The sequence below is a fragment of the Coffea arabica genome, chromosome 2e, assembly GCF_036785885.1.
Source record: "Coffea arabica cultivar ET-39 chromosome 2e, Coffea Arabica ET-39 HiFi, whole genome shotgun sequence".
NCBI lineage: Eukaryota > Viridiplantae > Streptophyta > Magnoliopsida > Gentianales > Rubiaceae > Coffea > Coffea arabica.
In genome coordinates, this window is record NC_092313.1 from 22,199,518 (window position 1) to 22,256,001 (window position 56,484).

Here is a 56,484-nt window from a genome sequence, read left to right on the forward strand (position 1 = left end):
CGTATTGCCTAAATGATTGCTGAAGTGGCTCCGAATACTGATGTCATCTGTTGAAGGTTATAATTGCAACTTGGGTGTTCGATACTATGTTTAAGTTGGTGGAGAAAGGAATCGATCTCAGAATATCGAGAGAAAATTTGTCATTGGCATATTAAAAAAAAACCCCAAAAATTGTTAGGAGATGTGTTTTTCTTCAACAGGATGTTAATTAATTGAACTCCCAAGATTAATAACTTATTGAAGTGGTAGTTGAGGATCCTTATTCATTTCCAACAAGCAACAATAATGCGACAACACTACAACAGAGGTCAGGTCAACTTCTCATCGCCACACTTGTCTAATACTACAAGTTAATCAACCCAAGTGATGGTACTTTTGAACTGTAGCTTCTAATTTAAAAGTAATAATAATAAACATAAGCAGCTTAATTAGAAACATTGCTAATGGTTTAATTAGCTTTTGCACCCTAGAAATGCTTTGTTTCGGCACTGGTTTATATCTTAGACTTTTAATTTCATGGAAAAAGAGCAAGAAAAGGGACCTTTAGTTTATTAGCATGGGAAAGCTAGCACATTATTGTGACACTTGTACAAATATATCAATGTATCAAATACTTTCAATTCGGTTTTCCAGTTCATACAAAATACCAAATTGAAAATTAATCTTATCCCATGGAGTCTTTCTCCAACTAAAAATTAACTGCATATCTTATCCTACTTAATTTCCTACGGGAGAAAAAAAAAAAAATTTGGCATGCATTACTTGCTTGCATGAGTAACAAAAAGCAGGAAAGGAAAATAAAAGCAGAATATTCATTTAGAATCCCACGCCTCAACATCGCAATATCGCATATGTGGTCAAATAATTTATCAAATGTTCTTCATGCAACCAATATTTGAAATTTTGGAATCAAAATTTGTACGAAATTCAAATGCCTAGGGCTAAGTGCACGATGTAGAATGTACCCAATTGACGTTTCCTTGTACAAAAATTCACCTTTTTTTTGTTGCTGTTGTAAAAGCATGGATTCACATTTCACGAGTACATATGGGGGACTTTTAATAAAACCCTTTACATAAAAGCCTGATTGGCTTAAAGGTGGACAACGAACGAGACAATCTAGCTATCTCGATGATTAATCAATACCAAAAGAATAACCTGGTTCCCATGCATATACATGGTACGAAGGCGTGCTTAATTGTTACCAAGAAACGCCTTCCTACGTCCATTGATTAAGACTGTTTTACCTTTTCTTTTTTAATGGCCTAATAAGATTCTTGCATAAGTGAAATATGTATTAGTTTGAAATGCACTTTAAACAATTTTTCCAATTTTGCACTGAGATTTGCTCTTACACTTTTCCAATAGAACTTTCAGTAATTTTCTTGTTTCTTGCTATCTAGTGTGACAGTATTATTTTTTCCAATTTCAGATAGTGGGGGTTCTTTTTTGTTTTTTTCACGCATTATATATCTCTCATGGCAACATTAGAAACTCGTATTCAGCTATGTATGGATGATATTCCAGTTTCCATACTAAGGAAAAGCTCTGAAGTACTGAGTTCACATAAGTTGAGGAATGATTACCCAAAATTAACGTGATTTTAGCGTATCAAGCAACCGATTTCCTGTTTGGAATTTTCCCAAATTCATCTCATCTTTTTTAGTTCCCTCGTTTCCAGCTTCTGAAATTATAGCAGTTGGGTCCCCAAGATAGTATGTCGCCCCATGCACTATCAAGCTTTCCTTGTTGAAATGGAGAAGAATGATGATTCAAGCAAGCAATCTTCTTTTGGCTTTTTCCCTTACTGATTCAAGTTAGCAGGAAGTTCCAGTTCCATCATGCACTCTAGACTGGACCAAATGAATAATGTCAGCATCTCTCGAGGACTTACTGAAGTTTGAATCTCATATCTGCTAGATGCATATTTCCCCTATTTCCCTCGCGCATACGTTATTGGTATAGTGCTACTCCAAAAATAGATGGCATTAGCATGTGGCCTATGACTCTTACCTATTAAGTTCAAGTACCTTTGTCGGATGGAAATGTACATAATTTGTTTGATCAAAGATAGATACCTCTTTACAGTACTGCATAGGTGTTAATTGGGATAGGTACATGAAAAGTAATAACAGTTCCTAAATTGTAGATGAAGTCTCTAAATATTTAAGCGACTAAGAGATAAGGAGTAACAATGATTTACTAAAGAATGCGTTGAGGAAATACTTTCAAAAATGCCAACTAAATTTTTCCACAAAACAAGGAAACTAGATAAGGATTATGACTTCAGGGCTTCAATTATTTGCGAAGTTTCACTGCCACATATTTATCAATGCCAAAACAAACACATCAAGTAATACTTCAACTCAGCCTTAGTTCTTTCGAGACGTCAAGCAAAGCAAGATCAGCTGTTGCAACTTGCAACTTGTAAAGGCCTCTCGCTCTTGAAGCAACTTTTTAGTCAACCACTAGCTGCTGGTCCAATTAACGCTTTCGAGGGGCAGAGGCCATTGGTACCATCACGAAGCATGGACCATATGTCAACTGTGGTGCAATATATTATAAAACCCGTCAACTTCTTCTCCCATCTTTTTTAGTGCATACCAAGAGGATAAGTTTTACCATAGTCCCTGCTTGAAGCTCTATAATTGGTAGAGCAAAATATAAGGTCTTGGAAGTCGAAAACAAAGGGAATTTCTTTATCACTAAAATGTGCTTTTGAAAAGGGATATTCCCAAAATCTTAAAGGACGTCTTCTTCAAGGCAAGTACATTGATTGAAATGCAAACCCCCTCCAGGACTCGACAAGTCCAAAGTCCACAAGTTTATTGCATGTTGCAGCCCCACATTACTTTGGTCGAGCTACTTTCACCGCAGTGCCTTGGCCAATCATGAGGGAGACTTCGAGAGGATAGCAGCCTCCCGGTCCTTCCATTCATAATCAGCTCATCAAAACCCTATACATTTCTCGTTCGCTTGTTCTTTTTTTCTAACAAATTTTGGATAGCTTCGATTCCGATTACTACGATGAGTTAGATATGCCTTCAAAATCATAAGTTGCTTACGAAATTTATTACAGATTTCCTACTAATACAACCATCACATCCGCAACGAAATTCGAACATATGACCTTTTGTAGGAAAGTGATCCGTCATTACCAAATGAATCAACTTGTGTTGTTACATTTCTCGTCCTATATTCTAAGACAGAACTGGCTAGATCAAAGAGCTTTAGAAGGTTGATAATTCCTCCGATTAGTAAAATCCTAGGTATTTAAATTTAGTGATCTATACTTTAATTAACATGTACAACATGCATGCGAATTAAAAATAGAAGTAAAACCGAGTTTTTTGACAGTAGCTAGGAGTAGTAGGACGAAGAATACTCCTCATTTTGTGCCTCACTAGAAACAATTCGCGGCTAAAGTTAGACCATGTAATCACAATAATTATTAATTCCTCCAGATCAAGTCCCTTATGGACTTTAAACAAATGTACCAAGAATGTATAACCATGCCCAAAAAAAATTAAATAAATATAAGAAGGGTGTAAAAATGTGTTTAGATTTTCCATTCTCTACGTGCGTGCAACTACTGAGGACTATTAAGAGCCAAAAGCCAATCGCATCTTATAGTGTAACAGAATCACGGTTCTATTAGTGTCAAATGTTGGTATTATACTACGTGGCCAAAACCAACAAAATTAAACATTTTCAAGTTGAAGGGGCAACAGTAGGGGATGAATGTAAAAGGGATGTAAAAAGAGGCTTTGCCTTAGTGCTCGAGAACCATAAACGTATAATTCTTATAAGCTCTTTGATTTATATACGGACCTTCCGTGCATATTTGATGCTTCTTTAGTCACCTCAGAAAATGAAAGCAGATTCTAGCGAGAGAGGAAAGGGGAAGGGGGAAAGAGCACCGAGCAACATCGAAGCATCTTCTAGATATAGAAACACGTAAAAAGCAGACAACTTTTGCATGGTCTTAAAGGAAAAAAAAAAAATCACACACACACACACCGTTAGCATGGAAAGTATAATGATAATCAACTTTTCATTAAGGAATTGAAATTTGTAAGTTAAAGGTCTTTTGTCATGCAGAAGCCTCCTTGGAGTGAGGGATTTGGGTGCCATTTGAGAACATTTTCGATAGATATGCTATTATATGCCCCATGGCCCCGGACATTTTGACAGCTTTTGCCTTCTTTGAAGATACAATATGTTTGCTAAGGCAAAGATGAGTGGGGGTCACTCTCTAAAAAGCCTAATAATTCAGAAGAATGGCCATATCCTCAGTCCTGTAGTCTTGTTTGCATGTCAACTAAAGCCTCCAAGCCTCCATCTATTGAAAAAAAGAAAAAGACATTTGTGGGACCAAAAGAAAAATCATAAGCTTGTTAGAATTAATAGCATTTTTTTTAAAAGAGAGAGAGAGAGATAAGAACAAAATCCTGACACCCACAAATTACCTTAATTACTTTACTATCAGTTTTTATGTCGTGTCGTAACCGAAAGCAAGCAAGATGAATGGCTCTCGCTCAATAAAATTCCAATATTCGGTATGCCTTAGCCTTACCTAAAATGTATAATTGGTCTGCATTCCTAGACATACACATGTTTATTAGGTTGACGAGAAAAAAGAATTCATATTACATTGATTTTCACTAATAAATTTAGTATATTATTGGTTACTCAGCAAACGAAGAAGCTCATGTGCCCCTCAATTATTCTCGAAGGAATAAAGATGATTATAAATTCTTGATACTGGTAATTAATCAACCGAAGCACCTAACTTCTATAAACAAATCAATATTTTTAAAAGTTACAGGGGCGATGATAAGTTTAAGTACTAGAATGCGTTAAGGTACAAAAATGAAAAATAAAAAAATAGGCCAAGAAATCCAATATGTTGAGCATCCAAGGCATATATGGCCCAAGAAAAGTAACAAAAAAGTAAAGGAAAAGTTAGGATAGTGAAGAGAAACTACTACTACATGGATGTGCGTGTGCAAGAAAAGTTAGGGTTGTCATCAGGCAAAGCTTCTTTTTTTTTTCTTCTTCTTCTTCTTCTCTCCCAATCTTCGTACTTTTTAAGATGCCTGCCCACCACCATATCTTCTTCTCCTCTCCCCAATCTCATCTTTTAGTTTCCTTCATTGCCTCAATTTTTCATATGGGGTTGCTTCCATTTTCTTAGTCAGCTTTAAAATAACGCAATCTTTCCTTCCCACATATTTGTTTGCTTATACCAAAAACCCTTAAAAAGTAACAACCACTCATGCTTGTCAAAAGTCACTAGATTAGAGGTAGGCCCTCCCGAAAACTATACAACTTCCTCATTGGTCTCCCGATCACTCATCCTCCCACACATTCCCATGCTATCTATGCATGTAATGTTGAAGCTTTACGAAGGGAAAGAAAGTCCATGCAGCTGCATTGCATGGCATGGCCGCGCATCCTTTTTTATCTCTACTCTTTATGTGCTTTCGTTTTGCGTCCTTTCATGAAAGGTCAACCCAATATGGTGCACCTGTCTAGTCTATTTCGTCGTGATTTAATTTCCAATTTGTACCGTGAACATTTGTTTTGCTTTGTTTTTTCCTTTTCTTCTTCCCCTTACTTTTTCTTTTGGGACATGAATAGAGTTAGGCCAGAGGTCCCAATAAGTTAATCAAGGTAAAAACAAATTTTAAAAGGTGAAAAGAGGCCTCAAGACTTTGCCCCATTTCCTCTAAAAGCGCTAACTAAAGGGAAAAGAAAATTAAAGCCCGTAAATCATTAAATCCCCCTTTTCCTCCAAGGAGCCCAGCGCGTAAGCTTGAGTGCCTAACAACTTCCAAAACCATCGTCACCCCTTTCTATTTTGGCTGCTAAGTGCAAATGATCTGTAACAACAATAGCATCAACAACATGTTAATTTAGTACTCTTCTTATTGTAACGAAAAAGATTGTCTATTCGAATTTTGTTAGTGATGCGAAAGTTATGTTTGCGGATGATTTTTAAGAACTCTGTGAATGACTTTTGATTATGAAAGCACATCCTAATTAGTAGTAGTGATCGGAACTGAATCTATTCATCCAAATTTTTTCATACAAAAAATAGATGTCACAAGCATAGTGACAACTTGGCACAAACTAACATGTATTAAATGATTTTTTTTTTTTGTCAGCAACGATACATTTGTATAACCTACTCTATCCTAATCTAGGGGGGAGGGAGAGCCTAAGGAGGCTGTGATAGGGGGCTAGTAGGTATACATACCCAACTAGACAAAGGGAGTGCTCTAGCACAATCCTTAGATTTCTTTCGCTGCAGGTGAGATTTGAACCCTCACCTACTACCCAAAGAGGAACTTAAACCCCTCCCTGGTGGCCACTGAGCCATTGGCCCAGTGGTTAACATGTATTAAATGATTTACTCCAATAAAAATTGCGTCAGTAAAAACTATTGGAAACACAACTTAATCATGCATCAAACAATAAATACAAGGCATTGTTGCGAAACGCTTCGAGAAAAGCATTCGCAACCTATGTATGTATGCCACACGAAACATGTCAGCGTATCCACAAAAGTAAATTGAATGAAAAGAAAGGTAAAAAAAAAAGTTGTGCAATTGATGATGTCATCGTCACGCAAACACACAGAGAGGGAGGTGCAGAGCCGCAGAGAGAGAGAGGGTAAATCATAAATGTGAGAGAAGCACAAAGAGAGCTTAAAGAGACAAATCCACGTGAAAGCCGAGGCTTCGCACCTCGTGTGTTGTGCTGTTTGGAGCTGTCCTGTCTGTCTCCTCTGTTTTCAGCTTTTGGAAATAAATGCCCCAGGCCCCCTGCCCAAAACACCCCTCACTCACGCAAACAAAAAAAAAAAAAACATTTTGTTTAATTAATTATATATAAAATTCATAATTTCTTTTGGTTTTTGGTGAATGAAACTACAGTCACAATGTGCCGGTATTAGATTATGGAATTAAGGGCTCGATTAGTTGGAGGAGATACTGGTTAACCCTTTTAATCAATTTCCAGCATTTCATCATGTCATGCACTCGAGTAAATGTTTTGACCTGATTTACTACCAAATAACATCAAATAATCTAATAAGAGTAAAAATTATATACATCGCTCACCGGTATAGAAAAGATTAATCCTCGAAATCAATATGCATGCGAGTAAAATGGTGCAGAGTACCATTAGGAGCTATGACTCCTAAGAAGCGGTAACAACGAATGGCAGAAATCTGAAGTCACCTAGATTCATTGAACTGGTTTAATATCAGCTACATAAGTACTTATTGTCATTGGCCCCAAGGAAGCAAAAGTTTCCGTCAGCGCACACACAACTGAAACACAGGAGCCATTTTGATTTAGTTCCAAGGGCAGCAATTTTCTTCCATGCTGCTGGATTACAATTTGCAGCAGCTTATTTCATGCGATCCCTAGCAGTTTACATACAAGTAATTCATACAACTGTGCGCAAGAGCGTTCTGCAGAGGTTAAAAGTATGCGCCTAAAATACTTTTGACAAGAGCTTCCCAGTAGAGGTCACCCCTGAGATTTCAAGTAGGGACTGAAGACTGAATCTTACATTCAACAACAAAGAATTGCAAGCAGAATAGAATCTTATTAGAAAATTGTCATGCTTTAAAAACAAATTTACAATTATATATCACAAATCGTTGGCCTCAGCATGCAAAATCGCCATTCAAACATGAGTTCCATCTGGATTTACCAGATGTCTAGCCAAAAACATGTTAGCCATGAAGAACATGTCAAAAGTATACAAAGACGCTAAAACTGCAATGCATCTCAAGCATTGGAGCACGAAATCTCTTTCCCAACCAGACGCCAGCTTGTTATAACAAATTGGCTGAATTGAGGATGTGTTCTCCACTTTTTTTGCAATTCTGTTGGCGAGCTCAAGGATCCAAAATTTGCTTCTGGGTATGCCAATAGAGGTGTCATAACATTTCTGCTTGCTCTCTGTTGAGCAGCCAAAATGTTTTATCAAACTCCATAAAGTGGGAGGAAGGTTTTGACAAAGGAATAGGCCAGTGCACCGGTAAATACATAGCTGTCCACCCTATCTAGTATTCCACCTGCAAATTGAAGAATACCGGCTCATGATAAACAGGCCCAACCGATTGCTATATAGCCCCTAAAAAACAGGAGAGACGAACTTCTCTCTTAAATTGTCACAATTTTGGGAAGCAACAAACATCAACCAAATTTGGCTTTAGCAACTGAAACCCATTTCAAGCCTGTGGGCCCGGGTAGATTAGTGGTTTTGGGTTCAAAATGAACACTCCAGATTTCGGGAGAGCTTTGGTCAAACGAAGAATGGCTAAGGGAAGTGTTGAAGACAATCTCATTCAACTCAGTTCCAGAAAAATGGGTCAGTCCGCATCCATACAAATGCTTAGATTGCAAAATGCAGAGCATGTCTTGCACAAGTTCCATGTTACTCGCCAATCAAATCACACAAAACTGAAACATTGCAAGTCAAGCACGCTCGTCTCAGATAAAAGAAACCAACATCAGTCATTCATGATCAGGTACAGATAACCAAGAAACTTGAAACAATATTTAACCCGGAAACCAATTAACCAGTGACAGAAACTTAAGCAGCATAACATGTTCTTATACAGTAAAGGCAACTGGAGAAAAGAGTATCTTCTTCCCAGGTAGCATCAATCCAAGATGTTAAGCATAATGACAAAATAATTACAGAAAGGCCAGGAGAGAGTTACCATGCCCAGGTATAAGAGATCCTGAATCCTTGACACCTGCATCACGCTTGATTACTGACTCAACAAGGTCACCCAAAAGGGATCCGATGAAGTTCAAAAACCCAAATGCCACAGCACTAAAAATTCATTGGCCAAAACGAAAAATTAAAGAAACATTAGACTGCATCAAGATAAGCTTTTGAACTATGATTTAATTATGCGTCTGCAGTAGTTTCTTAAAAACTGTCCCACTATTCAGTTGTTTATATCACGACAATTTTACAGCCACAGTCTATCAAACTCACATTGATACCGTCAACTCAAACTGCTGGGATGCAGTACCATCAACTCAAACCAAATATGTGACTGTCAAGGTGTGCAGTCTTTAGTACCAGAGAATAGACTTTTCATTCCACCCAAGTAATGTCTGATGGTTATAGCCCTATATCTTACAAAAAAGCTTTTACTTCAAGTGCAAACCATATCTATTCCATTTTCTAGACTAATATTGTCATGAAACTGGTAACATGTACAACAAAAATGCCTCTATACACGAGCACACCTTGACACTCAAAAGATATGCTGGAAGACCAACATAATGCCACATCGAGAAAAGGAAAACCACTATAGATGATACTAACAAGTTGAAGTTGTTTTTTCAAAAAGCAACTAATTACAGAGAACTCCTAAAGATGCTTCTGATGAAAAAGATCAAGCTGACAATGTCAAATATGACAAACATTTTAATGGATAATTCCAATAGATACTCTCGCAAATACAAGAGAAACATCGGTGCCATCCTCCATCATCTTTCTCCAGTTAAATGTACCTTCTATCTAAGAAATTCTTTGCACTTTGAAAAATAAGACAAAAGAAAGCTTGAACAGCAATTTAATAGGAAACATCTCAGAGGAGATAATATGAAATAAAGCTTTTCACCTTAGCACAGATCCAGGCCAACTTAGAATCTTCGACAGCAGTACAGCAGTAACTATACAACCGCCTAAGCCAGTAAGAGCTCCCTCCCACGTCTTTTTTGGGCTAATATTGGTTAGTGGTGTCCGACCAAAGGCCTGCATTGAGTACAAAACAGTCGTGTCTTCCACTCATGAGACATGAGACCGACCAATATATCCACACCATGTTGAGAATTATTTAAAGATGCATACAAGGGCATGTACTTACAACAACCATTTCTACCCCGCTTCCTCCACCCCCCCCCCCCCCCACCCAAAAGGAAGAAGAGCTTCCTTTCCTCTAAAGCTATGTTACTCGAACTCAGGCATGGGAGTCAGAAACGGGTATGTGTCAAAATTGTCTACTTCGTCAATCATCTAAAACAAGGATATGAGGACACTTTTAAAGAGTCAAATACTGGTAATTAAGTACAACGGAGATTCTAGCAAATATACAAATTATGTACATCGTTGTTTACTCATTAACAAACAGGGACTTTCTTACTAGGGAGTTTTTTGATATTTCACATATTTAAGGGAAATTTGCAATTATAGCTAGGCCGCCTTTCCTTCTAATCTGAAAGTCCTAAAGTTTTCAACTTCGCTTTCCATCTCTCCTCCTTCACTATCAACATCCATAGACAATGAAGTCAAAAAGCCAAAACATTTTCAAACTATCCCAAATGGATCCCACAGCAGTACCAGTGTCATGTCGGGTTGAGACAGCTTTGTTGGGGTAAAACAAAGAATCCGAGTAACATAGCTCCAAAGTTGAATGATTGTTTTTCCTTTTACTCATTGGAGGCAAACTTCTACTTATTGTCAGCTTTGCATTCCCATCATCAAGTAGACAAATACACAACTATAAATCTTCAAAATTAACCTAAGAAAAAATCTCTACAATTACCTAGAATGAAAAATTTAGGCAAATGTTGATTGTTAGTGATAATAGCAAGAATCCTGTTTTCCAAATCTTCTCCATCCATTTATACACTAGTTCATCATCTCCAGAATGAACCTAGAAACTTTTACTCTGGTTCACAATTATAAGCAAAACAATTAAGGTTCTGGTCCAACTCATTTCCAAGTCACACATCTTGGTTCATCATCTCCAAGTCACACATCTTGGTGACCGCAACCTTTAGTCCTCATACCTAGTTGGGAGAGATTTACATTCTAAAGTTCTGGTCCATGAATGGTCATCAAAAGGAAAGAGAGGGTAGAGCAATAGTAGGTAGGATGATGTGCAAGGCAAAAGAGTACCTTTCCACCAACAAAAGCATATGTATCTGCAGCAATAATACTGCTGATTGAAATCAAGGTTGCCACGAGACCAACCGTCCACTGTGTTTGCCCACCAAGCAATGCCGGCCAGGCAGCTGCCACTTCTGCAAAGAGAAACCCAGTTGACCATTTACCCCAAGGAAAGGATAGCTGAAACCGCTAGATCAAGCAGGCAGAACCTTTTACAAAGTGTATACTACCAAATATCCAGATATGACAGAAAACATGCAGGGAGAAAAAGGGGAAAAAAGACAACTTGAATACTATGCCGATTCATAAGATTAGAACTGATAATTTAACAAAAAAATTCCAACATTTCTTTGACCACATGATAGCCACTCAATCCCATCAAAGTATTTTTTTCCCCTCCTGCATCTTCTTTCCTTTTGGGTTTTAATTACTGTAAGGAATAAGATATGATCATGCTGGCAACCCATAATGTCAGTGCAAGCTTTCAGCCAAGGACCACAATTCTCCACATTTTCCATCTATGAAGAAATAGAAATGAGTTGGACACTAAATTTGATGCAATAGATCATTCTACTATTATGTCTACAAAGTTATTTTATTTAAAATAAAATGGGAACCCATCTTTCATTGTTCTGAACCAAAAGAATGGAGGCACCACTTCTTACTTGTATTCAGGGCTGGCACTGCCAAACCACATCTCAGCTTAACCCAGAAACAAGGAAGATAACCACAATAAAACAGGCCAAACATTGCGCTGCTGAGTTGAGCAAAACGAGGACTTCCCCTTTGCAGAAGCAATGCAATTGCAACAACAAAAGCTGCAGAAGCCACAGAAACATCAATGTGCCCAAAGTATCTGAGAAAAAAGTGACAGAGTATTGATCAGAAAAGTTTCAAAGAAAAGAAACCCAAACCAAATTCCCCTATTATCAAGTGTGATCGTGCATGCTAGTCCATCAGCTAATGATAACAAAAGGCACAAAATTAATTAGCATAAAGCAATCTGAATAGTAAAATCACAAAAGGACTATGTATGCCATTGAATCTTTAGCCATCTGGTAATTTGTGATAGGGGATGCCATCACAAGTCTAACTGGCAAAGCTTGAATTGACTCAAAAACATTTCAAAATGACTTGAAATCCCGAGTAATTTGGACTGCAGAGAAACAGCTAAGTCAATCCATACGAGTCCTGTGATAGGTGGTGTTCCCGTAGGAGAAATATCAAATCCAGTTAAAGTTAGTAAATTAACCTTTTACAATCTTATAACATGCTTGCACAATTTTTTGAATTCATTTTAGGAAAAACTAAAGTATAACAATAAATCTTACAGTGTGAATAAAGGCATGAGAGCATAAATAATAGAGCAAGCTCGTGATACATATCGAGGAGGTGGGGTCATCCCAGCAGCAATTCCAAGGCTTCGTACAAGCTCAAAGAACTCCCTGGAACCAACAAAAACAGCAGCTGCAAGAGCCCCAGTAAAGATCCATCCTCCGGCCAAAACTATACCTCCAGCGGATAAGCCAATGCCAAGTCCAAAGAAAATCCTTTTCTTCAGTTGGCTTGCTTTCCTTTGACTCTCTGTGACTGAATCTTCATTCACTGGTAGATCATTGCCTTTGTTAGCTTCCTACAACATTCCAAACTCCATTTTAATCACCTTAAGAGGCCTAAAGAGATCCAGATACGATCAGTCTGATGTACAACATATGCTTCTCTGAACTTCAAATTTTACTTCTTCAGATTCTTAGTAAATCATAAATTAGCCTAAGATCTATTGTGCATGCATTTGCATAATCAAAGAATGCACATTGAAGCATTATCTGTAATTTTCAATCTCTACATTGGAAAACAATGTAGAATCATAGAAATGAAGAGTAATAGCAGCAGTTATACTATAAAAATCTAATCTTCACAATTATTATGGTCATCATAAAAAATCTGTCTATGAAGAATATGCAAAGAAGTGATGTGCCAGTTGCATATCCTTTAATTCGAGGAATGCGAACTGAAATGAATTCTTTAAGGGACTCTCGCACTTCTTGTCAACTAAGGTCAGCACCAGTACTGTTTCGATCTCACAAGCAAAACACTTTAGCTTTTTGTGTTGCCTTCTACTTTTCCAGATAACCCAAATGACCAAACAAAAAGGATTACTATCTTGCTATCCAATCCAAAATCCCAATCCCTTGTCTAACAAGACCATCCAAAAAACAGTAGACCATGGTTGAAAAACTCAGACTTGCACAGCTTTTCGCATGAAGCAGTTACCATTATTTAGGCAAAACTTAACATGTCCCAAAAATATAAAACACAGGAACACTTCAATCTTGTCAACCAAACCTTTCCTAATTTTTTTTTATCAATAAGAGTATAATACTAGAAAAAAGCCAAAATTGCATCATATTAACATTGCTGAAGTCCAAATGAAATAAAAATATGATTCTCTCACTGAAAACTAAAATTGAATGACTCAATTTTCACAATCAATTCATCATACAGTAAAAAATGAACAAAAAAAAAACGATGTATATCACGCGCAACTGAATTAGAAAAAGAAAGAAAAGGAAGAAAAGCTACTTTTGATTTAATTGAAAATTTACATCTTTAATTTGGGCAGAGTCATCAATTCGGTCAGGCTCAGCTCTCGCAACGGCAGTGATAATCCGTCGAAAGCACTTTCCAGAAATGCACCCAGGAATCCGGGACTTGGGTCGAGCAATTGTATGCCTCGCGGGTTGTCCATCAAAAACCAGACTTATTCTCAAATCTGACAACCGGGTCGTCGGTCGGGTTAATCTTAGACTACTTCTCACCGAAGAAGAAGAAGAAGCAGAATAAAAAAAAGAGGAATTAATGGCACTACGATGATGATGAACGGAGTGGGACCCGCGAACTGAAGTGAGAAAGAGCGGAATCAAGCTGCATCTATCAAAAACGTCGACGCAGGAAGGATATGAAGATGAAGTAGAGCAAGAAATAGAAGCAGAAGCAGAAGCAGAAAAGGCAGCCATTTTTTTTCCTGGCTAGTAAATTTAGGGGAAGAGCAACGACTCAAGTGTAATTATACTCTGTCGCCATTGTTTTGTGAAGGGAGAGAAAAGACGAAGAATATGGAACAATTTTGTAATTTTAGGATTATGATAGCGGCCGCATGTGTTTTTTGTTTTTCACGACCTTCCTTTTTTGTTCAAGTTCTGGACGAAACGAAACCTATGTATTCAGGCTGTTAGGTCTGATATGGAAAATGGGCAATTGCTTTCAGACATCGATAATTTCGAGATCAATAAGACAAATTGAAGTACTCCAAGGACATCAAAGGATATATCACAACTTCACAAGGCTGATAACAAGACTTTGTTTCTCTTTTCTTTTCTTTTCTTTTCCTTTTCCCTCGTTAAAAGAATCATTGTGCAAGTTCTCAAATCATACCAACCAGAAATCACATATTTCCTTTTTTTTTTTAAGAAAATAAATCATGAATCCCTATTTTTTTTTCCAAAGTTGAAGTCTTTGAATTTAAGATCTCCCATTCACAATCTCCCCTACCTTACCATTTAATCCCTCACGAATTTTTATCAATGCGTGTAAACCAATCAAACTATGTTAGGTTGATATTCTAATTTTGCAAATTTTTTGTTCAATTAAGTGTTATCCGGTTCAAGTAAAAGTTTTTTTGTTATAATCATCTAAACTGAATTCACGTAATATATTGTTCTAATCCAAAAATGTAAAACCTTTCAAATAGAATTCACATATTGTATTATCCTAATTCAATAGGATGTAACCTCTATGTTTATCGTCATAAGGAGTATTTGTATTAGATTTTATATGAAATGTACAAATTTTGCATATTAGGCATCTACAAATTAGTGAATTCTAAGTTCGTGTCCTCTTTATAAACTATACAGTTTGTGGGATAAAACACAAGACCAACACATTATAATAGAGCCTTTCGATTAATTTTTCTAAAATAAGTTTATAGACCAAGTGTGTGTTGATAAAAATTAAAGGGAGAACTGTATAAGTAGTCCCTCACATATTGCAAATGTGAAAATTTAGTCCCTCAGATCGAAAATGATCAATTTTAGTCCTTAGCAAATAAAAAGGATCAATTTAAGTCCCTTTTCACTTTTCCAACTGATTTTTGCCAGGAATATCTCACGCGCACACCACGTGGCCAACTTTTCAAGGGTAAAAATGCCAAATCACTTATCTGTTGACCAAAACCAAAATGTAAAGGACGAATGTGGCGGCCCCACCTCCCCCTAAGGCGAACCAGAGGGTTCGGCGAGTCGCCTGCCCAGCTCTCGCCGGGACTCACTCATTCAATCATCTAACATCATCAAATATAATTCGTAAATAAACTTTACTTCTCGCATAAGCCAAGTACTTAAAAAAAAACCGTACCATTCAACTTACTCATCCAAAAGTACAATTTCAAGCATCAAAGAAAATGTCTAACTTAAAATACTTAAATTCAACTTAATTTACAATTTAAAATTCCTAATCCAGGGCACAGAAGCACCACAGGATTCACATTTTCCCAAATACACAAAAGTCATCCAAAAGATACTAAAGTATCTCCCAAAGTACGATTACAAAAGTGGGCATTCAAAATATAACATTTCTTTTCTAGTTCTCCAAGACTTCATGCATTTCAGAACCTGTCAAGGAAAACAAATTGGAAGGGATGAGCCAATAGCTCAGTGGTGTCTCGAAACATGCAATTCACATAGGGCAATTTAACAAGTACAAATGGACAAGTAAGCAATTAACAATTTAGAAAAACGAAGTAACATGACAAGAAAAGGATACAGGGCTCTCAGGAGCCAAAGTCCTCGCGCTTGATCAGGTAATTTATAGTAGTTGACACTCCGTCAACTTTCACTACCTAATCTCCATGTAGACATTTTTCCTAATCTACACGTCTCCTAGCAACGACTTTCCCCTTATTTTCGGGCCCGACTCCAACACGAATTTTGCAAGCACTTTTACCAAGACGGCAGAGAGGTACCTCCCACTCTAATAGAGCGTGGTACGTGCATCCGTTTGGTTTATTTAGTCGACGAGACCCCGCTCCAATCGATATTGCAACACTTGTACTTGTGATATTTCACGAAATCACATAGCATATAACATTTCATGATATCTCTAGCAAGTACTTTTAACAAGTAGTTCAACTAGCAGTTAAACACGATTCATGCAAGAGACACTCACCTCAAGTGAAGAGTCTAGAATTGCAAACTTTGATCGAGATTGTGCTCTTCACCAACTCCTAAAATCATACAAATATTTCACATAAATTTCCACTTTTGAGTTGGCGAATTTAACTCGAGTCAACTAGCATTTAATTACACTCAAAAATTCCAAACTAGTATTAATCGTTTTCTCAAAGTGAAATCCACAAATTTCGAGTGAAATTAAATTTTGAGGTTTCTTTAAAACCAAAAACTTGCTAAATTCGTCAAATATTTCAATAACCAAGTTCTAGAGTCGTATAAGCAATTAACACCCCTTTGGTGTCACAAGTTGAGAAAAATCACATTTAACCATTTAGAAGAATTTTTCCCCTCTAATTTTCCCCAAAAATATCTTGGAAAATTCTTTTAAGAGGAAATCATATAAACCAAGTAAAACTAGCCGTTGGAATTTCTATAAAATAGAAACTCCTTAAATTTGCCAAATTCCATTGACCAACTTGGTTCAAGGATTTTCTTGAAGGCAAAAACTTGAGTTTTCAAGAAAATTTCCAAATTTGGCATATTTCTCGAAATAGGACATTTGGTCTAATAAAATTCAAGGTTATTGACTCGAAGTGGACCTAGTAACGAAGGTTAATGCTAGAAAACATTTTCGGGACAATTTAATCCACATTTAACCAAAACGAAATCCAAACGTCAAAATCATTTCTAATTTCAAACAAAATTTCTGTTTTGGGTAGCGTCGTGAAGAATAAAATTTTGGTCCACTTTTTGAACGTAAACTCTACTAGATTTTTGTCCCAAATTGAGCGATACACACCCCTTAACTAAACACAAGTCAAATTGGGTTTATGTTAACGTGAAAATCATTTAACATGTCTTATGCAAAGCTGGAAAAATTTCCAAGTGCATTTGGTACAAGAAGTCCATTTTCTCTTCAATTTGTCCAAAACTTTTCAACTACCCAAAAGCTACATTTTCCCCCAAACAATACTACACATATTGGTAAACATGTATACAGCCCAAATAGTTCACAAATTTGTCGAAATCAACCCCCAAAAATTCGACCAAAATCTGGAAAATTTCCAGAATTTTCGGGTAGCTCAAAGGGCATTTTTCTCTTTGATTTTTCAATGAAATTTCCCATTGTACCAAAGCTGCATTTTCACCAAAACTACTCTACACATATAGGTGAACATATACATGATTTAAATAGCTCAATAACTTCACAAAATCCAGTTCAAAAAGCTGGGCAAAGTTGGAAGAAAAACAGGCCTGCTGGTTCGGTTGCAGAGCAGAAATTTTCTCTTCTTTTTGATCAACCATTTCCAACTTATAATTCGTACTTTAAGTCCCTAACAATCACCACTAACTAGTCTAGCCCCCAAATAAACAATCCAGTTCATTAACTAAGCGAAATTTGCAAAACATCAACAGGTACAAATTTGGAAAATTTTTCCTTCTCTCGGCAGCACCCCAGCTTCATTCTAAAAAAATTTTCCCAACATATAACCACCTCAAAACATACATATAGCACATAAAACACCTCTAGCTTCATCAATCATTAGCTTAGAGGATCAGCAACCCAACATGTTTCACCAAGACAAGCTAAAACTTCAAGAACCAAAAGCTGCAATAAATCTGAAATTTTGGCTAAGGGGTGAAGCGGAAGTTTTTGGGTTACCTTTGGTGGTTTTTTACTAGCTAAATGAAGTGCCTAATCCCCCAAGTTTGTTCCTAGAATCACTGAGGTCAGTCGGCACCCCTTGCACTCTGTTTCCCTCTCGGTCTGACCACCCACAGCAGCAACCCAGCAGCAAACGTTAAGGTGAAGAGAAGCTTGAGTCTGGGGTTTTTGAGTCAGCTTGGAAGGTTCTGTGGTTGGAGGAAAGAAAAATGGCAGCTGGTTTCTCCTTCTCTCCTGGTCCGACGCAACGCCGGCAGCAGCCACAGCGATCTTCCTCCTCCTTGCTTGGTCGAGACAGCAGCCAAGAATGGAGGTGGAAGCTGGAAATGGAAGCTTGAAGGTTGGGGTGTGAATGGCTGAGGATGGAAGGCTGTTAGAAGCTTGGAATGGCAGCGGTCTCTGCTTCTTCTTGCACCAGAGGAACGAGCTTGAAGAGAAGAGAAACGGCTGGTAGTTGGTGATAAGATGGGTTGAAAATGAAGGTAAGCTAGAGGTATAGGCTTGAAGACTTTTTGGGCATGCCATTAATGGTGACAATTTCGAATTTGAATCGCGTTTAAGCGCGAAAATTTTATCTACTGGTAGGAATTCCCCATTTAACATTTCCTCAGCTTAGTTGTACATTTTATAACCTCTACATACCTTAAATTTCAACTTAGGGCTACATTGCGCGTCAGTGCGCAAAAATTTACCCTAATGCTTAGTCGAACGCGAACCGTCAAATAAATTTTTAAAATTTCATGTAAATTAAAATATAACATTTATATAAGTGAAAACATCATTAATAATATAAATACACATTTTTAAATATAAATTCATATTATTTAATAATTCTCAAAGCTTAAATAATATTTATTTTAATTTTCAGAAATTAATGAAATTTTGAGACCCTCACAACGAATACTTCCCAAAAAAAATCTCCATTTTGGTACTAACTCACCGTTCCATCTCCGTTCCTCTCAACTCAAAAAGAAATTTAATTATCATTACCCAGCAGTGGACTGATTTTGATGAAAATGAGCGTTGGTGATTGAAGCGAAGAAGAAACAAGCATACCAGAGTGATGGACGAAGAAAACTTTCAATGGATCCCAAATTACAGTATGTATTTCTAAACCCTAAACTGTAAAATTTATGGAATGATGTCAGATACTATGTGAATAGTTTAAATACAGTTGCAATAAGCATGATTTGTGCAGTTAAGAAGTATTATTAGATTGATTAGGGTTGCTGGTGGTCAATTTTATGTATTAAATTGTTGTAAGTACATGTGGTCCCTTGTATTGTGTTGTGTTGTCGCTTTACATAGATGGGCGGTCGGTCCCAAAATAATTTTTGTTTCTTAACTGTCTCCTAAATGGTTGGCAGATGGTATGAATCGATTTTTCATTAGGGTCCACTATGGAGCTGAATTCACTAAGTTGCCGAACAAAGAATACCGTGAGGGTAGTGTAAAAATTGTTGACTATTGTAATCCTGACAGATGATTTATATGTACACTTGATAGGGTTGCAGAAAAACTATGTTATCCTGAGTTTAGTGTAATATACTATTATTTAAAATCCGGGAAGAACATGGAGGATGGGTTAGTGTATGTATTATGTGAAGATGTTGCTCAGGATTTGGATAGAGACGGAGTAAAATATGGTTTGGTTGATGTATACTTTGTGCACTTAAGAACCTACTCCATAAGTGAATGTGAAGCTGGACCATGTAAACTAAAAGAGGGGGCTGATCCTAAGGAAAATCAACAGGGTGGTAAGGTGCATGAAGAATCTTCTGATGTAGAAGAAATAGTGATGACTAATAATCCTGTAACTCAATCTGAAAATGAGGGTGAAAAGGATAGCATAGGTGCTGATGAGTCAGGAGCTAATAAACACATAGAGGAAGCAGCTATAAGAGAGGAGAATTTTGGTGAAATGCTTTCAGAAGTTGACATTAGAGTTGCTGATAAAGGAGATAATGCAGCAGATATAGGAGAGCCTTATCAGAATTTTAGAAAAGAACAAGATAGGACAAACTCAGAAGTATAAAATACAGGAAAAAATGCACCCTCTACTAGCAAATCACCAAAAGAGAAATCATTAAAGAAAAAATCCTCAACAAACAAAGAGCAGGCTAAAAAAGTTGAGAGAAAGAAGAAGAGTAAGAAGGAGACACATGTTGAAGAAAATGAGGAACCTGGTGATGGTGACAAATTCATTGATAGTGACTATGAGTTTAGTGATGAAGAAGACATAGTAAAATCTGTTAAAGACAGAAAAGCTGAATGGGAGAAAATTGTCAAAAATTACAAATCAAATAAGAGTACAAATGAGAGAACATGTCAAGTGGAGGGTGCTGAGATGGAAAAAGATGCTACTGATTCAGATGAATTTGATAGTTGGTGTGACTCAGAAGAAGAAGATCAGCCAAGAAAAAGAGCTAAGTTTCCAAAATTTAACCCTGAAACTGATATGATCGATCCCAAATTTGAGGTTGGGCAGGTTTTTACTTGTAAGCAGTTGTTCATAAAGGCATGCAAGAGCCATGGAGTGGTTCACGGAAGGAAGATAAAGTTCAGTAAAAATGATGGTAGAAGAGCTACGGCTTATTGCAAGGACTGTAGTTGAAAAGTTTCTACAGCTGTTATGCTAGACAAAAAGACTTTTCAAATCAAGAGCATGCAAGGTGAACACAGTTGTGAGAGGACATTTGATCACGGACTAGCAAACTCAATTTTTTGGTTGAAAGGAGCTGGCTGCTATGGCTGGCATAAAGGTGAGTACACTCATAGATAAAGTAAAGACTGATATTAATGTCAACATCTCTACGTGGCAAGCTTATAGAACCAAAAAAAAGACAGAGAGTTTAGTTAATGGTGAACATGAAACCTAATACAACAAACTAAGAAACTATTGTAGGGAAGTAAAGAGGGCTAATCCTGGCTCAAATGTTTTCATGACCACTGTTGAAAATGATGAGAGAGAAGATAGGTTTGAGAGGTTGTATATTTGTATCAATGCATGCAAGACAGGTTTTTTTAAGTGGTTGTAGGCCTATTGTCGGGTTAAATGGCTGCCATCTTAGAGGGCCCCACAAAAGTGTGTTGCTTACAACTGTAGGAATTGACCCCAATGATCAGTTGTACCCCATTGCCTATACTGTGGTGGAAATAGAAAATAAGCTGACTTGGAAATGGTTCGTGGATTAATTGCTGAATAACCTCCAAATCAGAGATGAAAATCATTGGACAATTATTACTGATAAACAAAAGGTATGTTAGTGTATTTTTCTGGGGTTTTTTTAAGCTGAGTTTGCTAGTTTTAATTTGATGATCTGTTTTCACCTTTTTATTTGTTGAAGGGACTGATTCAAGCTATTCAAGAGTTGCTTCCAGATGTGGAGCATAGGATGTGTGTGAGACACATGTACAATAACTTTAAAAAGCTGCATAATGGTTTGGCATTAAAGGAGAGAATTTGGGCACTTGCAAGAGCTCTTTACAAAAATCTGTTCAATGCTTTGATGGAAGCTTTGAAAGCAGTTGATGAGGGTGCATTTCAATGGTTGCTTGACAACACAACACCACAGCAATGGTCCAGAGCTTACTTCAGAACCTCCCCTAAATGTGACATTTTATTGAACAATCTTTGTGAGAGTTTCAACTCCAGCATTTTAGAAGCAATGGAGAGGCCTATACTAGGTATGTTGGAAACAATACGACTTTATTTAATGGTTAGAATGGAGAATAAGAGGGAGTGGATGAAGAAGTATACAGGAAAGGTATGTCCCAAAATTTTAAAAAAGTTGGAAAAGGTAAAAACTGCTTCTAGTGCATGCATAGCTACACTTTCAGGGGACTGGAATTATGAGGTGAGATGTATGTATGGGGATAGATACACTTTGAATTTGGCTAGCAGAACTTGTAGTTGTAGAAGATGGGAACTAAATGGCATTCCTTATGCTCATGCAATGAGTGCCATTGCTTTGACAAAGGAGCCTCCCGAGAACTTTGTTCGTGAATGCTACTCAAAAGAGGCCTATATGAGGGCATATGGGCCTATAATATATCCTCTCAATGGTGAGGATTTGTGGAAGGATTTGAAACAGGGGCCTGTCTTGACACCTGAAACCATCAAGCTTCCTGGTCGGCCAAAGAAGGTAAGAAGGAGAGAACCAGATGAGCCACCAGCTGCAACAACTTCTCGAGGACAAACAAAGAGACTGTCTAGAGTTGGTCTAATGGATTATAAGTGCAGAAAGTGTAAACAAAAGGGCCACAATAGTAGGAAGTGTTCAAACAGTCATGATCAAGGGAATGTCCAGCAACAAGCTACTGCGGTTCCAAGTAGCTCTCAGCCACAACAGCAGACTCCTAACACTGTGAATCCTGGTGTAAACAAGCAGTCCCAATCTCAGTAGTCCCAAATTCAGCAGTCCCAAACTCAGCAGTCCCAAGCTTAGCATTCCCAAACAGATTACCGGCCTCAAAATGCTACTCCTATTGCAAACAAGCAGTCCAATTTCACACTTGAAGCAGTTTTTGGTGCAAGTGGCTTGGGATCTGATACAAGTGACCAAGTCTTGTTTGATCTCATTAGTCAAATCCCATATCAACCTACAACAAGCCAACCATCTACTCCAACATCGACAACAAAGAATGCAACATCTCCAGTTCATGTTTCTCTATTTGTTCATACTAATAATAGCATGTTGACTTATTTCTATACTATTATTTACTTGAATTTTTGGTTGCCAATTGTCAGGGTAAGAAAATCAAGTACAGATGTGGTGTATGTCGAAGATTTGGACACACTCGAAGTAGTTGTGATTCAACATTGGCCTCTCTCTATAGGAGATACCCATGGGAACCACCTGGATTGGCTGTAAGTATTGTCTACTACATGTCTACTTCTAAGACTGCAAAAATTGCTATTGACTGTAAGTAATGACCTCCTCATTGTTTTGTTTGTATCAAAGGCCTAAGAAGACTGCAAAGATATCTACTTCTAAAAGTGCTGCAAAGAGGGCTAAAAAGGCCTAGATGACTACGGCATGTTATTGCAAAGAGGGATGACTGCAAAGACATCTACTTCTGAAAGTGCTGCAATGGAATTTGACTTGAATTGTATTTGCAATGGATATCTACTTTTGTCTTGTATTTGACTTCAGCAGACCTTTTTTTTGGAGCAATGGAATTGACTTCTTAGTTCATTGCATTTTTTTTTATAAGAGACGTATTGTAATGAATATACTTGGCTCGGTTATGTGCTATTTTTTTCATTGCAATGGAATGCATGCTCTTTTTATTTTTGAAGGGACTGATTATTTTCACTTTTTACTCTTTTTTCGCTTATAATATCGCCATTATCATCTTTATTATCTTTCAAGTTAAGACTTTTATTCCATCTTATGCTGTAAGCTCATATTCAAGAAAAAATCACAATATACCAGAGAGAACTTAAGCTTCATAAGTGCATTCCAACTCCTATTTGTACAATCAACAGGGCCACTAAACGTAACCCAACCTAAATACAGCAAATAAAAGCCACCCAGTTCCCAGTTCACCACCTGCACCAACAAGTGCCAGTTACAAGTCAATCTTTGCTCAACAAATTCTGCACTACGAAAACAAAGGCCACAAACAGCAACAATTTCATCATTTTCTCCTTGCGTCTTGTTTCTTCCAACTTTGCCTCCAACTCTCTTAATCTCTTCGTCAATATTTTTGTGTGTCTCACTAATTTATCGCACCTCTCGCAACTGTTTGTATCATACCACTTGAAATAACCACAGCCGCCACTACCATTATGGTTCAAAATTACCTCTTCAAATTTCACATTTTTTAAAAGAAAAAAGAAATAGAAATCAGGCACACTTACTTCGTAATAAGCGCAATCATAGAACCTCTTTCTTGGATTTTCAGCTGTCCACAACGTCTTCACCCTAGCTGGTACACCGCAATTACAAGTTGGTGGTTCTGCCATGGAGATGAAACTTTGCTTTTGGGTTTGGTTGAAATGAAGGAGAAGAAGAATTTTGGGAAGCATTCGTCCTTTACATTTTGGTTTTGGTTAACAGATAAGTGGTTTGGTATTTTTATCCTTGAAAAGTTGGCCACGTGGTGTGCGCGTGAGATATTCCGGGCAAAAATCAGTCGGAAAAGTGAAAAGGGACTTAAATTGATCCTTTTTTATTTGCTAAGGACTAAATTGATCATTTTCGATCTGAGGGACTAAATTTTCACATTTGCAATATGTGAGGGACTACTTGTGCAGTTCTCCCAAAATTAAAATCTGAAATATAAAATTTGAATCCATTAACTTATTGAATTGTAAATACTAAAATCCTAATACCCATTCTGCATCACCATGCATTCTGCGTTAAGTGATCAATCACTTATTTGTTAGAATAAGTTTTACCTACACAATTCAAATAATTTAGAGACAACTCAAAATTTACTTAGACTAGTGCTAAAGGCACATCCATGTGTGTGCAATTTAAAAATAAATTAATTTTTATGAAATTTTCTTTAATGAATTGATAGTTATTTTGGTAGTTATGTCAATTGATAGTTATCTTGGTAATTAAGGATTAATGAATAAAATTAACATCAAATTAACTAAGGATTAATGGAAAAAGTTAACATCAAATGAACTCCACAACTCTTTATTATTGTACAGATTTTTTTTTTGTTATCAAACATATCTGTTAATATCTTAATACATGTTAATATCTTCATCCGTGCTAATTTGAGTTATCAAACAAACCAAGTTTACATGAATATAAAAAAGTAAGATTGAATAACTGATTAATTAATTTTTCACAAGAAAATAACTAAAATGTAATTATTAATGACCCCCAACTTTTAAACTTTTTTTTTTCCCCCAAAAGACCGGGGTTACGAATGATTCTCGATCAGGAGTTCTCAAAAGTCAAAACCCCAAGCATCCGACGAAAAGAAAATAAAAAACCCCAGTTGCAGAAAAATGCCCAAGAGCAAGAACTCGTATTCGATTTCTGATGAAATTGAGTCGGCTCAGAGATCATCGAGCTCGGAAGAGGTCGAAGTCCCAGAAAATAACGTGGCCCAGAAGAAGAAAATTACCGAATATGAGAGGCAGAGAATGAAGAGGATTGAAGAGAACAGAGCAAGAATGGAGGCCTTGGGTTTGAAGAAAATGGCAAATTCTTTTGTGGGTTCTCTTACGAAATCAGCCAAGGAAATGGTTGACAAAAAAGGTAAAAGAAAAATGGATGATGATGATGAAGAGTACAGACCTTCTGATGAAGGTGAAGAAGAAGCATTGAGTTCTTCAAGTGAAGATGATGACACAAATGTTGATGACGAAGACTATTCTGGGTCCAGTGCCAAGAGGAAGGTACTAATTATTTTCATTTAAGGTATGGTTGGCAGTTTCTGGGGTTTATGGTGCTAAAAGATTTGATTTTGAACCATGTTTGAATAGTACTACTTTTGATTGAATTGCTGTGGTTTATTTTTTCTTAATGATTGTGGTGGTATATGTTATTGTGTGCTTGCTAATAATAGAGGGAAAAACGTTATGGTGGAGTTGTAGAGTGGACTTTTAATTGGTTGGATTAGTATTGGAGTTAATTAGATAGTTTATGTTCTTAGTTTTGCTTCATAAACCAGGAGAAATTTTTCTTATCAGGATCATATTGGATACAACGAGTCGAGAGTTCCTCCAAGTTTTTTATGTATTGGTTTCAATTTAAACACTAATGTTGTGTTTAGCATGATTTAATGAAGAGAGAATCTGGGAGTTGAATGACAGTGTGACTGGTCTCTTTTTGGGTAATAGGGGGATTAAAAAGCCAGTTATGCACACGTAAAAACTCTTGCTTGAAAAGAAAACCCTTATACTGAAACATCTTTTTTTCAAACTGCTTTCCTTTTATATAATTTTTAATTTTTTGGGGAAAGGGGCGGTTTGTGTGCTGGTGGGTTAGGAGAAAACGAACTTCCTGTTGAGGATTTGATTTTGAGAAAAAGGAGAAAGAGAGAGAGGAAAGACATTTCTAGAGGTGAATCTAATTGTATTGGTGTTTGTCCTGTTGAGATTATTTCCATGCAACTTAGCTTTTCTAACCACAAAGGTGGATGCTGATCAGTATATACTAATTTCTATCTGTAATAAGCATTTTGAAAGTTGAAAGCAATTGTGTTGAGATGTTTTTGCCACCTTGGTTATTGGATTTAAAGAGGCTGTCCTTTAGAATGTAGCTAAGGTATGGTCAGGTTTCAAGACCTCGTTTTAAGTTATTTGATAAACTCTGCTTGCAGTTAGTGGTTGGCAAGCAGCAAAGATGAATTGAATGTTAATTTTTTGCTGCATGTATATACTAATAAAGGAGAGAAATTAACTTTGAAAGAAGATGAAATAAGAGAAAAAAAATTACAATTTTAGATGGCATTCTTGGATTTATCTCATATTAACTGTCGGTTTGGGTTCACTTTGCAGGTGGTTATATAGATTTTAGTGATATCACCACTTGCATGTCTTAGAATTATGTCCTTCTCAGTACAAAGTGTTTTTTAAACTCAAGCTGTATAGAAGCTCAACTATTCATCCTAGTTGTCGTTAAACTTTGTCCTTCATCAAGAACTTGCATTCATGACTTTTTCTTTTGTATGCATTTTGTTAGATTTAGTTCCACGAAGGTGAAGTTGCCTCAGAGCAATGATCTTTATAGCCAATTTATGGTTTGCGTGCCTGTGAGTTTTTTGCACATCAACAAAATGCTCAATTATTGTTAGAGTCCATGTAGGCTCAATCTGATAACTTTTCAGTTTTGGAGTGCCTTTACAGTTGTATGTTTTGGGTCATCCCCTATATTTTGATTTGACGGATTTGCTGATTTTGATATCCAACATGCTCAGTTGCTGACTCTAATGTTCTTTCCCTTGAATCTCGTCTTCCAGGCAAAGAACAGAATTCAGATGCCTAAGAAAAATGTTACCCCTCAAAAGCCTGTGAATGACTTGGATTTTGTTGATGATAATGACGCTCTATTGCAGGTGGAAGCTCTAATAACTTAATTGATGCATGTTTCTTTTTGATGTAATTTCTTAAACTGTCATTTGATAATGAATCCACCAACAGTTTCTGATAGTATGTTGCTTTCCGCACTGATTTTCAGTTTTTATGTTTCAGGCAATTGCTCTTTCACTTCAAGATTCTGCAGGGTTTTCCAATAGGAGGACTGGGGCTTCTCAAAGCTCCACTGGCTATCATGTAAACGGTAGGACCAATGAAGGAAAAGAAAATAGCCACGTTCAGGAAGATGCAGGAAAGATAAAGAGAAAAAAATCAGTGCGTCTCAGCTTAGACTGGTGGCTCTACTAGAAGAGCTTTTCTTTTCCTCTGTCTTGTGTGATATTTCTCATTTACTCCAGACTTTAGACTTTTTTTCTTTCATTTGTGGTCAGCAGATGAACAGTCGGGTGCAAATGACAGAAGATGAACTGATTCTACACTTCTTTCAGTTTGATGGTAATGGTGCATCTGTTTTATAAGATTTTAAGCTATTGTCAGAGAATTCTGAAGTTGCTATAATATAGGGTCAAGGTATTCCTGAAGACTTCAGTGTGTGTTTATTCATGAGTGGAATGCAGCTATAAGCATAACAAGTAAATAATGTCATAGGTATTTTGCACCTGAGTAAAATTCTCTTCCAATATATAAAATGGATCCTTTGCCATTTATGGAGCTCAGAATAGTGGCAATTTCTTCATTTGCTACTTCAGATAAGATGCTCCTATCTATTAAACCAAACATGTTGAGGAATTAGAAGTTTTTTGTTTTTTTGATTGCCTGATTGGGCATTGGCACTACATTACATGTTAACCTTGATAGGAAAAAGTGGATCATCACTAAGAGGCAAGCAAGGGTGTCTGCCACTCATCAAGAAGTCAAAAGGATCATCCCTTTATGCAATCAAACAAATATATTTGATTTACCCAAGTCTTGAGAGTATAAGGCACTTGATATTATATTAAATGCTTTTAGGTAATGTGTGACAAATGGAAGATAGAAGTATCAGTGTTTGACATATAAAGTTCTTTTAGTAATTGGATGCGTGTGTGGCTGCGTATTTACCAAAAAGTGCTCATTTAATTCATGTTATAATAGTTAGCAACGTCCATTTTGGTGTAGTTGAAAACAGTTTGCTGTATTTAATTAGTGATGAAGTTTACTTTTTCTTTTCCATATTTTCAGAGTTAGGAGCATGCGGAACTTTACATTTCCTTTTCCATAAATCAGACTTAGGAGCATGCTGCGGATGCTTGCCCTGGAGCTCCTTGTTTTACATTCTTTAGGAATATAAAATAACTGCAACATTATCAGTGTTAAATGAAGTTGACTGAAGTTTCCCTATGTTTCTTATTATATTATAGAAGATTCTTTTACTACTTGTACTCTCCATTTGTTCCACATATCATTAACATTCTCTTCTTGTGTATGTTGTGTTGCAGAAGCGGGAAAAGGGGGCATAACCCTGAGAGATCTAAGGAGAGTAGCAGTTGCCCATGATTTTACATGGTCTGACAAGGAGATGGCAGATATGATAAAGTGCTTTGACATTGATGGAGATGGGAAGGTCACTGCTTTCTCTCTGTCATCTGACTTGCCCTTTCAGGGTCCCTGATGAGTGTCCTAAGATATGGAAAATAAAGTGGCTTGGAAGTGTGCTGAAATATCATTCGCCCAAACCTTCCGCCTAGCTTGTGTGGTGTAAAGTTTACCTTCATATGATTGAAATTTAAACTATCCTTTTCTACCATTTCCTATCTGTCCATATTGTCAGTTTACCTTGGGTTAATATAGTTGACCTTTACAACATTTAGAAAACTTTTCCTGGAAAGAAGTTCTTGATTTGCCATGGTTTGTGTTTTCACTGACTCATCCAGGCCCTGTAACTCACTTTCTTGCAGCTAAGTCTTGATGATTTTTGCAAGATTGCTGGTCGATGCAGCATGATACAGGCATCCTAAATTGCTGTGATGGGTGTGAATGGAATGATAAGCTTGGAACTTATCTACTACTACTAGGTATGGTAGCAAATAGGGATTTGCATATTGGGACAGTCAATGCTCCATATTTCCTTTTTATCTGTTATGGCAATCACTAAATGGAAATCTTGTGAAATTTGAAAGCTCTTCATTTCAGCTGGATAAGATGTGAAGATGACTTGGTTATCATGTTGGGATAGTGTTTTGAATCAATTACTGATCCTTCGATTTCTGCTGATTTCAGGATGCTTTCTATACTTGGATGCAAGGCTAAATGGTAGAAATGCTCCAAAGTGATTTTGTAGGGGTTTGAAACATTAGGGCTTTTTAAAACATGAAAGCATAATTTGCAAATGGTTGTGCTGGACTGATTTAAAGTTCCAAAGCTTCAGAGTAGCTATAGCAATTTAACCAAATATCTGTAATTTAAAGCTATATCCTTTTCCAATGCAGGATCCTACCATGTTAACAGTCTTATTAACAAGATTGTAATTAAACTGTTGTTAGTGTTTATCTGTGTTGAGCTGATTGCTCCTTATTCTCTATTTTGTCTTCTAAACTCACAAACATTCCCTCTGACATTGTGCTTCTTGATCCACTCATCCACTGCTTTAAGGTTACAATGAATTCCCTCCTGTGGCTAACCATTTTCGGGCTGTTTTAGTTGCCAAAAGTAACCTCATTTGGCTTTTGTACAGTGATCTTGCTCGAGGCAAGGAAAGGAGTACATCTTTATTTTGCATTTTTAGAATATTTTGCTCCTGTAATCCAATTATGTGGGGGTGAATGTCCCACATGCTACATGTGAATGAATGTGCAGGCTGTGCTTGGTTGAGAGCTTTAGTGCGGCGAAGTTTCCTGTTAGTCCAATTCGTAATTCCCAGACTTGTGAATAAGCTCATCTTTTCCCTCCATGAGTGGCGGAAAATCAAAAGAATCTTCCGATTGATTAAGTCAAACGATTGAATGCAGCCTCGACAAACTCACAATGAAAACTCTGTCGATAACTAATGGTAAGAAGTTTTCCGGGGATGCAGTTTCATGCGGTGATGCAGATGTCAAAACAAGAAAGTCAAAACTTCAGATATTTCTTTATTTTTTTACCAAAGCCAGGATGACTTTTTTACAAACCTAAACTCCGAGAAAATCACAAAAGCCGGCAACTCTTGAGGTTCCTCAGGAGACTTATAAACTAACCCAAAACCCCCCCCAACACTCGATGTGGGATAACTACCTTAAGCAGGGCAGCTGCTACTAAGACCTAAAGAGACTTCACTAACTCCGGACAGGCAGTTGTCTTTTTTACCAAAGCCAGGATGACTTTTGATCATTTTACAAACCTAAACCCCGAGAAAATCACAAAAGCCGGCAACTCTTGAGGTTCCTCAGGAGACTTATAAACTTTTTGCCAGATATTTCTTTATTGATCATTTGCTTTTGTTCTCAAAAACAAATTATATTTTATTAGTCTTGTACTTTTGCAAACAAGAAACTTTTTAAGGGGGAAAAAAAAACCAAACAGTTAACAATGCAGGTGCTATTTGTTTACTCAATTCCAAAAGTAATTCAATTCGATTTCTACTATTGTTCAAATCAGACAAAATTCTGAAACTCAAAAGATGAAAAGCCTCGTAATCTTATTGATGGTTCCCTGAGATTGGGATAGTGTTATTCTTGGTTAAAACTTAGAAACTATTCTGGTGTGCTGACTTGACACCCTCAATAACTGATGGCTAATGTAAGTTCTACGAACGCATCAAACCACGGCAGCAGATTTGCAGCGTGCTTAATGAAACTGAAAGAACAGATCATGAAGGTTCCAAATCGAATAGTTTAGCATTTAGCATATGCTGTGTAGTATACACGTTAACTAAACCCTCAAATGCTTGGATAACAAATCAACAATAGACAATGAGAAAATGAATCAATAATTGTTTATATCAGGGCCACAAAGAGGAAAATTAAGTATGACCACTCAATATAGGCGCGTGCAGGTCTAACTGCTACCGGGGCAAAAGCCAACAAAATGCATGACAAAAATTATGTCCCTCTCATTGAGTTACCAACATAACATGTTAAAGCAATTAGTCACACAATGAATGCTCTAGAGCCCCAAAGGCAATAAGAAAAACCCATCAAGCACCTTCTTAAGCATGTTTCTAAAGTCAATCAGATGGCTACACACAATACAGAGCTCTTCCCGATCAGTTGTACTTCTGTCTTCAATGATCTAAATTTTTTTGAAACAGGCTACGTAACACATGATATTGCAGGTTATGCAAAACCTCCATTGATTACGTCCTCTTCAAAATATAACCCAGGAGAAGGCCAAGGAGACCCACAATAATGACATACATTAAGGGGATGCCACCACGGCTTCTGTTACTTTCACGCCTCAATAGATCCTGTAAATGACACGACAAAGGTCAGAGAGTTAGAAGGCAGAATATCCCAAGGCTTTCATCTACATAAGCTATTGACTTTGAGATATTTCTTATAAAAAAAAAAAAGATTTCTAGCACCATATCCTACTGCCCCTTCTCCTACCCTACAGATACCAAACCATGAGAGATCAGAAGCAACCATACAGGCCAAAACGCAAAACAGAGAAATCAAGGGGAAAAAAAAAAAGAACTCAAGACAGTGGGCATCAAATGAGCTATTTCTGAATCGACGGGACCTTTGCACACAAAAATTCACAATGAAAATCAATAGATAAAAATAGACCAATCCAGCAAGCCATCTCTAAGCCTGGGGTAAAGCCAAGGGGCAGATTTCTGAGAGGCACTGACAAATCTAAACTGCATCTGGAATCTTTTCAAACATCAGGTTTTCCAGACTATCATTCTACTTGTGTATATCATTTGCAGAATGCTCAAAAACATCATTCGAATATCATACAGAAATCTATCAAAGTTATTGACATATCTAAACTGCATGTGCTAAATGCAAATCTTGTCAAACATCCAGGATTTCTAAACATGAGCAATTTTGTTCCTATAAAGTAAAATTATTGCAGAATGTTCAAAAAGTTTATTGTAATCTTACTATCCAGAATTGTATAACAAATCTAAGTCATTAAATAATTGCAGAATTTTGTTACACAAGCTTCAGCTAGTTCAATTTTCCAAGTCACCAAAATGGATGTAAAAGGGCTGAAAAATAGGGGTTCTCAGGTATATGCTTCAGAAAGTGGCATATTTCCATTCAGAATTTCTCCTGGTAGTACTTCATCTGGTACAATAAAGGATGCCAACATAATATCCCGATTTATGCATATGATACAGCTAAGGGGCAATCTATTACAGGTCCATAAAAATCCAAATTTCCCAAGCCAGTAATTTCACTCAAATTTCTCATGTAAAGCAATCCTAATTCAGCATAGCAGCTGCACTTACTTTTTGACACATTCAAAATAGGTACTCACCCACTACTTGGCTCAAAATAAATTGGAATTTAAAAAAAAAATCCAGGTGTTAATCAAAAATAAAATAGACCCTGTTTTTTCCTAAAAGAATGAAATTAAAACAAGGAAATAAGAGTTATTGATCATAAACTATCCTAGAACATTTCACAATACAAATTCATGCATCCTTCCTCAGGCTCAAGTGAATGAATAATATGTATTCATGTTGTACAGCTATAGCATGCGCATCTTCCTATAAAAAACATAGTCCAGTGGTCTCTGGTTAACATTTTTCTTACAATATAGCTTATTCTGATTGAATCTTCATGGTCATTATATTAGGCCATTTTTTCATATCTTCACGCTGAAAAATAGTGCTATTTGCTTCACTTGTCATGCCTAGCTGTTTAAAAACACTCCATATTCATTGCTATTTTTTTTTTTTACCTTCTCATATAATTCCACAAGGTGTTCATTGGTATTTGTGGACTTCTAGAAGTTCCTCAAGTGGTTGTGAAAGGAAAATTATAATTGAAAAAAGGACAAACTACATTCACTGGGAATGTCTCAGGTGAATACAATTCATATAATGCAAATCTGAATGACCAAATGTGGTACAAGTAAAACACAAAAACACCAAGGTGCAAAACACGGTGCAACTAGAGGGATCAAATGAGATGACTTTGTTTTACCAGTTCTTGCTGAAGCTTATTCCTTTGCTGAACAGCATAATTTTTCTCCTCAGTCAGCTTAGAAATGAGGGCCTTGACCTGAAACAAGGAAGCAAAATAGCAGTTCAGTTCAAACACATGATTGCACTTTCTGCCAAGAATCAGTCCATTATCCAAACAATAACCTAGACATGTGGATCCATAAAATTATCATAAAATGTCATGAACTGCAGCCAAATGAGTTATTTTGATTTTATTTCAAATTAAACATTCTTTTTTGAATTAAACTAATATAATGAATAGCAATCTCTGCGTAAGAGGCTCAAACTAAGGAAAAGTGTGAGCTAAATATAAAACAATAAAGCATCATAGTGACCTAAATTAGCAGGCCAAGTGAAAAACAAAAACTCACTTGCCATTTGCCCTGAACAGCTATCCCAGTTTCAGCTAATTCAAATTCAATGTCTAAGGTACCAAAAGTTCTTTCCCCTAATTAATTATGGTAACTTAGCATTTGCTGCTTGAAGTAAGAAACCATCAGCAGCTTTAGCTACAGTACCTTTGATTCCTTTTCTCTTCTACGTAACATGCAAGTAATTAGAATAGCTTATGTGGATAGGCTCAAACGAGAAACTTAGATGCGTAGCAAAAAGCCCCAGATAATGATGTTGGAGGAATATTTCTATTGCAAACTATTGATAGAAGAATTGTTTTTCTACATATCTCCAGCACCTAGAGTATATGCCCTCAAAAGTTCAAAGAAAGACGACAAACTTATTATAATCAGTGCCCCAGAGAATCCGAAAAGATCCACACACTATTCATGGGAATGCAAGTGGTCCAGTAGAGGGGCATGAAGGAAGAAACAAGAAAACACAACTGAAATCCCCACTTAAAAAAGAAGTGACAAATCTACTATATACTCCTGTCAAATAACAAGTGGACATGGAGAACTTCAATAGAACTTTCAGCATACAATTAAACCATGGCAGAACAAGATGGTTCCCAAATAAATGAGAAATTAAAAAATGATTTGTTAAATTTGTCAAATTCAATTACAATAAGGCAAAGTGCTTTTATCAAACAAATGTCCAAAGTTTAGCACCCACAGCAAATTAAGACTCAATAATTATAATAATGCTACATAAGCAAGAAATTCATAGTAGGGTCTTAGCACATAAAATCACGCAACACAATTTACGAAAAGCAGCTGTTAATGCCAGACCAATTATTTTCCAGCCAAAGCAAATTTTCTTTACTTGACAAAATTACCCTCCAAGTCAAATCATTTCTCTCACTAATTTTTCATGGGTCTCTCAAACCTCTCTCTCCAATTAGTGTCCGGCTCAAATCCCCCCTTGCCCTGCTACACCTCCTGCTCCAATCCTCCACATCCAGCCCCTTCAAAACTATTTGAGGCATCATCCTCCCAGCCCCACAAACACCATGGCATCACCCTGCCTTCCCATCCAATGAAATTTATCTCTCCCTTCCTGCTGCAACCATGGTTGGCTGTCACAGTCGTGATATCAGACACAGTGATTCCACATTGGTCGCAAATTGGGTGATACACACACTTTAACATACAACGTTCCTCAAAAATTGACAAAATCATTAAAATAGAAAATATACCATAACAAGCACAATGATCAAATTAGATTTGCTGTATGCCTACATTAATCGGGATAATCGGTAAATTTAACCAATAGCATAACAAGTATCACAAAGAAAATTGATTCTAGAATCAAATACACTGTTTTAGGAGACATATCAAATCCAAATATATGATAGAAATAATCATATGCTATATAATGTGGTGCAATACTATTATAATGGAGACTAAATTACAACTCAACCTTAGCAATCAAAGTGACAGTGAAAACAAAAAAGAAAAGAACCTGATTAATAAAGAAAATAAATGGAGCCTCCAATTCCTTGTACCAAAAACAGATAATTCTAGGCCCACAATCTGCCGTCTAGCTACTTGGGCTGAAATGGGTCACCATAATAGTCCAAGTTTCCAAGACCATTCAAATTTATTTTCTTTACAAAATCAACCCATCCCATCCCTTCCATGATCCTTCTTCCTTCTCCTTCTGCCTGCCTCTGTTTTCTCCTCTTTCGTTTCCCTTCTCAAACCTATCCCTGAATGAAACTTCTTTACTTTTACTGAAAATTATCACAATTTTCACCAAATATCAAATAGGTGAAGCTGCTAATCTTAAAGAAAATATCCTTGCTCCTCTATATTAATAGGTCGATGATTACTGTTAATTTGGTCTCTGCTACTGAAGCTCACTGATTTCCAAGACGACTCAGTAAGACTTGGGCAAGTCTCATTGATATTTCGTTTCTCTGTGCCAACTCAGGTGATATCGGCCAATTTTGGACGAGTTGTCATGGAAATGGATAAATCAGAGTGTCGGGTGTCGGTCTCGTAGCGGCAAGCCTTGATCCAGTTATGTATCATCCGAGTCAATTCGGACTCGGATGATATGGCGAACTATGGCTGCCACCTCTACTCTTCATCCCATGTGCTTATCTATCTATGATTGTTATACGAATTTGGGTGCTTTGTTGAAGCTTCTCATATAAATCCTACGTTGAAGCTTCTTATATCATCCGAGTCAACTCGGACTCGGATGATATGGCGAACTATGGCTGCCACCTCTACTCTTCATCCCATGTGCTTATCTATCTATGATTGTTATACGAATTTGGGTGCTTTGTTGAAGCTTCTCATATAAATCCTATGTTGTACAATTTCAGGTGGTTTACCACAAGTAATTAGTACTATATTACCCCCAGAAATGGTACTATATCATTTATTGAGACATTTCAAAATTCTAATCTAATGCTAGATTTGCGCTTTAGTTGATGATCACTGCTGACTGTGAAAGCAACAGCATTGAGCTGAGGGAAGAAAGTGAAAGCAGAGACGAAAGAGGAGAGAGTGGCGAGATGAGGGGAGGCTTTAGGTAATGAGAAAATTTGATATTGCCGAGGGGGACAAAAACATATAGTGCAAATTTGCTCTGGCCTGGACAATAATTCATGAAATTAACACTAGCCTTTATGAAACTATATTCAAAAGTTAAGAAACCCAAGATGAGAGTAGTGATTCAAATAAAATCAATGCCCTATGAGTCAGGGAAGAATCTTGTTATCAACCAATCCTAGAAATATTAAATAGCACAAGACAAAACACCCAGTTATCTATAAAATAGGACACCAACAATTAGCCTCCTACCAACAGAGAAAGTATCAAATTATCAGTAAAAAATAGAAAGAGTATGATATGACCTCTGAGGAGTTGTCTACCGACTCAACATTTGATTTTAAACCCTGTGCGTCAGCATGTGATCTTAAAACCTGTGGTTCAGCAAGAGTTCTTGTACCCTGCAAAAATTAAAGTACATAAAATTGTCATTCACATACAACTCCTTCAAGTTCAGTTTAAAGCATAAGGACATCTCAGGAGCTCACCGTACTAAACTCAGATGCACTGATGGTACCATTGTCCGAAACTGAAGCCCTCGGAGATGAACCTTCCTCAGATCCCTCTCGCACAGGTGATGGTGGTTGTGGAGGTGCAACATATGCAACTCTCAACTTGATCTCCTCAACATTATGTCCTTCCTCCTTATTAAACTACAACCAAGGAATTCACATGAACCACTCTTGTTTTAATCGCACACCGTGAAATATCAAATGACTCACATGCTATGATGAAATTTACCAAATCGGATGTAATATCCTTGGCCGTAGCTCCTGGACTTGCAAGTACACTTTGGACTAAGAACTTGTCCTTGCATTGCATATCCGCCGGAGCCTCCTTTTGCGCTTGCATTGTTACTGACACATGTACAAATACCAATATGTCATCCGTCTATTTCACGCATAAGAATGCTCGTACATATATATATATATATATATACACGCACCAATACAAGATAATTATTTTTTTCCCTTAATACTAGCGTAAATATATTAGGCTTTGAAGTTCTACATTTGAAATAATAATAAAAGAACAACCATGTAAACCAATCATTACGAGTACACTTTTTCTTTGTAATCAGATACCAATATGTCATCCGTCTATTTCACGCATAAGAACACTCGTACATACACACACACACACACACACACACCCCAATACAAGATAATTACTTTTTTCCCTTAATACTAGTGTAATATATTAGGCTTTGAAGTTCTACATTTGAAATAATAATAAAAGAACAACCATGTAAACCAATCATTACGAGTACACTTTTTCTTTGTAATCAGAAAAGATGCAGTCTCCCGATAAAGCATAGAAGTTTTTGTTATGGTAAACAGGAAATTCTTCCCAGTAGTCAGCTCCACTTTAAACACAAAATCACTCAAACCACCCTGCCTACAGCCACAAAATATACACCTATACATAAACGCAGAAAGGAAAGAGAGAGAAACCTATAACATCGCAAGTAGAGTGAGGCATGACAACTCCGGTGTTAGGCCGTACACAGTACTTCTTCGGATTGGTCGTTTTCACCTGTTCGCAACAAAATACAAAAAAATAGTTTAAAAACCATGCTTCTGCTCAATTAGGGCACAAGATTCAGCAAAACATACTTGCAGGATTCTATGCGTGAAAGTGAAAATTAATTACAATTACCTTGAACGCAACATAGTTATCGCTTTTGTTGGTTAATTGCATAGAGCATGAGATCTGCTTCCTCAATTCGACTTACCAAATCAAAAAACACACGCAAAAAAAATTGATTAAAGCAAAGAAAATCAAACTGCAGATCTGAAAAGTAAAATAATTCCAAAAAATTCAAGAACAAAACCAAAATGGTAGCTTAAGAGCCTGGATAGAGAGAAAGAGAGATTACATGGAAACTCGAGCTCTTGAGGTTCGATTTGAAGCAATTCCTCGTTACTCATTGTTAATACGATCCTCTATTAGTTACTTAAAAAGAGAGTAACTGTTACTTTTCCGGCCGAGGTTACGGCTAAAAGGGACTGAAAGTTGTTTCCCGGCAATCGGTGGAGACTGAACACTGGTTTTCCGAGAGAGAGAGAGAGAGAGGGAGAGAGAGAGGGGTAATGGGTTGGAATCGATCTGGAGAGTTATGAATAATTTTTAAGTTCTTAAATGAAGCGTAGAGAGGAAGCGTGGGACAGTCGCGTTTTGTCTTTGTGTTGGATGCCACACGGACTTGCTCGGCTATAAGTCGTTCTATACAGACAACCGCTTTAGATTTTGATGAGCTCTCTCTCGGGTAAGGGCTTGCGTTTTGCTTGCTAGCCGAAAATTTTTAAAAAAGAATGGAAGGATTTGTTTGGATAGTTTCTATATCTCAATTAATATTTCGCTTGCATCATAAACACATTTCCCAACCCACCTTTTTATATTCCCAATCACCTTTTCATCTCACATACATCATATCACAAAAAGTGTTACAGTAATTATTCCAAATAATATTTCAAATAATACCCTATCCAAACAAATTTTTTTTGTGGAATGTTTTTGTTCTTTTTTTTTCCGATCTATTTTATGATTTGTATACGTAGAATACTGTTTAACACTTTTAATTTGTTTCATATGTGAGAACCCTAAACCTTGCATATTTTCTAAGTGTTTTGGTTTACTCTTGTTCCCGTTTAATTGAAGTATTGTTCACTAATCGTTTTAAAAACGGGAAGGCTTTGTTGTTATGTGCAATTATGTATGAGCTATGTATGTATGTGTACGTGTTAGAAGTACAATTGAGCGTGGCAATCAAACTTGGAAAAGAGGAAAAATTTTGCGAAAATGCTGAAGGACCGAATCCGGCCGGAAATCCGGCCAGTTCTTGGCCGGATTGTTGGCCGGATTGTGGAGAAGTTTTGAAAAAAAAAATGAGTTTCGTCTCTGCCTCATATCCGGCCAGGAATCCGGCCTGAAATCCGGCCAGAAACCGGCCGGATTGTGACAGGACAGTTGGTTTGACCAGCGTTTTTTCTTCCTTCTTATCACTTTGAATCACCAAAATATCTCATTTCTCTTCTTGTTCAGCCGTGAGCTTTGAGAGCAAAGAGAGAAAAAAACTCTTCAATCTTCATCTTTGATTTTTGCTTCAATCTTGGAACTTCACCGATAGAATTTAAATTCCCTCCGTACAAGTGAGCTTCTTGGAAGGTTAAAGCTTTTGGGTGGAGTGATTTTAAAGGGGAAGCTTGGAATTGCTAGTCTTCTTGAGTTGTGAGGTAAGATGATTAAGAAAGTTCTCTCTTGCATTGCTAATGGTTAAATTGTGAATTGTAAGGGTTGGATATGTTATTTTGTGAGTTATATCTTGATTTGGGGTTGATTATGGTGAAGTTTTCTATTTAATTATGATTTTTCTGTTTGCATATGATTTTGTCTATGTGGCCAAGTATGATGAATAGAAATGTTATAGAATGAGGCTAGGAGGTGTGAATGATGGTTATTTGCAAGCAAGTTTGGTTTGGAAGGAAAATTGGGAAGACTAGGTTTCAATGTTCTTCATTCTGTCCGAATTTATATCTCATAGATAGAGGCCCAATTGGACTTTGCTCAAAACATGAAAGTTGTAGGTATTGATGAGGTTAAAGTGCCTGCAAAATTTCAGGTCATTTGGATTAGTGTAGAGAGAGATATGTCGATTTTACTATTGCTGATCTGGGTTGCTCAGACTGTGAAAACTGCGTTTGTATTTGGTTGTTTTGACTGGCATTGGTTTGGATTTTGAAGTTGGTGTCTTCTGATGAAATGTATCTGGATGTCTTAGCTAACTTATGCCTTTGGAATTTCGGCATTTGGACTTGTATAGACTGAGTTGTGTTCATTACAGTTTTGTGTGTTTTGCAAACCTGTTTTGGTAATTCTGGTTTAGTATTTGGCACGTTTGACCTAGTTGTGCTAGGATTTGGACTGAGTAGCCTTCTACATTGTTGTAGCCCTGTCTTTTAGCTTCGAGATGGTGGGTCTTGCACCCTCATCCGATAATCGTAGCACCATTGGTGCCAAAACCGCAAAAATGATGTCAAAACTGTTTTTATCCGGAAATGTTTCTAGCTTGCTCTTTGTATTTATTGTGTATTTATATGACTTGTAAGCCTAGTGAATGGCTTTTGGATGGGATTATTCTATATGACACGTTGGGACTGATTTGAGAAAAATAATGAAGCCATTAATGGCTGGAAAATAGGTAAACACAAGGGACATGCCGTCCGTTTGTTTTCTTGGAAATTGAATAAGTTAAAGTGGTTTTGGAAATGTATCTTGTATCAAATTGGGTGTATTTCCTTGAGAATTTCATTTGGGTTTTTCAAATATTGATTCGAGGGCTAAGTTCTAGTTAAACTTGTATATTTCCGCAAGGCAACTAATGTGACCATTTTACCGTTCGAAAACATGTTACCTCTTCGATTTGAACCACCAAATGTTTACTTACCCCGTATTCAAAATAAAGAGGTTTGAATTAGGGGTTTTATCGGCCAAGTTAGGGTTTTCTCGGCCACAAGTGAACTACTTTCAAGTAAAGTTTTACGAGTCCTCTTTTCCATATGATTCTCATCAAAACCCTTATTATATAACCACTACTTGAATATATAGTGGCTTGTAGCTGCACGAATGAAGATTCTTTACAATTCCAAGAGAATATTTCCTTAGCCTATCTATTGGGATTTTGATTTGTTATGGTTAAATGTTTTTCGTTAGAGATTTTATAACCCTTTTGGTTTGGATTGCATTAGGGTTATTCTTATTCACGGATCCAAACGCCCTCTTTACACTTTGAAAGTCCTTTTATACGTTTACTCGCGAGTAGTCGGGTTTTGGTTGTTTTCATCTAAATCATGTTAGATGGATTGTAATGTGGTCTTTGTGGCCTTTTAGGTTTCCGTGGTGATTGAGAAGTGGGCGTTATTTTGCGTGTATAGGTGAGTGTTCCTTATTTGTTATATTTTCTGATTATATGGCTTGTTTGAATGATTGATAACATGTTAAACGCTTTCAATGATTGCTAAAACGATTTTCGAGGCGAGTGTGTACTTTACCGCACTTAGCCTAAATGATTGTGAATTTTAATGATTGAGCGATTGAAATGTTAATTGTGCATGAATGTAGGCCTTCGGGCTGAACTGGCCATAGCCCCTTGTTACCGGTCGTCTCGAGCCAGTCGGACTCGGTCGAGCGATTAGGAACTTGGGTGAACGATTCGGTATACTCGAGTATTACCCTGTAGGTTGGTGGAGCCTGACCAAAAGCCAGGGACGGGGTGAATGAAATGAATGAATGAATGAGGGGTTTTACTTATACAAAATGTATTTTCAAATGATTGAAGGAAGGAGAATGAATGAATGCACGAATGGCTCCTTGTGAGCACGTATCCTTTTAATGAATGTGTTTATCGCTTTATTGTACTTGTATCGTGAATTGTTGTTTACATGCATTTGTTTCTCTTGTTGCCTATGTGTACGGAACCTCACTGAGCTTTCCAGCTCATCCCTTTAGTTTTGTTTTCCTTAGCAGGGGAAGACGTGCGAGGATGGAAGCTACGAATAGATTAGCCGTTTTAGCACTCCGGTTTTTTTGTAAAGGTTCTCGCCCTAGTGCTTGGCACGGGCTAGTTGTATGGGGAATTGAGAACCTATATTTTGACAGTTGTACTTCCATTGAGACAGTAATGTATATAAGTTTACGTTTAAGTTTGGAATTATTGTTATTTCGATTGTTTTGGGGATTTTATTATCTTTTCTTATAGTGACTGACTGAGTCCCGGCGAGAGCTGGGCAGGCGGCCCGCCGATACCCTGGGGTACGCCCTAGGGAGAAGTGGGGCCGTTACATCATAGCTCTATGAAAATATGTGATTCGGTTTGATTACTTGAAATTGTGATTTAAAGACGTCAAAAAATTAAGAGAATTTATCGGATTTTAGCAACGAGGACTTATCTTTCTTTTGTAAACTAATATTAATATATATTAATATACATATTATAAAACAAATTTGAAATAAAAAATATTATATATATAAATAAATATTAATATATATATAATATAAAACGAAATTGAAATCGAAAAATCTGATTTCTATTTTGGATTTCAAAAACTTCATTACTGAATTCAAACCAAATTCGCATAATTTGAAATCGAAAATTCCGAATTTTTTTGTATATTTGGAGTTGTTTTTGATATATTGTTTGGATATGGTGTTTTTGGAGTTGTTTTTGTTTGTGTATTACTGTAGCATTGTAGATGAAAAAATTATTTTTCAAAAATGCTGAATCCAAACGGAGCCATATGTATTGTCCTTATTTGATGAAAATGTTCGGTAGCAAGACAAAATTAACACATGAACCACGAGTAACGTATCAAAGATAATTAAGAGAGCTTTCACATTCAGAAGAATTATCTTCTTTATTTTATACCATTACGTGTTTTTTGGGGGGAGGCAGAAAATCTTTAGAAATTGGCAACTACTATTTGAGAAATATAGGGAAAACTGTAGAAACCTCCCCTGAGGTTTCTAACACTTGCACTCACATCCCCTGTGGTTTAAGAAATTTCGCACACCTCCCTTAAACTTACTGATTCTTTGCATATTTAGTCCAAACGATTAAAATATTGTTTTAAAGAGTGAAATGCGAAATTTGTGCTAGATTTGCCCTTTGTGCTATTTGCCAAGTAATATTAGCAAAGGAATGATAAAGTACTACAAATTAATTAACAATTAACAAACTTTAAGAGATGTAGTTTACGTGTAAATAGGCATTACCTATTCAAAGTACCAACTTTTTATGGAAATTTTACTTTCAAGCATTTAATTTATGATAAATACATCAATGTCTGTAAGTAAAATTTAAAAAGTGTTACAGTAATATTCTTACAAAAAGGAAACTGATAGGTTATATATTTAATATAAATTAAATATTTTTTTAAAAAAAAATGGCCCATAAAGTATTAATTTTTTATGACTTTCCTTCATTATATGAATAAAGTATTAGTTCTTTATGGGTATTTTATTTTGAATCATTTAATTTATGTTAAATACATAAATGTTTGTAACTAAAATTGAAAAAGTGTTACACTAATATTTTTACGAAAGGGAAACTAGTTGGTTTTGTATTTAACAAAAATTAAATATGTGAAAGTAAATACAAATTTAAATAGAGGTTTCAGATTTTGAGGCCATATCATGTGAATAGAGGTAAAATACAAATCTTTTTTTAAATTTAAATTGCCCGATAGAGATTTTGAGACCATATCACGTGAATAGAGGTAAAATACAAATCTTTTTTTAACTTTAAATTGCCTGATAGAGGTATCAAATTTAAATTTGTATTTACTTTCATATATTTAATTTTTGTTAAATACATAACCTATCATTTTCTTTTCATAAAAATATTAGTGTAACACTTTTTTAATTTTAGTTACAAACATTTATGTATTTAACATAAATTAAATGATTCAAAATAAAATGCCTATAAAGAGCCGATACTTTGTTCATGTAATGGAGGAAAACATAAAAAATTAATACTTTATGGTCATTTCTTTTTTTTTTAAATATTTAATTTACATTAAATAGATAACCCACCGGTTTCCTTTTTGTAAGAATATAACTATAACATGTTTTGAATTTTACTTATAAACATTGATGTATTTATCATAAATTAAATGTTTGAGAATAAAATGCCCATAAAGAGTTGGTACTTTGAATAAGTAATACCTATTTGCCTATAAACTACACTCCTTAAAGTTTATTAATTGTTAATTGATTTGAAGTACTTTATCATTCTTTTGCTAATACTACTTGGCATGTAATACAAAGGGCAAATTTGGCACAAATTTCTCATTTCACTCTCTAAAACAAAATTTTAATTACCTGGACTGAATATGCAAAGAATTAGTAAGTTCAGGGGAGGTGAGTGCAATTTTTTAAATCATAGAGGAGGTGAGTGCAAGTATCAGAAACCTCAGGGGAGGTTTCTGCAACTTTCCCAAAAATATATGATTCCCTTCTTCAGCATGTCAATCAGTCAATCTCTGTAACTTTTCTCCTTACTTATGACGATTCCTTTGGGTTTCGTAGTGCCTGAACCACATGCAAACAACCCAACACGTTATAAAAGGGAGAGCTCTAACCCCTAATTCCTTTTAAGTTTTAACCCACAATTCCTTTTAATTTCCTTACCAACCAAATTACCACCTCCCTCAGCAAAGCATCAAGAGTTTCTTTGCAAATTGGGCATGCAACCGTACCAGGAATAATGTGTTCGCTTTCTACCGGGTGTTCGTTATTCCTCAAAAACTTAAAAGGGAAGACATACGATATATAGAGTGGCAAAAACTACTTTCATAAATTTGATATATGCGAAATAAAAAAATTGATTGAAAAATACGTTTACAGTAAGTGTAAATTTTTTTTGAAAAAAAAATGGCAATCCAAATAGGACAATTTTTTTTTCGGTATTTTTAAGAGCAAGGATAGCTTGGAAGCAAGCATTTCGATTGTCATTTGTCAGTAGGTTTACTCAAAGATTCAATTCGCAGTTACACAATTTAATTAGAGCCAGGGAACATGTACATATATAATAAACATAACTTCAACACAAAGAAATTTTTCTACCATAGTCGTGTTCTAATTATTGCGTATAAGCAGCCTTCGTTCTCAATACAAGTCTTCCACCTTTGTTTTCTCCTTTTTGTTCCCTTGTGCTAGAACTGCAAACGAGTCGAGTCAAATCGAGTTTTGATCTAATTGAATCGCGTCTTGATTCGATTTTATCAAACTCGAACTCAATAAGCTGTCAATCTAAAGCTCGAGGTCGAGATCAACTTAAATTCGAGTCGAGTTCGAACTCGAGTTTGAGTTTGAAAAAATAAAAAATAATTATTTTATTTATTTTAAAAATAAATAAAATAATAATTTTAATAAATAATTAAAAATTATAAATATATATAATTTTATTATTAAAATATATATATATATATATATATATATATACACACACTCGATCTCACGAGTTTAATATTTTAACCTCGAATTTGATTTAGCCAACTCAAACTCGACTTGAATTGCTCACGAACGGTTCGATTCGTTTGCAACCCTACTTTATGCAATCTTTGTTTAGGTGAGATAAATTGCAGAAGGCGTTAGGAGAAATTTTTTTTTTCAATATATTGCTGATGCTACGAATTCATTACATGCTAGTACATGAAAAATATCTTAAATATGCATCAATTGGTGCTACTTTATAACATTTTGACATCATTAAAATTTTTGTTGTCTTGTACATCATTACCTGACTATTGTTCCTCTATCTCCTTTTTGCGGTAGATAGCTGTGAGCGTGTGATCATCATAAAAGAAAAGAAATATGCCATTTTGTAGGGTCAACAACAGTCCAAAGTATCCTCTCCGTCCCAAATTACATGTCATATACTCCCTTCGTTCCACTTTGATAGTTTTGATTATTTTTTCACATAGTTTAAGAAAAAGTAGTTAACTTTATTGGAACAATTAATTTAGGTATCTATTTTTTTAAAATACCCTCACATTAATTAGAGTATAACTTTATGGGAACTTGAATTGATGGTAAAAAGAGAATCAACTCTCATTGAATGGGGTAGGTTTATAGTAACAACAACTTATATTGAATAAGGATATTTTAGAAAAATTAAAATACAACTACATTCTTCAATTGGAAACTGGACTACAATTTGGGACAGACGAAAAAAGAAAACAGAACTATTAAAGTGGAACGGAGAGAGTATTTGCTTATATCACCATTACAATTTTCAATACACCTTTTTATCTTTCTAATTATTTTTTTATCTCACATACATCACATCACAAAAAGTGCTACAGTAAAAATATTTCAAATAATTTACAATCCAAACACGCTATTTGATATTTCAACTTTTTAAGTATAGTGACTTGACGGTGATGTTAGTAGATTTGTTTTTAAAGTTATTTTTAAAAATTCAATTTTCAAATTTGAATCTAGTATGAAATGTAGATAAAGATGGGGTAACATTGAAAAAAATAGATCAAAAGTAATTTTAAATTTGATAAGATAACCAACATTTTGAAACACCCTAAAATGGAAAGGAGTAAATCTTCAATCCATGCTCCACCGGATATAAATATTCTTGTTCATCAAAGAAGAATTTTTCTTCAATTGGATCAAATGATGAAAATTACCAAAAAGAGAACAGATCTTTCCTGAAAGTCGTCTTCAGAGATTCCTGTGTCATTTTGACCTCCAACATCCAATTTCCAAGGCTGAGATTCAGTCTTCTCTTCGTTTGGTGTGCAGCTACAACAATTAGATAAATGTTTGGCTATAATTAGGAGCCAAGAATGCCAAAAGAAGTTAGTACAATTGTTTTTAGTGCAAAAGGGAAGACTAGAGGAGCGAAGAAAAGTCGTACAACCGACAGAACTAGAGAATCTAAGAGCGCAGGAAGATGGCCTTGGCCGCACGATCGCATATTTTGGTAAAATGCACTTTCTTCTTCTTATTACCAACTTTATGGTGTGAAAGAAAACCATCATCTCAACAAATTTGTCATCTGGAATCAGCGCTTTACTGATGCTCGTCTTTCCGGCATCTCAACAAATTTGGCCCACAAATTCCTTTGACAAACGCACTAATAGCAGTGGAGATCTAAATTAAAAATCCAATTTTTTTTTTTGTCAGGATTAAAAATCCAATTGAAGGGCTCACGTGGGGCCCAAATATGTCTAGCCAGATACTGCAACTTTATCAAGTGGAAGGGCGAGCCTCAGGCGGTAGTTCGCTGATAGGATCTTTACTTAGACGTTATCGTTTCGATTCCAGCCTAAGCTATCGTATGGTGCATTTTTGGGGGCGGGCTTTGTAGGAATTTTTCTTGATCAATCAAGACCGTAAAATGTTCAGGTACTGTTGCTACTACAACTGCTCTTGCTCCACGCTCTTGAAGGTCAACATCTTGAACAAGTAATCAAAGAAGCCGATTAAGCAAACAAAAGCTTGTAAACATGGTTGAGCAGAAAACCTCATAGATCTTTTGACAAAAGAAAAAAGACTCATAGATCAAACTATATCCAAGATGAATGGAGCTAAGTATTTGCATGGTATCCAAGATGTTTACCAGTAGAAACAGAGGGCATAAACTGTAATCTCTATCCTTGAAAACGTCTGTTTTTATTACCAGCCAAAGGAGGCATATTATCTTCCTCGTTATTCCAAAAAATAGCAACCTCGTCTATATTTGTTGGGGTGTCCGTATCGTTAATATGAAGAGCTAAGCAACATTAGACTAAAGAAGTGCATGTGAAAATAAACTAAATGCAAGACAAATCAAAATTAAACATCACAAGTGCAATAACTGAGACATACACGCAATGCTTGAACATTGGTTTTCTCATGAACCAAACAAAGTATGAAGGCATTGCCTTGCTCTACGTATACAACCTATACCAATTCAGTTGTTACTTACAATTTGCTTATGCAGCCAGCAAAATGGCTTGGCCCTACAAACTAGTTACCACCAACAAGCACTGAAGGCTCTTTTTGACGACGATCACGAGCTGTAAAACCAGCATACCACGCAACCCTCATGAGCTGCATGCCAAGAACGAGCACCCACCAACAAACCAGTCCCCTGATGGTGTGCAACATCCATGCTGGTGCAGTGAGCTCAGCTCCCAGCTTCAGCCCCCTCATCAGCTGCAATAACCGATAAGATTCATACACAACAGGGGTCACCAACCATACTGGCGACTGCCAGTGCCATGTAAGCATCTCTGTCAGTATTTGTACAGACAGAAGGAGAAGGTAGGGACCCAACAGAACCAAATATGATATAGGAGGCAGAAAAGGCTGAAGCAGACCCTTTTGAGAAGCAAACATCGTCAACAGCGGAACAACAAAGCCCATTATGTTTGCAACCATGTTCCAGAACTGATAACTAACAGGAGGCCTACTGCCGAAAACATGTCCAGAATTTTCTGGACGAGCACAAGAATCAGCTAGGAGGAGAAACAGGGATGCACCAAGATTAAAAATGCAGTCCAGTCCTGTCAATGAAAGAAGGCTGGCAATATTTGGGCCGAGGAAAATTGACGAAACTGGTAACCACAAGGTGGGCACCATGCCTGTTGCTAACAGAATGGGAGGTCCCAAAAGCCACACCGTCCATCTCAGGTAGGGGAGCAGCAACATTGGCCGATGACTTGCATCCTCTTTGGAATTTTTTGCTGTAGCTTCATCAGTTTTCTCTGAATTCAGGGCTTCAAATATAGTGCCAGACTTCTGCAAGAATCTACCTTCAGCATCGCTAGCAGGAGCATACGCAATCTCCGCAGGTTCCCACGGGGTCATATTTGAAGAGCAAAGAGCAAGGCGCTTGAAGCCTCTTCTTGTTAGTGGCTTTTGGAATTTCCACAATTTCAATTGCTTATGGTGGTCAGAGGATAGACTACCCACCGATAAGAAAGATGTTGAATGGGCTAAAGTTGCCATTCCTTCTGCCACGAATGAGCTCAACAGCTAAGATGGAATAATCCTGACACTTACCTGAATAAGAAATAAAAAAAATCTTCAGCAAGATTCAAGTATAGACTAAAATGAGAAAAGCTAACCGAGTGCATTTGCTGTATAACACAATATTTCCAGTTAAGATTCCAATGAAATCACAAGCAAAAGGTCCACACCTCTTGGGGTGTTACAAAGAACTTACGCTACAACTCAAGGACTTTCAATGCCACAAACAGTAAAACCAGAGCACACCGTCACAGTGTCTACATTACCCAGAAGAAATGAGTTTGATTCCAGATTTGATGCTTTGAAACAATCATTTAGTCAATTAAAGGAAAAAAGTAAACCTCAACATAGTGTCCAAGCTGATAAAGAAATAGGAAGAAATCGACAAAGTTAGGATTTAGGATGAATTGAAATATAAATGGTTAGCCAAAAGGAACTTGATAGTCATTTTCAGATATACTGTAAAGATAATCATAGAAAATACAACACCATTCTATCATTGTATCTCAATCTATTCTCTAGTTCATTTGCTTCCAGCCCCAGTTTAAGATTGCCTACCAAGGAAGTTCCGGTTGTTGTCCACGGTTTTCCCCAATCAAGCTGAACTACATGACTCCACCATTTGGCTTAAAGAAGTACAGGACCAACAAAGTGATCTTTAACCAAGTAAAGAAGCTCAGTCATCGAACAGGAAAAAATAGTTGAAACAGGGGGGCACATGACCGTCTACTTTCTTATAAACTAATGGCTTTCACTTTTACGAATCCAACAAAGATTTCGCAATTTTTATTAGACCCGTTTTTTAATATAAAACCATAAGAGGTTGAAATTTCTTATCAATTAAATCACTCGAAGGCAATCAGAAACATCTCAAGCAAATTCACGCAATCCCAGAACCTCAAAGATCAAACATAATAGATAAATTCTATGAAAACCAAATCCACGCCTAATTTCCTCATTGGTGAAATTTTTTTTTTTTTTAAAGAATTTTCTGAAACTAGATGCACTCAATCAAGAAGTAGATCCAAAAGATAGTAACAAAGCTTTTTTCTGGAACCCATGAGAATCATGTCATCATTTTGGACCCAAGAAATTATTATGTAAATCACCTAAAGTTTGCATTTTCAAAGATTCTTTGTTTTTCCTATAGTTTGAAACTACCAAAACCTCCACCAAGATTATTGTATGATACGTTTTTACTGGAAAAGAAATTAAGTAATGTTTGCCTAAGATGAACTGGGGATCAGATAGAATAAAAAGCAATCAGCTATATGCTAAAACCAGCAAAATATTCAAACTCTTTTTGGGTTCTGTGTCCAATTAATCAGGTAGGAAATCAGAGAAGCCAAGAAACCAAAATTCAGATAAAGATACCGGAATAGTAATTAGCAACTAGGAAGTGAAAGCAAAGAGAAAGTACCATCGAGAGGTTAACCATTTCTACAATCTACCCAGTGGCAGTGAGGTGGGACTTGGGAGAACCAGAAGAAGCCCTGGTTATTTCCTAGTAATTGTCGGAATCAAATATCCTAATGACAAGTAAATGACGTTTTAGGACTGCAAATCAGCAGATGCCTCCGTGGAAATAAATGGGCTCACTTTCAACTTTTAAGGAGCATTTTTTATTGGGCCTTGAATCATGTGAAGATTATTTGAGCCCAGAAAGGGTGGAAAAATGTAAATTACACACAAAGAAGTTACGAAGTAGATTACACACAAAGGAGTTGATTACATTAGGACAAAAACCAGGCCAAAAAATCCCCTTGTCCCTCAATGCGTCTTAAATCCCATGACTCCTAACCCTTCCCTGTTGCAAAAAAAAAAAAAAAAAGAACAGACAAAAAAGACGTAATCTATTGAAGTACTTAAATTTTATCTCCAACATCCAATTTAATTGGTAAGAACATTAATTAGGCGATCGTGAAATTCGCGATTCGACTCTTAAATTCTTTTCTTTCCTTCTTTTTATTGTAATATTTGGAATCTCCTTTGAGCTCCAAAAAAAAAAAAAAAGTATTTTAAAAGACCAACATCAGACTATTTAGGCCATAGGAGACCTATTTTGAGAACGATGTGCCAAAACCAAATAAAATTGTAACAGCTATAGTGTACATTAGCAATTATGCTTTGCTTCCCATTCTAGGTTCTTCAAGTCCAGAAGAGTCCCGTGAAAAATTTTGATAAGCGTAGATGCAATATGAACGTCGTGGGGTTGCATGGGGCTGCCTTAATTTTTACCCCTTCAAGAGAACCACCTTTTATTCTGGTTGTCACAAAACATTGAAAAAAAAGAAAAGAAAAGAAAAGAGGCACGTCCAACATCAATGTTTATTGGTCTTATCTCCATTATCATTACACTCTCTATGCGGTTAGGAATAACTCTCTCTAATCTTGGGGTCTTGGCTCGCCAATGCTAGAAGGACTATCAGGAAACAAACCTAATACTGTGTAAGTCCAAACGATCAAGGATAAGATAATAATTGAAGATTGCAGAAAGAACTGGTTTAGCACATGCTGTAAACATTTTTGACAAGTGTCTGATTGAAATCAAGGCATTTTATAAATCTGTAGTGATTTAGTCAAATATCATTAGTCTAATGATGACTTGGCCACTAATAACTATCGGCTAATCAGAAGATTAATTCGTGATTGTCTCTCCAATCACTAGTCAGAATCTTTATGGTAGTTTCTTCGAATGAGCTTCTCTTGGAATTTTATCTCTGCTTATAATATTTTATACTTCAATTGACAAAAACAGCAGAGGTTAATTTAATTCCCTCGTCCAATTAGTCCACATGAATGGGATTTTTCGTTTAACAGTTGGATCTTATCGTTATAAACGTTCTCCCAGAATAAAAATCTAGATCTTTTTTTTTTAAAAGTATTTTTATACTAATTATTATTTTAAGGTCATTAATGTCATTTTATTAAACCATAATAGGAAATTGCAACAAAAAATAACATTAGGGAAAAAGTGCAAATTTGTCAGGAAAAAATTAGTCGAGATGATTGTGAGAGTTGAATAGGAGAAAGATAATTGAGGAGAGTGATAGCTCTAGTACGTTACATTCCATAGGTGATTTTTTACTTAAAGATGCAAAATTTTTTCTTTAACTATTAGAAAGTTTAATTTGAGAAAAATAAACTTTGTCAAATAAAATTTATTTCTCAAAGCATAAATTTCTATTTGTGACTAAAACGTACTATTTGGGAGATATATTTACCAGTTTTATTGAAAAACTAACACTAATTATTCTAATATAGTATTGGAAAAGACTCACTAACACTAATATTAATTATTCTAATACAATATTGAAAAAGACGTTAACAACCTAATGCGTAGCTAAGGGCCATAGTAGGTTATCCAATATCGTTACTATAACCATCAACACTTTAGCATTGTCCTGTGGGTAAAAGATAAAGGGCAAGCATGATTTATCCCAAAAAACAAGAATAAAGGAAAAAGCATTCAGAGTTGGTCAAAGCTTTATATGGAAAATAATCTTAGCATTGTTGGCTTCGAATCTTCTGTTCCCAAATTAGTTTCTATCCCCTCTGTCTCTTCTTTATACAGTTGCCACGTCTCTCTAACTTTTGATAATCCAAATTCAAACGAATCGATAATAATCGATTGATAAGTTTACTCAAAACTAATTAAAACAGATAACTCAAAACTTTTTTTTATTTTAACAAAAAAGAGTCTTGTTGGTCATGAACATAGAAATCAACTAAAACTTTTCTTTATTTTCTACCCCAAATCATTTTTTTCTTGAACCCTAACTAGTACTTTAATTTGAGTTATCTATTTTAATTGATTTTGAATAAACTTGTCAATCAATTATTATCAATTTGTTTGAGTTTGGGTTATCAAAAAATTAGAGACACATGATAACTATACAAAGAAGGGATAGAGGAGTTAAAGACTAATTTGGGGATGGAAAATTCGAAGCCAGCATTGTCCGGTTGGCAAAAGGATAAAGAGCAAGCATGATTTATCCCAAAAAAAAAAACACAAAACAAATGGAAAGCATTCAGAGCATGTGGTCAAAGCTTTATATGGAAAATAATCTTTTACACCTGTGCATACACATATATATGAATGAAAAGCTATTTATTGGACATTAATTGCTTGTATTTTGTCCAACGATAAAAACGCTATAAGTTCCAACTTATGTTATCAAAACTAATACTAGTTAGTATATTGTACGCATAGAAGAAAGCTGCAGAAAATGGGGGTAAAGAATACACGTCTTCTAGTCCTGGCGATGCTATTGACAGCGGCGATTGCAGACTCAACAACAACTCACAAAGGACCGATCGGTCTGGAGGACTGCCATGACGAGGAGTGCCGAGACTACTGCGACAAAGCCTGTACCTTCTACTGCCGAACCCGTTGAGGCGATGTTGGCCCCGTGTGTTACCAGGACTGCTTGGAAAAATGTCCTCCAGATTTTGTCTAGAATAGATGGTTTTGCATCCAATAACTACAACAGCCACTGATAACAATTCGCTAATCAGAACATTCGTAATTGTCTCTCTAATCACTAGTCAGAATCTTTATGGTTGTTTCTTCGAATGAGCTTCTCTTGGTATTTTATCTCTGCTTATATATATTTTATACTTCAATTGATAAAAACAACAGCCGGTTAATTTAATTCCCTTGTCCAATTAGTCCATCTGTATGAAAATGTTAGGTTTCTTTGCTCGGCTTATGAGCCTCCATCGAGGATGGCTATGGAATTCACTTCACTACTTACGCAAACAATTTCTTTAACAAAGGCCAAAATCAACATTTGCATAAATCCACGGTCCACACCGTTAATTCACTCATCAAATTTTGGAAACAACTTGTATCTCATTTCCTTTTAACCCTTTCATGCAACAAAAGAAGTTTTGAGTATTGTTAGGGGTCTCACATTCCTTGGCTGCATTTACGGCAACGTTGCTGAGAAGGGCGTGTGGCTTGTACTAAAAATCTAAAGGGATAATTTTATAAACCTCCTCTCAAGTTTCTGATAATTTCACTTAAATTCCCTTTAATTTTAAATATTATACCGACCTCCATTGATATTCTGAGTTGGTAAAAATAGCTTTTACCTTTCTCACTATTTTACATGAAAAAACTTGTACTTTTAAAAGAGAAAAAATAGGGAAAAAATCAGAAAAAACTCATTGGAAAAATTTTTGTAACATCTTATTGAAAATAGCTTTTACCTTTGTCACTATTTTACATGAAAAAAACTTGTACTTTTAAAAGAGAAAAAAATAGGGGAAAAATCAGAAAAAAACTCATTGGAAAATTTTTTGTAACATCTTAAAATAATTACCAATTGAAACAGCTTATTTTAGTGAATTTTTTTTGTTATGGATTTTAGTGAAAGTGATTTATATGGTATACCAAAAGATGTGATTTGTTTTTTTGACTAGTAGCCTACATTGGATTGTTGGAACCATAGTTATTAAACTCGGCCCGGAGAGGAGACCGGCGAAGGAGGTGGGTCAACGGGTCACTGGTTCAACCGGTGGGTGAGTAGTTGAACCAGTGGGTAACTACATATATTTAAATATTATATTTTATAAATTTGATATAGGATATATGAGATAAATTGTAATAAATAATGTCATAACAAATATTCATTTAATTTAATTTGCTATAGAATATTTAATTCATATAAGAATCAGCAAAACATAAATTTAATTAGTAATCCACCAAACTTCAAGTGTAGATGTTTATTGTAATTATCTAGGTTATTTACAAATTTTAAATGCAAAAAAATATTTGTCTTTAAAATAAATTATGTAATATGTTGTTTTTGAAATCTATTTTATAATTTATAGAATATAAGGGTCATAAGTTTTATTAAAAGATTCCAAATACATTTGTTTTGGAGAGTTTAAAAAAATAAAGATGAAATTAAAAAACATTCATATAGCATAAGAATGGCCATTAATGAACAAGTGACAAAGTGGCCTGGTGGTGAGCTACGCACAAACAATACTGAAGGTCTGAAGTTCGAAACCAAGCAAAGGCTTGGACAAACATTTCTTCCTCAAACCCGGTCTGCCCACAAAACCGGCCGGGTTTCCGGTCTGCCCACAAAACCGGCTGGGTTTCCGGTTTTTTCCGGTTGAATCGCCGGTCCGTTGAAAAGTCAACGGTTCATATGCAGAAACGATCCAATTGAAGAACCGGCCGGTTTAGTAACTATGGTTTAATAACTATGGACCGGGCCGGGTTTAATAACTATGGTTGGAACATCTCTATGTGGTTTTTTTTTTTTTTGCTTTTTTTTTTTTTAATTTGATAAAACTATGCCTTAGGAATATGATAGTAACTAACACAGATAGAAATGTTAGTGGTGACATGGCTTTAATGGTAGAAAGAAAAGAATATTTGACAGTCTCCTGTTACTTTCTTTATTTTCTTCTCTAATTGGCAGCCTAAGGTAGTTTTGATAGAAGTGGGGACTTCTTGGTGGTTATAGAGGTAAAGGGATGGTAGTGTTGGTGGTTTTGATGGTATAGAGAAGAATGTAAAAAAAGTTTTTTTTTAATCTTTTTAACAAGAAGGTAATTTAGGTTTCTCATATAAAATTTTGTGTCTTTCTATAAATTTTGTTACCCAAACAGTAAATATAAGGGATGTTAGTGTAATTTTTTAAATTTAGAGAGGAGTTAGATGAAATTATTAAAAATCTTAAGAGGCTTCTAAAATTATCCAAATCTAAAACTCAACGGCGCTCAGACGTGCAAGCATATGCTCATTCTTATGGAGGTTTTGCAGCAAATAGTTGCATGTTGATTGTTGACCACTTATCTGGTTTTGCAATTGATTGATTCCTAATAATCAACTTGTGAAAGGTATATTCGCCGTCATAAGTGATTTAAAATCCCTGTCTAAATTAGAGGTCGAGAGTTGAAACTGGCACTCTGTAATTGAAAGATCTTTGGGACTTGCACATATACTAATAAATATATGACAATCTGAAAAATGACCAACCTATTTCCACCGGGACGGGGGAGGTCAGGGTCAGCTATCCCTATCCCGTCCTCTATCTAAATAGGAAAAAGGTTAAATTATTCAGCTCTAGCTATTATCATCGATCGTAACATGCTCTGAAATTATATGTTATTTACAAGAATACTTACAAATTCCTCACCAGTGGCGGATTTACACTGGGGGCAATGGACCCTTTAAATTCGTATGATACCTATAAAAATTTGATGTAATTTCAACTGTATTCCCTGAAATTTTGTGTATCTATTGGTTTATAGGTCCCCACTGCCCCTCTTAAATTTCTATAATACCTATAAAAATTTGATGTAATTTTAAGTATGCCCCCTGGAGTTGTGTGTCTATTGGTTTATATGCTTTTAAAGTTGTCTTTGATTTTACCTGTTGTTACAACTACCGTAGAAAGGGTTTTTTCAATAATGAATATAGTGAAGAATCGGTTACAAAATAAAATAGAAGACACTTGGATGAATAATTGTTTAGTTACTTATATTAAGAAAAATATACTTCGTGAAATTCAAAAATGAAAAGGCTGTAAACCGTTATCAAAATATGAAAACTCGTCATGAGCAATTGTAAATGGTTTAGTTTGCTTTTGAAATAAAATTATTATTACATTAATAATTTTGAGTTTGTTTTTTGATATTTTTCATGAAATATATGCATCATTTGTACTTGTTGGTGAATATTTTTTTCCTTAAAAAACTAAAAAAAAAGTAGGTAAAAAATTTTAGAGTTGCTTTTACCCCCACTGAAAATTTTTTGTGGCTCCGCCCCTGTTCCTCACTAATATAATTATGAATGAAGTTCAATTACATACCTTTTATAAAAAATGATTTGCTTTTATCAACTAAACTAATATATGTTGGCGGGGCTAGCCGTCCTTGATCGTGCCTAGGAAGGGTAAACATAACAAGTCTTTTACCTGAAAAAAAAAAGAACATAAAAAAAAATCAAAATTAAATCTCCAATTTTTTACATCCCACTCTTTTCTTGCTTAAAATTTTTCTTTAAA

General features: G+C 36.0%; 5 protein-coding genes across 10 annotated transcripts; 2 read left to right on the forward strand and 3 right to left on the reverse strand.

Moving 5' to 3' along the window:
* Nucleotides 1-7,600: 7,600 nt before the first annotated feature.
* On the reverse strand, nucleotides 7,601-14,234 carry LOC113731767 (phosphatidate cytidylyltransferase 4, chloroplastic-like). Its single transcript, XM_027257194.2, has 7 exons — nucleotides 13,542-14,234; nucleotides 12,267-12,568; nucleotides 11,601-11,791; nucleotides 10,945-11,069; nucleotides 9,665-9,798; nucleotides 8,747-8,862; nucleotides 7,601-8,095 (listed from the first exon to the last, which is right to left on the reverse strand). The coding sequence occupies exons 1-7, from the start codon at nucleotides 13,950-13,952 to the stop codon at nucleotides 8,004-8,006; spliced, it is 1,371 nt and encodes a 456-aa protein (XP_027112995.1). The 5' UTR covers nucleotides 13,953-14,234; the 3' UTR covers nucleotides 7,601-8,003.
* Nucleotides 14,235-20,576: 6,342 nt separating this feature from the next.
* Nucleotides 20,577-22,762, forward strand: LOC113728740 (uncharacterized). Its single transcript, XM_027253104.2, has 3 exons — nucleotides 20,577-20,591; nucleotides 21,177-22,208; nucleotides 22,580-22,762. Exons 1-3 carry the CDS (start codon nucleotides 20,577-20,579, stop codon nucleotides 22,760-22,762), a joined length of 1,230 nt encoding a protein of 409 aa, XP_027108905.2.
* A 1,922-nt stretch (nucleotides 22,763-24,684) lies between these two features.
* On the forward strand, nucleotides 24,685-29,394 carry LOC113731766 (uncharacterized). Of its 5 annotated transcripts, none has more exons than XM_072079970.1 (7): nucleotides 24,687-25,195; nucleotides 26,761-26,856; nucleotides 26,993-27,151; nucleotides 27,271-27,331; nucleotides 28,315-28,573; nucleotides 28,774-28,890; nucleotides 29,096-29,394. In XM_072079970.1, the coding sequence occupies exons 1-5, from the start codon at nucleotides 24,803-24,805 to the stop codon at nucleotides 28,485-28,487; spliced, it is 882 nt and encodes a 293-aa protein (XP_071936071.1). In that variant the 5' UTR covers nucleotides 24,687-24,802; the 3' UTR covers nucleotides 28,488-28,573; nucleotides 28,774-28,890; nucleotides 29,096-29,394. The 5 variants fall into 5 exon arrangements, with proteins under 5 accessions (XP_027112994.1, XP_071936073.1, XP_071936071.1 ...); XM_072079971.1 differs by having other exon boundaries at nucleotides 28,315-28,568; XM_027257192.2 differs by having other exon boundaries at nucleotides 24,688-25,195; nucleotides 28,315-28,439.
* Nucleotides 29,395-30,763: 1,369 nt separating this feature from the next.
* Nucleotides 30,764-38,116, reverse strand: LOC113731765 (vesicle-associated protein 1-2-like). Its single transcript, XM_027257191.2, has 8 exons — nucleotides 37,806-38,116; nucleotides 37,586-37,656; nucleotides 37,381-37,462; nucleotides 36,668-36,783; nucleotides 36,415-36,579; nucleotides 36,232-36,327; nucleotides 32,950-33,027; nucleotides 30,764-31,256 (listed from the first exon to the last, which is right to left on the reverse strand). Exons 1-8 carry the CDS (start codon nucleotides 37,855-37,857, stop codon nucleotides 31,146-31,148), a joined length of 771 nt encoding a protein of 256 aa, XP_027112992.1. The 5' UTR covers nucleotides 37,858-38,116; the 3' UTR covers nucleotides 30,764-31,145.
* A 9,133-nt stretch (nucleotides 38,117-47,249) lies between these two features.
* On the reverse strand, nucleotides 47,250-50,031 carry LOC113731764 (uncharacterized). Of its 2 annotated transcripts, none has more exons than XM_027257189.2 (2): nucleotides 49,875-50,031; nucleotides 47,250-48,487 (listed from the first exon to the last, which is right to left on the reverse strand). In XM_027257189.2, exon 2 carries the CDS (start codon nucleotides 48,431-48,433, stop codon nucleotides 47,450-47,452), a length of 984 nt encoding a protein of 327 aa, XP_027112990.1. In that variant the 5' UTR covers nucleotides 48,434-48,487; nucleotides 49,875-50,031; the 3' UTR covers nucleotides 47,250-47,449. The 2 variants fall into 2 exon arrangements, with proteins under 2 accessions (XP_027112990.1, XP_027112991.1); XM_027257190.2 differs by lacking the exon at nucleotides 49,875-50,031 and adding an exon at nucleotides 49,013-49,842.
* Between the last annotated feature and the right edge of the window lie 6,453 nt (nucleotides 50,032-56,484).

Bases quoted from the DNA above. Each gene is read 5' to 3' on its own strand.
- LOC113731767 (XM_027257194.2), bottom strand. From the start codon at position 13,952: ATGGCTGCCTTTTCTGCTTCTGCTTCTGCTTCTATTTCTTGCTCTACT. The intron at 11,070-11,600 runs GTAAGAAGTGGT...TTCTCTTTGCAG, and splicing joins AGTGCCAGCCCTGAATACAA to AAGTGGCAGCTGCCTGGCCG. The intron at 8,863-9,664 runs GTGAAAAGCTTT...ATGAATTTTTAG, and splicing joins TGGCCTGGATCTGTGCTAAG to TGCTGTGGCATTTGGGTTTT.
- LOC113728740 (XM_027253104.2), top strand. The intron at 22,209-22,579 runs GTAAACAAGCAG...GCCAATTGTCAG, and splicing joins CTAACACTGTGAATCCTGGT to GGTAAGAAAATCAAGTACAG.
- LOC113731766 (XM_027257192.2), top strand. From the start codon at position 24,803: ATGCCCAAGAGCAAGAACTCGTATTCGATTTCTGATGAAATTGAGTCG. The intron at 25,196-26,760 runs GTACTAATTATT...CTCGTCTTCCAG, and splicing joins GGTCCAGTGCCAAGAGGAAG to GCAAAGAACAGAATTCAGAT. The intron at 27,332-28,314 runs GTAATGGTGCAT...GTTGTGTTGCAG, and splicing joins ACACTTCTTTCAGTTTGATG to AAGCGGGAAAAGGGGGCATA.
- LOC113731765 (XM_027257191.2), bottom strand. From the start codon at position 37,857: ATGAGTAACGAGGAATTGCTTCAAATCGAACCTCAAGAGCTCGAGTTT. The intron at 37,657-37,805 runs GTAATCTCTCTT...TGATTTGGTAAG, and splicing joins TCAAGAGCTCGAGTTTCCAT to TCGAATTGAGGAAGCAGATC. The intron at 37,463-37,585 runs GTAATTGTAATT...TGTTGCGAACAG, and splicing joins ATAACTATGTTGCGTTCAAG to GTGAAAACGACCAATCCGAA.
- LOC113731764 (XM_027257189.2), bottom strand. From the start codon at position 48,433: ATGGCAACTTTAGCCCATTCAACATCTTTCTTATCGGTGGGTAGTCTA.